Raw genomic sequence first — 72,089 nt, forward strand, 5'->3', positions numbered from 1 at the left:
CGGGTCGCCCCGCCAGGGCCCCCCCCCCCGACAGCGGCGGGCACGAGACGCAGGCAGATCGGCCCAGCACCCCTAGAGAATCCGGCGGGGGACACGGGCAGTGTGGGACTTCAAAACCGAAACCACCACGGTGAAGCCACTATTAGACAGGCAGACTAGCTGCTAGGCCACGGTCCGATCCATCCAGAGAATGGAGGAATTGACAGAAACATGTAAAAACCCGTCGAAATCGGTGGCTGGGGAATTTGATCTGCTGGTCTTTGGGCTCGGTGTTTCCGCCTGTCTCTGTACCAAAAAAAAAAAAAATAAAAAAATGGGAAGATGAACAGCCTCTGAGAAGGTGAACAGACACTTCTCAGAACTGGACATACAATCTACCTACAAAATAGAAAAAAGAAAAAAAAAGAAAGAATTTGGTTTTCCTGTTTCGTAGCAGTTAATAAGGCTAAACATAATAAAGTCAGTCAATGAGGATAATGGACCCAATTAACATTTCTCTAATAAATGCAAAGGCATCTCCAGGAGGTTAGCTTGTACAATCTTTCCAAACAAGTTTCTTTCAGGTAATGGTGGATAATTGGAAGAGTGACTTGACTCATTGGATTATACAGTAAGATTCAAACTCAATTGTTTAAATGTGAAATCGAATTAAAAGGTCATGGGCCAAGCTTATAGCCTTTGTACATTTCCAAAATTTATTGACCACAAATTTTAACCAACAGCCTCAATACTAGCCTTGTGTATCTACCTGTAAACTGGTTATCAGGTTCCCTTTATTTAGCATTCTAAGTGTTCTGTCATTTTTACTTATTTACATGAATCTTACTGCTTTCACTCTTGCCTTCCTCTGTTGTCTGTGTGTTCTATTCAAATTTATGAGACAAAAATTAAGAAACATATCAGCAGTAGGCTGCTAGTGTCATCCAATAAGAGCTTAAAAGTCACTCAACTTAAAGATATCTCTGTCTCCATCAAAATCCAGTCTTTAAAATGGTCTTTAAAAAACACTTCAGGCAAATGAGCCTATCACTTAGCCTCTCAGAACAAAGATGCCTCCTTCACAGTTATCAACTGTCCTGCCATAGCGACTTTCACAGTCTGATGGAAGTTTATAACCAGATTTCTGAAGATCCCCAGAGGTAAAGTGGGTGCTCCTGGGGACAAAGGAATCTGGCCTGGGGGGAGTTTCAGAGCAGAAGCACAGAAGGACCTTGGCCAAATTCAAGACGACTTAGTAATCAACACCCCTAAGTTTCCAAAATTCACCTTGTAAGAATATTACTGTTAAGCAATGTTTGAATACTTGTTTAAACGTTTAAACAACGTTTTCCAGCGGACCTGTCTCTCAGAAGGTGTAGCTCTCGCTCCTCAGCCTCAATGGGAATCGTGGAACATAGAGCGTTAGCATGCTTTTACCCACAGTGTGCTTCTCCAGAAGGTATGGGCACAGTGACAAAGCTCAACCCCAGTATGGAATAATGAATGGCAAAATGTCACAGAGAACAAAGTTGGCTTGAATTTTACCTTACCTTCTCGATCTTGTCCAGAAAGAGCTCTTGGGCACAAGTTCAGCTGCTCTTCAGAGGACTCTCACCTTGGAGCGCAACACAAATGCTGTGTCCATGGTGAACGCCAAATGCTTGCAGCTGCTCAGAAGGCCCCATCACTACCCTCCAGACGCCATGCTGATCAGCACTGTCACTGAACTGTGCTGCTGCCCCAGGGCATGCGTGTGCACACCCATCAGGCCTGCTGGGAGGTGGGTGGGGGTAATCCTGGGACCTCCGGGGCAGGGCGTGGTGTGGTGGCATCTGTTTGGCCGAGGGCAATTGAGGCAGGGAGAAAGCTTTTGTGAAACACCTGCACAGTCCGGATAAAACCTAATTGATCTCAAGGTGCTTAAAAGTTGGAGGGTGGCCCAGAAGCCTCCACTATCCTTTTTCCTGTTTCTTTTGATCCCAAGATCTTGGTAAAATAGAGGAAACCCGAAGGAGTGTACCAGATTCGCTTCCCAGGCTTTTTGGCAGGAGCTCACGGTATGAGGAATATTTCATTTTTAAATGGATACTATAATAATGGGAATCGCTTTGTTTCGCTTCCCACCCTGCAGATGTTAGAGTTCAAGTACTCCAATATGGCGGAGGCAGGTTACCAATACATTGATACAGGATGACAAGACAAGGAGATTAATCATCACGTCCCTATTTACCATGACAACTCCCGCCAAAGGACTTATCGCCATGGCAACTCCCGCCTCAGTTTTGTCATTCTAATATAACCAATGAGGATAAAGCAGGCAGAATTCAATTTTGGCTTTCTAAAGTAACCAATGAGGGAATAGTGGATGCTCTTCATAACCAATGGGAGCAAATGGGGTAAGTTCTTCAATCAGGTCTGTGTAGGGGAGTGATTTCTTCATGCTCAGCATGTAAGACTAATTTTACAGAAATGTGAGCCTTGAGCTTCTCTCTTGCTTGGCCCACTCCACTTTACACTCATAGAGTGCTACTTTCACTGTCACCTTCAATAACCAAGGACCTGAACCCCAACTTCACAACCCATTTAGCACATGTACTTGACATCTTTTGTCAGAAAACACCAAAATTTAAAAAGGGGACTGGGAAGAAGCCATGCACAGAACTGAGAAGGGATAATACTAGATGGAACACAACATAGAAAATGTTAGTGTAAAAAAAAAAGAAAGAAAAAAAAATTACCAAAGATTAATTGTTATTCTTGGGGAATGATATTCTTTTCCAATGATGGTACTTTGATGTAGAATTTCAGGTACTAGAAGATGCCAGAGGCAGGTAAGAAAAAAATGCCACTTGTGAACTAGAGGGAGATGGGTCATCACATTCCTATGTCTCATTGCCATGACAACTCCCACCACTAAAGACTTATCACCATGGCAACTCCTGCCTCAGGTTTGGCATTCTAAAACAACCAAGGGGTTTGAACTGGAGAGTATTCTAATTAAGTTTTCTGAAGTAACCAATGGGGAAAAATTCAGATGCTATTTTAATCAAGATAACCAATAGGAGCAAATGGATTAAGGTTTTAAATGAGGTCTGTTTAGGGAAGTGAATGGTTTACAGCTAAGTATATAAGAAGTTGCTTTTTAGACCTTCTAGATTTGTGGACTTTGAGAATCTCTCTCAACCTATTCCACTCCACCTCCTTCACCTTCACCTTCAATAATTCTGTCCTTTGCATGTTACTTCTGTGTGTCTTGCTCAGGACTAGAACCCCAACAGGTACCCCAACAGAAACCCCAACAATAACAGCACCTGACCACTGCAGTGGTAAAATGCCTTGGGTTGTAACTGTAGGCAATGATGTTAAGGCATGAACAGAAATTTAAAGGCAAAACACATGAGAATTACAAGAGCTAACTAAAGGCTGAACCTTGACCACCATGGCTAAAAACATGAGTGGAATTCCTCTGAGGCTGCCCAAATGATTGTTGGGCAGATCCTTGTAGAAACACTTTCTGTTTAAATCTATGGTGATCTCTGTGAAAATTTTGATTATGGTGCCATATTTTGCAATACACTAACAAATAACTATTGCTCCCTCTCTGTTTAAATTCAGTTATAGCCAGTCTGAAGTACAAATCAGGGGTGAGGGTGCATGAGTTTGGGACATGAGGACCACCTGTGCTCATTTCTCAGATACATGGCTAACGTCACAGACTGCAGGTGTACGGAAAAAAAAGGCATGTAGTTGAGGCATTTGAAAATACCTTTATTTTTGCTTCATTAAAATTTCCAGTAACAGGCAAATGCACTGTTGCCAGCTCTTGTACTGAGCCTTGCTTTCTTTCCCTCACACCTGCTGCTTTCCACCCCTCACACCATACAGGGGCAATTGGGCTTCACACTGGCACCTGCTTTTCAGAGTGGCAGCTGCAGCAGCAACAGATAGGTTGATAGCATGCAGGCCTGGTGTCTCTTTTTAACCTCTGGTGTTACTGAGCAAAAATCAGTAGAAAGCCAAAGGAAGCTAAGTAGAAAGTAGTAATGACCAGCTGGGTGTCCTATGTCATCTCCTCAAATCCCTGGCATTTATCTGCTTTCATCTCATTTTTCCTTTTCCTTGTTTACCTTCATAGAAACAAGTAAAGTCCTCCCCAGCCCTGCTGGTGTCAACCCATGGGTGCACCAGCTTCTCTGTGCTTGATATACTTCTGGCTTTCACTGTCGCTTTTTTTCCACCAGAGGGCAGTGGTTCTACACTTTTCAGTTTTCTTTCCAAAGTGGTTCTACATTTTCTAGTTTTATTTCCAATGGTTCTACATTTTCTAGTTTTCTGTCCCCTGTAGTTACTAAAACGGTTTTTTTAAATGTATTGTGTGTGTGTGTGTGTGTGTGTGTGTGTGCGCGCGCGCGCGCGCAAGCTGTGGCTGTCAGTGCTGTTTTGTGGGAAGGTGCTGGAATGCATACTCAAGCTATGCTCTCTCTGTTGGATATTTTGCTCAAATTTTGTATTCTAGGTTCTGCCATCCTAATTAGTGTTCTGAGAAATTGGATAGCTAAGTCTGCAGGCAGCATGGCATGAAACTGCTTAGCTTGTAAGAGGAGGAGCACCAGGAAAGACATAAAGAGTCAGTGGATTTGTAGAGATGTCATATGTCCACCAGCCTCCTCTTCAGTACTATCTACATCTTAACTTCAGGTGTTTCTCTGGGTGCTTCCCCCGCCCCCCCGCCTTAGCTTAGTGGAGAGATCCCAAAAAGCTTTTTCATCAAGATTTAAGCAGCAGGAATTTACAGGTACATTCCTCCTAATTTATTCCTCTCTATACACAGTTCAAAGGGACTTCCACCCAGTCACTTTGACCTCAGACAGACCTTAGGGAGGCAGCAGGGAATACATGCTCATTTGGATTACAGTAGAAATTTTACTTGCGCTGAAGCTGCTGCACAGAAATGAAAGCAAAATTCTTCCTGCTCCCAACCCCACTTTTGTCAGTGTCAAATTCCCCAGCTGCCTTGCATGGTAGCATGACAAAAGGTGAGAGCCTGAATCCAGACTACTCTGTCCCACCTCTTCTACTAGTGAACTGAGATAAAGATTTGGTGAAATTTTGCATAAAAATACTTCTGATGTATATGTTTTCATATCTTTCTTAGTATTTATTTTTCACTTGTGGGGATTAAACACAGAGGCACATAGCCACTAAGATATACCCCCCCAACCCCTACCCCAGCTTTTGAGACTGTTCAACCAAGTTGTCTCAAACTTGAGATCCTCAGCTTTCAATTCACTGGTATAGCTATTCATCACCATACCTGGCTAGTTTTAAAATCTTTATTTTTGATTTTTATGAATTTTCTTTGGAGGAACCCATAATTACCACTTTTCGCATGTGATATAGAACTACATCACCAGAGGAGTATCCATGTCACTCACTCTAATCCATGACTAATTCATGCTTCCTCCTAGATTCCTAGTTTGAAGAAAGATATTAAAGTTCACTGAATAGGTCTACCACCTTTGGCCTCTGTTACATCTACTGATATTCACCACTTCTCTACCATTTATAACATGGTTGCTGGTCATTATCTGGGGTCTACAAAGAACCTAATGCAAGTCAACGTGCATGGGCACCATGTCAAGTACAGCCACATGTGCCAGGACCTCCTTTCCTCACCAGGACAGCATGGCCACTCTGCCCACCAGGACCACTGTGATCTCCACTGGAGGGCACTCAGCCGGTAAGGTATATATGGATGGCAAGAAACTATTGCCTTCTGACACCACCTGCCACAAAATCCATGTGGGATTAGAGTCCACCGTCACTGTAACCCATGACAGCAATTAAAAAAAAAAAAATAGGAATAAAATAAATAGAGACTTTTTAGGCCACAAGTGCTATGCAAGTCACAGGACACAGAGACCAAACAAGCCATAAAGGATATTCAGGACAAAAATAAATCTGCTTAGTCAATACAGGCTATGTAGTCTGTAGAAAATACTAATGACATATTGTCTTAGCAAGTCAGGGACACTATGTAGTTATAGGGGCTATTATGATCACTTAGGCTACTCAGGTCATAGAGTACATGTAGGTCATAGAGGTGATGTAGTCTTAGAGGCTACTGGTGCCATGATGAGAAGAAAGTTCTGAAAGGCTACAGAGGTATTTTAGAACAGTCATGTATTAAAGAATCTTTTCGCAACATAGTCATTGTGGCCACAGAAGCTATTCAGATAGTAGAGACTCCAAAGATCATAGAGAAATGCAGGTCATGAAGTTTACTCAGGTTTGGGGGTTGATCACGACACAGAAACTGCTGAGGACCCAGAAACTACAGAGAGCATAGAGGCTTCTCAGGTGATAGGAGCTACCAAGGTGATCTAGAATCATAAGCACAAGGAGATCAGGCAGGTAATGTCGGATACTCCAATTGTAAACTCTATGCAGTTTAAAAGGCTGCACAGCTTTTAGAGAATATACAGATTATATAAATTACACAGCTGATAGAGGCTATGGATGTAATACTGCCTAAAAGAGGTTATAAAGGCTGCTAGGTAATTTAGGCTACTCCAGCCACAAAGGCTATGCAGGTCATAGAGCTTATGTTGGGAGCAGTATCAAACCACAAGATAAAAGAATTTTTTTTTCCTGTGCTTACAACACTGCAGGGCTATCTGAGGTGATTAATTGCATTTTCCTGAAGATCTCAAGGAAAATGGTTGATGGATACAGAGATTAGCTTCTGAGAAACTCTTATACCCTCCTGTGGCTAACCTCTCTAATTCGCCTGGGCAAGCTTAAAGTGGATGGTCCCAAATATAATGGATTCTTTTGGCTGCCTTAGCAATAGCTCATTTCAATTTTTCTCAACTGGGAAAAGCAATTTTGAAATGTTTGGCCAAAACAAAAGTGGTTTAAAAGACATTGGGAAAGTATTTAATATGTTTTTGAAAGAAAATCTAACCCTATTAAGGTTTGCTAAATTATGATCCAATATAGACATTATTTTCTCCCTTCATCTCTCTCTCCTTCCTCACTTACTTTTAGGGCGGGCAAATGCTTTCTCTAAGTAAATTTCTGTAAATTAAGAAAGAGTGGCCTGGGGATGTGGCTCAAGCGGTAGTGCGCTTGCCTGGCATGCTTGCGGCCCGGGTTCGATCCTCAGCACCACATACAAACAAAGATGTTGTGTCTGCCAAAAACTTTAAAAAAATATATTAAAATTCTCTCTCTCTCTCTCTCTTAAAAAAAAAAAAAGAAAGAAAGTGGAGGTCCTATGAAGCTGATCTTTTGCAAATTTCACAAAACATCTATAGCAGAAAAGATTTTGACATTCACAGATTGAATGCTCTCCATTTTGATTACTCATTAAGACCCTGACAGGGACCCATAGGCAAATGTCCTGCAAATGAATGTGAATCATGAATTTGCAGCTCGCTGAAGATCTGAAGAATTTCATCATGATTACAAAAGTATCAGTGTACATTCAAATGACATTTGAGAAAAACCAACTTCCTAAAATAAAACTATTTACTACTGCTAAGGTTGGAAATAAAACTGAAGAATAAGAACATTATAATTGATAGGTATAAAATGAATTTTGAGTGAAGTCAATCATAGTTTAGATCTATAACATGAAACACCACAACAGAAAACCTACTTTTTTCCAACTTCTAGTTAGTTGTGGTCCCTTATTAACTAACTTACGAATTCAGAAATGGAATTTTAAAACAGGCTTTCATGAAAGTTTAGAAAAATGAATCTTTATTTTTTTCGAATTATTTATACATGACAGTAGAAAGCATTTTGGCACATCACACATAAATGGAATATAATTTCTCATTCTTCAGGCTGCACATGATTTAAAATTACACAGGTTGTGTAATAATATATGACATAGGCCAATAATGTCTTAATCATTTGACTATGCTTAATGTTTTAATCATTTGACTATGCTTCCTATCCTCATACCTCATATCAGAAAGTAATAATGAAGAAAATAATGTAATAATACCTTCAAAAAGCCATGGGATGTAACTGTCAGGATAGAATTTTGTCCTGCTAAACCAGCATTCAAAAGTAGAGAGAAGGTGAAAGTATTTTCATATAAGACTGAAAACTTATATTTTTAAGCAGGTTACTGAAAAATTTATGTTGATAAATTGATAAAATATACTGAAATTAGAAGATAATCGGGTGTTAGAAATGTTGGTCTTCATTTAATTTCTGTAGTTAGGAAAGGCTTACTAAGTTAAGTGTATGTATATTAAAGGAAAAGATAGTAAATTAAGGTAACTGTTTGGTGTTCTTGTGAATGGCTGCAGAGTATGGTGTAGAGTCCATAGTGGGTACAGGAAAGTAAGGGTAGTGATTTTACCTTAAGGTGAGAAGTATCAGATAATTTTTGTATGCCAATTGAAATTATCTGATGGAGAGTGAGGTTGGGAAGATGCTCAAGAGAGTGTGAATACATGAGAGGAGCAAACCCCTATTGAAGGGGATGTGGGTGAGGTACTAGGCCATTCCCAGATGAGGACCAGGGCCTGACGGCTATGAAGGGTAGAACCTCATAAATGTATGTGGTTATGCTTTGAGGCACTTAATAAACTCAGGGACAACATTCACTCTAACAGGTCAGAAACCAAAAAAACAGTTATAGATGAATATTTTTTGATAGATTACTTATGAGAAATCAATGTCTTTTTTGTGGACTTGAACTATCTCTGAATACTGCAAAGAGCTTTTGAGTTCCAGGTGAAATGGACCACTAGAAGAGAGGTGAAAGTGTTAATAATCATCCTGAGTCCGTGGCAAACCAGGGAACTCACTGTTTGTGGGAAACGGTGAGTGCAGGTGCAGAGTTACAGTGTGTGGAGATGGATTTTTCCAGTAAAGTTGAGAGTTTCTGATGCAGTTGTGCAGAAGTCAGCTAAAGAAGTTCAGAAACAAGAATGTTAAAGGTGTTTGCAAGGGGGTTATAGGTGTCCATGTTTTCTGAGTTTTATAAGGGATGGAATAACAAGTAGACAAATATCATACAGTTAGCGAGCACCTGTGAATCGGATGAATTGTTAGAGTGAACAAAAAACAGGAAGTAAGTGGGTGTAGGCCTAGTCTTCTTGTTCTCACTTAGACCACTCAGCCAATCCCAGACATTGGGCCTCTCCTCCCATTCAAAGAGCTCAGGTGATAGAATCCAGGAACATGGTAGAGTTGAATGTTTTTATGACGTAAATTTTTACCCTTAAAGAACCAGAAGAGTTGAATAAATGTGTATCAGCAAATAAAGTCAAGCTCCATGCCTCTTCCTGAGGTTTTCCTTTGGGTTGTGCCCTCCTTGCTCCTGCTGTTCTTTGATCTCTGCTGTCATCTCTTGCTGTGCAGGCTGTTGCCAAGGCTGTGCTTCCCAGGTAAACTGGACTAACTTGTAGGGTATTGGAAGTCTAGACTTAAGAATGGAACCTGAGGGCTGGGAATGTGGCTCAAGTGGTAGCGCGCTCGCCTGGCATGCGTGCGGCCCGGGTTCGATTCTCAGCACCACGTACAAACAAAGATGTTGTGTCCACCGATAACTAAAAAATAAATATTAAAAAAAAAAAGAATGGAACCTGAGATGGATTGACACATTTTAGTGAGTGACCATGAGAATAAGGGGCTGAGATAAGTATGGAGGAAAAGGTCAGTGTCAGTGGGAAGATTAAGGTACTGGGCAAGTGTTAGAGTGAGGTTGGTAACCAGTGCCAAGTGGAGATCAGGGGCTATAGGCAATGGGGTGGGGGGGAGCAGCTGGAGTCTTGGAAGGAACAGCACTGAGTAGAAACACAAGAACGGTCTGATCTCCTGGGATTGAGGCAGCTGGGACTAGGGCAGAGACAGGGCAGATTGGTTGGCTCAGGCCCGCTCCTGGCTTTGGTGAGAGCTTTATCTGGGTAGACTACCTGCTCTGAATGCCTCCTGGAACTGCCTCTGGGAGCATGTGATTCTATCCTCTGGCAGCTTGGAATGTCACCAAAAAGGATTTGTCCAGGGGCACCCCAGGTTCATTTATGGAGCTGGGAGATTGATTTATGGAGCTAGAGTAGTGAGATTCAGCACTAGATGCCAAGCAAGTAAGTAATTCGCCCACATGTGTTCAAATTAGTGAAGACTGTGCTGTATGCTCCCCTCCAGACAAACAAAAAACGGTCAAGCACAACTAATGTCTGGGCAGGTAGCCTTGAGCCGTTGCAGGTGGATTTCTCTGCAGGGCTGTGCAGATGAGCTCTGGGACTCCCAGCAGACTGGGTGGGTAAAGGATCTGCTTCAGCCAAGGCACAGCCCCTCTGCCCCAGTGGCCTCAGCTCCTGTAAAATGCCGCTGGTGCTTTTCCAAGTGCTGGTTTCCAAAGCCCAGAAAGTCCTTTTGGTTGCTTCTCTTCTGACCATATTCAGGAGGATAAGTCATAGAATTCTTTTTTTCTAAGCTAATGTTATTCTGATGCAAAACAGTGTTCCTGAGAGTGGGTAAGTGAAAGATGGAAAGTGTTATGTTGGTTCAACTGATAGAATCCAGCCTGTTAACTCCATTGCCTGACTGTGACTTACCCAGAACCCCACTGTGCATAATGAAAGCCTCAGCAACCAAGATTATGATGAGAACTTCATCTTTTCTTTCACATTGTCAGGAGGCATGAGAAGGGCTTCCTCACAGACAGTGTTGGACCACGTCATGGGCACAGCTGGCAGTAGGTGGATGGTCATGTGTGAGGTCTGCCTCACTGCTGAATGCAGCTGGAGTGATGGAGGTCTCTAGTATTGTCTCAGAGACTGCAAGTAGCTGAAGCCATGATGCTACTGGTGGTGTGTGGCAGGCCAGGAACTCTTTCTGTGCAAACTGAATAGCCCTAGAAGGGTGGAACCTTAGAAAGACTTGGTTCCATTTGAGTTGGCCATGTAACTTTTAATGACAAGAGTTTAATATTCTGGAAGCTGGGGTAGGAGACATGCATCCCATGTAAATGATGTGGAGGCAAATGCTTTACATACCTGCCTGCAGGACTTCTCAGTCTTCAATGCATACTTTGAATAAAAACAGCAGAAGTCTTATCACTCAGATTCTGTGGATAACTAGATGGGAAAAGAAAGTAACTAGGTTATTTAAGGCCAAAGAATATGTGAGAGGTGGAGCTCAGGATGAACCTCAGTGTTCAAATGGTACCTTTCTGATCATTTTTATGTATTCCTGGGATGGAGTCCATCTCCACTTGCCCATGAGGGTGAACATATGGAAGAAGACACTTTACCCAGCCTCTGAAATTGTGGTGCCATGTTCAGTCAGGTGTCAGGGGAGACTGCTCGATTCTGGGAAGTTTCTTTTGTACCTCTGTGAAGTTCAGTGATTGTGAGCTGGACTTCCCACGTTATAGGTCTTTTATGTGTGTGCATAATTATCAAATACTGGCATAGATGTGGGAGTCTTTTTGGACTACTAAGTTTCATATCTGGTTAATGTGAAATTATATCTCATGAGGGCTCACTCTTTACTGAAATCAGAGCTGAACAAAGCTTAGCTAGATCTAGTGGTTAGAGTATTCATTTCCAAATGACAGTCTCTAGTATCCAGTCATCATTCATGCAGTAAGTCCCAGCTGTGTGCTAGGCTCTGCAGATAAAATGATCAATAATATGGCCTGACTCTTGAGGGCTTGCGATTTTGTTAGTGTGATATAGCAGCTTCACAGCAGTTCATCTCATGTACCCCTATTTTTAAAAAATAATATCTTTATTGAGATGTACTCTACCCACAATGAAATTGATTTGTGAAGTACCCAGTTCTGATTCTAGGCATTAGCACAACCACTCTGTTGTGCACCTATCACCACAGTCTATCAGAAACTTTTTTCTACGCCAAAAGACAATCTTTTACTCAATTGTAGCCATTTCATTCTTACTTCTTTTGTAGTTCCAGGAACCATGAATCTTTCTGTGTCATTATTTTTTTTTCACTCTAAACATTTAATACAGAAGAGTATACACTGCATGGCATTTTAACACCATTTGTGGCCTTAACTCAGCTCTTTTTCTTTCCTCTTATCTTTTGCTGACCATCATCATAGACTTTACTGAGTCATTTTATTTGTACTTTTATGGCCTGTGTTCTGTGGAATACAGAAAAGGCACACCTTCCTTCAACAAGTACTTATTAGAAGCCTCATTTGTGTCACATTCCAGTGGTCCCTGTTACTAAATTTATAGTCTGATAAAGGTAAAATGACAAAAATGAGCAAAGCATAAACACATAAACATAATCAAATGATCAGAAAAAAACTTGTCCAAAGATAAAACATTTAAACCAAGATTTGAAGACAGATCCAGTCACTCACACTCACACACACACACACACACACACACACACACACACACAAATGGGGCTAGACACTGGACACAGCATTTGCAGAGGAGCTAAGGTGGGTTAGGAGTCTGATGAGTTCCAAGGCCTGAAAGAAAGCCACAGTGGCTCAGTGCTGTGAGGAGGGTGACTGTAGTTGAGAGAAGCAGGCCCAGGTCACCTGGGGCTTTGTCTTTAGACACAGGTTTGGATTTTTCCAGATGCAGTAGAAGGTTTTAAACCAGGAGAGTGTCATGATCTGATTTTGTTTATGGAAAACTGGCTTCTCTGTGGATAATGGATAAAGGGCTCTGGCAGCCTTGATTAAGACAGGGCAGAAGAAATGAGGCAAAACGGTCACATGGAAAAGCTGTCAAGGCCCATTTACCTGCCTATTGCCTGCTTGCAGACTGCAGGTGGATCATGGATCACTGTCCTCTGATGTCTGCAAGTCCATTGTCACAGTACTCACAGATCTGTTTACACATGACCACAGCAATTTTGGGATACCCACTGGAGACTGCAGGTTTGCTGCCAACACTGCCACCATCTTGAGGCATGGCCACTCAGTCTGGAGACACTGGCCAGGGCCTGGAGATAGATTGGCAGGGTACTTGTGGCTCTGATTGCACCTGTGGTCTTTGTGCTGGGTGTGCTAGCGGCCACCATCTGGATACCTCTTTGCAGGGTCACTCCTTAGTGTAAGTGCATGTCTTGTGGTCTTTATGCAAAATGAAATGGCATTGAAATTTTGGTGCTACCTGTGAGATAAAGGCCTCCTTAAGAAGCCCTCCCTTTCTTGCTTCTCCACTTGCAATCTCCCCACCCCTTATTGAGATTTCAAGAATTCTTGTCTCATCCCTACTTGTACTTTTGGGTACTTTCCATTGTTAGACATGCTAACTCCTAATTAGACACCAGATGGCGCCAGAACCAAACTTTTGACTTTGTCTAGCGTCCAACAGAGTATCTGCCTTCTTATTGACTGACTTGTTTACTAAAAATTTTAGAAAGCCCTTCAGTAATTGTTTTACAAGCAGCTTTTAAATTTTTTTTATACAACTCTTCATTAATTGTATTATGAAATTAATCATCCAGCAGTGAAAGGAAGTTACACTCACTATCCAGTGTGTGTGTGTGTGTGTGTGTGTGTGTGTGAACATACATATTTATTTACATATATGTATATTTATTTTTCAAAATTTCATTCAGAAGTGGGGTAAGGGTTTCAATTCAGTTATGGCTTCTTCCTACTCATGTTGTGCCTGGGATGTTTCAGGAGTCCTTACTAATATTGCAGGCATTTCTTTCTCTTTTCTATGCTGTGATTATTACAAGCCAATAAATAGAATAAATATATCTCAGAGATGTCAAGTGTTATCTCACTTGTGGTTGTCCATCAGTCCTTTTTGGCAAAAGCAGCTTTTAAGTCTCTTGGTATGACGAGGATTTGTGGCCATTTAGCAGAACTGTCCCCATGGATGTGATTATCAATAGAATATGTATTGTATAACATGATGGCATGACTTGGTAACAGGAATAAAGTGGTTTAACCTGATTTATGTATTTAAATTTATATATTTTATAGATATTTAATATACATATAATTGTATACTTATATATTTTGAATATATGTATCTCTCTGTCTCTCTCTCTCACACACATATGTTTATAATATTGTCTTTAGGATAAGCTGGTTTTGGGGATGGGTTGAGGTGAGTGTAATGGTGAAAAGACCAAGGACAATTGCTGAACTTTTGACGTGAGCACTCTAAGGTACTTGCTGATACCCAATCCTGTATGGGGCAAAAGACCACATGAGACAGGGAAAAGAGTGCTATCTTGAGGAAGGCTTTTGCGTTGATGTTTGTGATTTCTCTTAGATATCCACATGAACATGTCTGAAGGTGAGAAGAGAGGACTGGGAAGAAAATGGATATTTGGGAGGCAGGGGAATGTGGAAAATATTGCCATGAGACTTAGCATAATCCTGGGTGTGGGTGAAGATACAGAAGTACAGGGAGCATTTCTCTGAGTTGGGGACACACCTATAGTTAGCAATGAAGAAGAGAGGTCCATGAAGGAGATGGACAGTGAGGGCATCCAGTTAAGGAGATAGAAAACCAGGGAAATGGGCTGGGGATGTGGCTCAAGAGGTAGCCCCCTCGCCTGGCATGCATGCGGCCCAGGTTCAATCCTCAGCACCACATACAAACAAAGACGTTGTGTCCGCTGAAAACTAAAAAATAAGTATTAAAAAATTAACTCTCTCTCTCACTCTTTCTTTAAAAAGAAAAGAAAACCAGGAAAATATAATGACATGGATTTCTGGAAGAGATGATTTTAAAAAGAAAGTTAGAACTTCTTGTTCTGAAAACCACTAAAATGTGAACTATAGGGTGACAAAGGAGGGACCTTGAGATTTGGTGCCCCTAGTGGTCTCTGATGATCTCAGTGGAACCCCTGTTCTCATGTGGTGAGAATTGAAGCCAATTGGATGATTTATGGAAAAATTAAGGTCAGCATAGTAAAAGCAGTAGCTGGAGATTGTTTTTCTGATTGTGTACAATGAGATAAAGGGGACTCAGCCAGGTGTTAACATTTATGGTCTCTGAGGTGTGGGGAGAGTTCATTCCAGCAAGGGCTTGTTTGTGGCTGCAGAAATCTTTTTTTCTATTACTGTGTTTGCCACCTACACCCTGGAATTTATTTTTTAAAAGTAATATGGAAGCCCAATAGTAATTTCTTGAGAGTAGGAAGGGTGCTGGGGCAGGACAAGGGATGAAAGTAGAAGATAGATAATTAGATATGATCACTGTGTACCATGCATTTGGAAATATTATGCTCGATTTCATTACCATGTGCAATAAATATTTGCTAATTAAAAACAAATTAAAAGTAATTATTCTATTTGATTACTAAAAGGTAGGCACTAAACACCGAGGGAGAGAATATCCTATAGTTTGTTTCCTGCTTGTGAAAATGTTCATTGTCAGTTACCTGTAAAAATAATTGATTAAATAATTTTGGAAGGAATAGTATGGATTTGAAATGCCTGTTGCCACAGCATGATGAGGTTACCTGATGGTCACTGAAATATTTGAAGTGCTACAGTCCATCCATTGTCAAAGTAGTAGTTTGTGCCAGGTTCATCCTTTGGGAATGCAATACTTTCCCCTTATTCCTTCACTATTTATTGCATTTAAGTCACTGCGTCTGCCCACTCCTAAAAAGACAAGAATACTAAGCTCCACATGAAGGAGGGGATGCTATTCTCCTGTATTGTTTTGAACTCTTCTATATGAAAGATTTGTCTGTTCTCATCACTTTTTATCAATGAAGTCAATTATTTTTATCACTAAATACATATGAGTTTGTTGCTTTCACTTATATTTTACTGTTAAAGGTTTTTATTTTATTGCTCATATTTTTTTCAGCTTTCACTCTTTCAGCATCTTTTACTTTAGTTCTTATGTCATTTGTCAGGCATCCACATGTGGGACACCTTGGGAGACTCTCCTCTTACTCTTTCTTCTCTTCCTCCTTCTATGTTCAGGCTCATTTTTTAGTTTATCTTACCAGATCACAGAATCAGCACCTTCTCCAGTGAAATATGCTCCTTTTTACTGATATTTTTAGGGCAACTTGTGTAATTTGTTGGGCCCAATGCAAAATGAAAACTTAGAGTCCCTGTCTAAAAGCAGGTGACCTGTGCCATTGACAGCATGCCACAGAAACCTATTTCTTTCTTCTGTGATCTCTTCACATGTCATAGTACACTTTGTCTGTCTTTTAATTGCCCTTCTTATTACAACATTTTAAATTATTAGCAAGACTTCTAACATTTATCGTTAAGTATGCCATATCAATTCTAAATGCAAACTTACAAGCAAGTCATATTGTAGCGCTTGAACATCCATGTTGTGTTCATTAATGCCAAAGCAGTGAATATGTTACACAGAACCAGTGCAATAGTTTTTACTACACTTTGATAACTGTGGACAGTTTCTCCAACTGATTTGTAAATGAGATTGAAAGAACTGGAAGAAAAGTGACTGTGGATCACCCTGCTTTCCCTTTCCCTTCACATCCTCAGCTGGAGAGGTGGGCCAACACAGAGAAGTACCTTGAGTGACAAGGCAGTCTTCTTTCTGTATTTATCTAATTCTGGTGGACATTACTGTGTGGCCTCCCTGGGTTTCATCACCCTCCTTTTTTTACTGACTTGTGGATAGGACACGGTCACATTGTACCCAGCTTTCTCTTAGCTCCCATATTTCCTTGGCCCACTGGACTTCTGTGATTAGGGAAATGAAAACTCAATGTGCATGAGGTGGCCAAAGCAGTATACCTGCAGGTTACATTCATGTGCTGTGTTCATACCTGTGGTCCATTGCCTTCTTGGAATTTACTTATGAAAAATAAGTAGTAAGATAAAATCAATAAAAATTATGATAGCAACAGCAGAATATTCTATCAAGGACAGGTCCACTTTGAGCAGAAATCCTGACTGTGTAGGAAGAGCATCATGGGGCCAGTCCCCTTTCCCTGCCTTCTGCCTCCTCCTCTCTCTCCATCATCCTTCTCTCCCTTCATCCCTTCCTTCCTTCCTCCCTTGCACAATAGTAAGAATACTAAGTAGGATATATGTACTCTGAAAACAGAAGTGAACATTATAGTATTGTAAAGTTCAACTACAGAATTATTCTGCAAATATCTAGAAGTTATCTTATACAATTGAAAATTTATATCCATTGAAGATTCAGCACCCCATTTTACCCTAGCCACATTTCTTTGCAAACAACATTATACTCTCTGTTTACATTTTTTTTTGACACTAGAATTGAACCCACAGCATTTAATCGCTGAGCCACATCCCCAGATTATTATTTTTTTTTTTAATTTAGAGACAGGGTCTCACTCAGTTGCTTAGGGCCTGGCTAATTTGATGAGGCTGGTTTTTAACTTCTGATCCTCCCACTTGAGCTTCTCAAACCACTGGTATTCAAGATATGTCCCACTGTGCCCAGCGTGTTCACTGTTTTTTCCTCAAGTTTTTTATTGTAATAGAGACATAAGGAGTTTTTGTGTATATTTTACACTTTATAGTATTCTCAGGTGATGTGTAAGTAATTTATCTCATTCCAACAGTTGAATAATTTCCCTGTTCATGCTTTGCTGTGCTGTGCAGAAGCTTTTGGTTTAATGAAATTGTACCTATCTGTTTATGGATCTGTCCCATGTTCTTTTACTGTCATAGCCAAAGGACCATTTCCTAAAGCAATGTTATAAAGTGTTTCTTCTGTGTTTTCTTTTTATATTTTGATCACAAACTTATGCTCTTCTTTCTTTTTTTTCTATTTTACATTGAAAAATAGCAACTTCAACTGCTTGTGTGGTATAGCATGATACTTTAATACATGTAATACTGTGTAGTGATCAACTCAGAGTAAAAATCATATTTGTCACCTTAGTAGGATTGGAAGAGATTGGTAAATGGGATCCCAGTATTTTATTCCAAGAATTTTACAGATTCATATCTCACTGTTACATTTTTTCCTCTTTGAGTTGATGTTTTGATATGGTGTAAGATAGGTTTTGGTTTTCTTTCTTCCACATGTTGATAGTGAGTGTCCTCAGCACCATCTGTTAAAGAGACTATCCTTTATCCATTCTGTATTATTGGCCCTCTTCTCAAAGATGAGTGTGAAGTGAGTGTCTGGGCTTATCCTCCTTCTCTTTTCTGTGCATTGGTTTGTATGTTGCCTTCTATTTCAGTAAAACGGTGTTTTAATTCTTAATAGTTTGTAATTTGTTTGATTCTATCTTTTTTGCATTTGTTACAATTAGCTATACATAACAGTATAATTGACACAGCATATATAAATGAAGTATAACTTCACATTTTTTCTTGTTGTACATGATGTAGAATTGCACCAGTCATGTAATTGTATAAGCATGCAGGGTAATAATATCTGATCCATTTCATTATCCTTCAAAACCTCATACCTCTTTCCCTCCCTTCACTTCCCTCTCTCTAATCCAAAGTGCATTTTTTCTTTCCTAGTGCCTTTCATTGTGAATTAGCATCTGCAAATGAGATAAAATATTCAGCCTTTGGAAGTTTGCTATTGGTTTATGTAGCTTAGCATGGTATTCTCAAGTTCCATCCATTTGCCGGCAAGTGGCATAATTTTATTCTTTTTAGGGTTGAATAATATTACACACACACACACACACACACACACACACACACACACACACATATATTTTATTTATCCATTCATCTGTTGAAGGATACCTAGGTTGTTTCCATACTTTAGCTATTGTGAATTGACCTACTCTACATTGATGTGGCCGCCAGAAATGCATGAGTGTACCTTTTCTCCCACATCCTCATGAACACTATTATTGCTTGTATTCTTGATAATTGCAACTATGGCTGTAGTGAAATTAAATATAAAAATAGCTTTGATTTGCATTTCTCTAATTACTAAAGATGATGGTCTTTTTTAATATATATATATATGTTTATTGATCAATTGTATTTCTTCTTCTGTGAAGTGTCTGTTCAGTTCCTTAGTCCATTTATTGATGGGTTATGTCTCTCTCTCTCTCTCTCTCTCTTTTTTTTTGGCATTAAATTTGTTGAGTTCTTTACATATCTTGGAGATTACTGCTCTATTTGATGTGTGTGTTGTAAAGATTTATTTTCCCATTCTGTAGTCTCTTTTTTCATGTTATAGATTGTTTCCTTTGTGGAGAATAAGCTTCTTAGTTTGAATCCATCCCATTAATTGATTCCTAATTTTGCTGTTTGTGTTTAGGAGTCTTGTTCAAGAAGTCAAGTCCTAATGATGAGGATGTGAACCTTCTCTTTTTTTCTGTTAGGCACAGGGTCTCCATTCTCATGTCTAGGTCTTTGATATTCTTTGAATTGATTTTTGTGTATAGTGAGAGATAGAGGTTTAATTTTATCTTTCTACACATGGATTTCCAGTTTTCCCAGCACTGATTATTGAAGAGGCTATCTTTTCTTCAATTTATGTTTTGGGCACCTTTTTCTAGTAGGAGATTGGTCTACACGTCTTTTGGTACCTTTTTTTTTTTTGTACTATTTCTCTGTAGTATAGTTTAAGGTCCAGTATTGTGATGCCTACTGATTCACTCATTTCAAAAGAAAAATAGATACAACTTTTTTTTTGTTTTAACATATCTCTCTACTTTTTTTTTGTACATTTCTATGGTATGTTAATTACTATAACTTTAGCATAAATTTAATATTCTCCTTGTTTCTCATAGAAAATGAAAATAGATCAATGTGAAATACTTTTGAGTATGAATAATTTTGTCATTTTTATATGTCCAAATCTGAGAAACCAGAGAAATGACCAGTTATTACAGTATGGGATACCTGTGGGCTCTGGAAGTAGGGAGCTTGGACTTTTTCTTCACCGTTGACCACGATATTTTTTCATCATGACCATGTAATGTGTACTACCTATTTTCACATTTTTTTCTATGATGTAAAATTTAAACATATATTGTTGATCCTTGATTTTCTAGGTTCAACTCCAAGCCCTTGTAAGTGATGTTCTTCTCTGTACGTGCCTTCATGTCCCCTATACTCAAATTCTCCAGCCTGTGAGGTGGGTTTCTCTCAGCTACCCATTCAATGGGACATCTAATACCAAAGAAATGAAATTCATCTTTCTTAATGTGGCCAGATACCAAATATCAGTTTTTGTTTACAGGAAGGCAATAAAAATGAGGACTCTCAAACCCTGAGGTACTGGCAAAACGTATCATCCTAAGACTGGAGCAGCCAATTCTAAAACTAGTTTGTGCCAGTGTTTGTAACAAAGAAGAAAGTGAAAATGTAAAAGACCTTCACTGTTGCAGCCTCTCTGGATGTCCCTGAAGTCCCATAAGGCCTGTCACCAATGACACCACATCTCATGACCCTAGTAAAGGCCATGGCTGCTAAGTTAAAAACTATGTCTCTTGTCTCATTCCAAAGTAAATTAGTCAATTAAAGTTTAACTAAAGCTAATTTCAAAATACAAATATCATATTTTTATTTTTAATATTTATATTAGAGTAAAAAATTAAATCATACTTTATTAAAAATTAAATTTCTATTCACTATAATACCTCTCCAACTTATTAATGTTAGACTTAACATAGCCAATAGACAACTTTTGTCAAAACTCAGGAACAAATAAAGATGTTGAATTATTATTATTATTATTATTATTATTTAAATTCTTGTACTATTGTCTATAAATTAAGCTAAATACTATTGCTCTTTTCAATTTATTAAATAAAAGAAGGGGGAAAACAAGACCCCATAGGCACACATTAGATATTAGAAATTTTTTTCTTAATTGTGATACTTGAGAGTCTTACTGCTTCTAAACATGATTCAGTAAATTAAATCAGATTTCAAAGGAGACCTTAAACTTGTTGTCATAATAATTACTGAAAAACCTGTCACAGGAAGGTAAATTTCCAGCTGCAAAATTTACAGCATTGCAGCTTCATGAGTTTGCAAGGTAAGTAAAAATTATGGGGGGAAAAACTTCTCTGAAACACTTTCTCAGGACCATTTTTAATGTACAGTGCAGTGTGTACTGGAAAGTCCACCCATAAATAATTTGACTTAAACTATACTTCCAAGATCCTTCATAGTAAGATAAATGCTGATGGAAGGATTGAAACTAAGTTAAATCCTAGATTAATTGTACTGACTATAATGGTCAATTTCACCTATGTTTATCATATGGTAAAATGGTTGTCTGGAAGTACCTTTTGAGGAAAAGAAAGCATCAAAGAAACCTAAACCAGCCAATCATGCTAGTTTTTAAAGATTAATACTATATTTGCTTATTTGCACAATAGTCAGAAAGATTATTAAAGTAAATTTTGTTCCTATACAGGCCAGTTATTTACATAAAATATCCACCAATGTAATATTGCTCAAAACATTCTACAATAAAAATTGACACCTTTCATAAATGGATGGATTGTGAAAATGCCTTGCCAGTATAACAAGAGCTGCCTAGAAATAGTGTGTATGTTTTAGACTGGTCTCCCAGAATAGATAAAGGTAATTATTTAAAGATGCCATTACACTTAGAGGTTTATTGGTATCACCCTAACTTTCAATGAGATGGCACTCAGAAGGATGTTTAGGTTCTTGACTTCTGCCTTCAGATCTTTACATTTACTAAAAAACCTAAGAGATCCCTTAAACATGAGAAATAAAACTTTTCTCATTTCATTAATAGTTATTGCCAGCTAACATTTCAGAGCTTTAATGTGCTGAAGTTACTGTTCAGGCTTCAAAACAGGCGCGTGCCAATTAACCAGACCTAAACAAGGTCTTGAGCTCACGATCCCGGAAGTTACTACATTAAATATTACTCTTTGCTTCTACAATCACAGCCTTTGTGGCTGCGTGTCAAACTTACAACATATGAATCCTCTTCATAATTTGACTTAAACTGTGCTTCCAAGCTCCTTCATAGTAAGATAAGTGCCCGGCTCTGGTGCTGGGCGTGGGCTTCGCTTTGGGGTCGCAAGGCCTCATCTCTCCGCTGAGGCCCTGGCCAAGGAGGCAGTGCCCCAGCGGGTACCCCGACCGGCCCCCCCGAGCCACTCGCCCCGCCCTCGCCCCGCCCTCGCCCCGCCCTCGCCCCGCCCTCGCCCCGCCCTCGCCCCGCCCGGCCGGGCAGGGGAAGGAAGACGCCAGGGGGAGGGGAAAGGGAAAGGGGGTGGGGGAGGGGATGTGGAGCCCGCGGGGCCCAGTGCCCGGCCTCCGCACTTCTCCAGGGCTGCTGTCCGCGCGGCGCCTCGGAAGACACAGCCCTGTGCCTCGCGGCGTGGAGCCCGCACGGGAGTGAGCCTGGGGCGGCAAAGCCTTGGCTGAGGGAGGCCGACCGAGCTGCTGCCTCCCTTGGGTTTCCTGCTCAGCTTGGTCCGTGGTGGTGTGGGTTTGGGGTGCGGCCGAGCGGCGGGTTCACCTGCGGCCGCGCCTGCTCGAGGCCTCCGAAGACCCCAGCCCCAACCGCCTAGTGAGCCCTGCGTCAGGAGAGGCCGGCTGAGGGCAGGTGCCCAGGGGACGGGGAGCCCTGGCTGTGACCAAAGGCGGAGGCCGGGACTGACGCGGGCCGAGCCGGCGGCCCGGGCTGTTGGACGGGCCTTGGGCGGTGGGCGGGCGGAGGAGGGAGGAGAGGACCGGGCGGGGAAGGGGGTGGTGGCCGTGAGGTGAGGGGCTCTGGGGAGGGCCGGTGGCCGCGCGGGGTTGGTGGCCAACGGCCCTGCAGCTGCGGGCCCCCTCCCCGCCCCCATCACTAGCTGCGGGGCTCAGGCCTGGCCGGTCCGGCCGCCGCGCACTTCCGCCCCGCGGCCCCAGTCCTGCCGGCCGCCCGCCCGCCGTGCGCACCTCGGCCTACCCTCCCACGGGGAGCCGCCGAGGGGTGGGCTGCTGCGGCCAGCAGCGAACTTTGCTGCTGAATGTCGAGGAGTGCGATCGGCGCCTCTGGGAGGTGCTGCCGCAGCTGCGGGAAGGGGCGCCCCCGGCAGGCGGTGTCGGCAACAGCCAGTTTGTCAAGCCGTAGCGGCTGCGGCTACCCAGACTGGGCTTCACCTGCCGCCGCGTCCTGGCCTATGGGCCCTGCAGCTGTGGACCGGGCAGGCCTGCAGTCGGGAAGGCGAACTCGGGGTGCATCCGCCTCGGCCGACTTGCCCGCGGCCTGGGCACTGCCGCTGCCAAGGCTTAGGCGCAGGGTGCAGCGCTATTGTGACCGCTGCGCCCCCGGGAGCCAGGAAGGAGGAGGGGTACCTTTAGGGTAGTGTCCAGAATCTCCTCTGGAATCCCGCAGCCCCCTCCCTTCAAGAGATCTGGCCGCTGGACCCCGGGCGGGAGAGGACGAGGACAATTCCTGTTTTGAGATTTTTAGGAATTTTGATAGCCAAAGGGATTTTAATTTTAGTTTAACCCAAGTGTCCATCAGTCTGCAGTGCAGGAAAAAGGGACAGGCTGTTTCTATGTGGCAGGATTTGCCAGCTTCTAAAAGATGGAGTTTGCTGAGGTTCCCTGAAGCCATTTTTCCACCTTCAGCCAGGAGAACTTTTTACACCCTTGGAAGTACAGCAGAAAAGCATAGAGGCCACTAGGCCCTGAGAAATGACTGCCATTTTGAAGAGAAGATGCAGATGGCCTTATTAACTCAGAATTTTTTTTTTTTTTTTTTTTGATTCCAGGTTGATGGTGGCCCAGGATGGATCAGAACTGTGAACTATCTAGAAGAAATTGTCTGCTGCCCTTTTCCAATCTAGTGAATTTAGATGCCCCTGCAGACAAGGACAGCCCTTTCGGTAATGGTCAATCCAATTTTTCTGAGCCACTTAATGGGTGTACTGTGCAGTTGTGCGCTGCCAGTGGAACATCCCAAAATGCTTATGGACAAGATTCTCCATCTTGTTACATTCCACTGGGGAGACTACAGGATTTGGCCTCCATGATCTATGTAGAATATTTAAATGAGTCTGCTGATGGATCACAATCCTTTCAAGACCCTGAGAAAAGTGACTCAAGAGTTCAGTCGCCAATTGTTTGCACTTCCTTGAGTCCTGGTGGTCCAACAGCACTTGTTAAGAAACAGGAACCCTCTTGTAATAACTCTCTTGAACTCCAGTTAAAACTAACAAAGATGATCAAGAATGGCTTTTCTGCACTTTGAGAATTTTACTTGTGTGGAGACCATGTAGATTCTGAAATGGACCCAGAATAGCCAGTCACAGAGGATGAGAGTATAGAAGAGATCTTTGAGGAAACTCAGACAAATGCCACCTGCAATTATGAGCCTAAATCAGAGAATGGTGTAGAAATGGCCATGGGAAGTGAACAAGACAGCATGACAGAGAGTAGACCCAGTGTAGTCAAATCGCCATTCTTGCCATTAGCTCCTCAAACTGAAACAGAAAAATAAGCAAAGAAGTGAAGTGGAGGGCAGCAATGAAAAGAACAGCCCTTCTCCCAGCCCCCTTTTCACTAGGAGATACAAAAGTTACCAAAGAGCTGTTAAACTCAATAAATGTATCTTTTCAGGATGATCCAGACTCCAATACCAGTACATTAGGAAACATGCTAGAATTACCTGCAACGTCATCATCATCTACTTCACGGGAATTGCCATTTATAAGCAGTTTTTGGTACAAATTAAATATATACATGAATGTATATACACAGGCCACTTAAAGAGAAGCTTAAAACTAATTTGTATTTGGTTATCAGTTCACAGTTGAAAACTTGAAGTTTTTCTCTTCTGTGTTGATACAGGACTCAAACAAAGACCATAGACAAGCCCCTCTCATAGGAAAGATGGTGGTAAATAAGCAAGGAAGAATCCTCAAACCTCACAAAGTCTAGGAGCCATATTATTGGATATGGAAGACCCCCCCTTCCCCACCAATAGGCTTGTTATTCCAAACATTGTTTGTAAGGATGGAAAAAAAATCAGTTCATTGCACAGAATGAATGAAGTGGGCATCTGCCTTTGCAGATAAGAATAAGTGGTAAAAGAGACACAAACTTGAGTTTTGGACAGAGTATGGCAACATAGCTTATTGAATCCTGAAAACAAAAACAACAATAACAACAAAAATTCAGAGAGTGATGGCGGGGAAGGGGAGGTGCTGGGGTTGTAGCTCGGTGGTAAAGCACCTGCCTTGCATGTGTGAGGCACTGGGTTCAATCCTCAGCACCACATAAATAAATAAGTAAATAAATAAGTAAAATAAAGTATTATGTACAACTAAAAAAATTTTTTAAAAATTCATATCCACAAAAGCTCATTTGAGAAAATCAAATTCGGATGAAGAGCTGAAAACCGAAGCTTATACATATGGAATTAATATATTTTCTTTTTACTAAATTGCTATTAATGTTTTCTACAATTATAGAGTCTTATATCACTTCACTTCCTAATATCTTTATCTTTTAAATTTTATAATTACCTTCCATGTACAATGCATGTGGCACAATAAATTCATCTTCATGTTATCTTTTTCTCTATATAACTGTATATGTATGTGCATGTATTTTTCCCACATTTCCAAAATTGTGCCCTGAAAATTTCTGTAATATCACCTCCCTGAAATGCATTTTTGTCATTTCAAATCAGTACATCTACTTGTTTCTTTCAGAATAGTTGGGAAAGATAGAAAAATTGCTAGCTCCCCACACCATGTGACTAAATCAACCAGAATTAAAAACATCAGTGCCTCCAGAGGACTTAATTCTCATTCACCTTTCTCATACATAGTGCTTTAATTTTTAAGCAAGCAGCAGGAATTTTATTTAAAAAGAGAGTAAAAGATTCAGAGATGTATGTGGTGCTTTTCTGACACCACCTTACCACTGAGGTATCTGGATTTTATTGCAGTTTGGACACTGGTACAAATATTTTCCTTTACTTGCCTCCATAAAAATAGACTTATAGTGAAAATATCAAAGTACATAACTCTAATGCTATCTATTTGGGAGACTAAGGTAAGTGTGGATCACTTACTGACAATGTGTCTATATTAAGGTTTTAGAAATGGCTGGGGATATAGATCAGTGAAATGGCATTGTTTGCTTAAATCTCAAAAACCACTAAACAAGGCAATTATGTATTTTCAAAAAGATACACAAAACATTAAAAATTTATAAACTATTAACAAACATAAGTCATAGAGTGGGAGAACTAATGACATCACATATAGCTAAGCACTTTTAATAAAAAAGGAAATGATAGAGTCACCAAATGAAAATGAGGCAAGAGACTTGAATAACCACTTTATGTAGGAGAAATATTCAAATTCTAAACCTCTCAAAATTGTAACAAGTTAGAGAAATAGAAAAAAAATCAGAAAAAAATTATACTATATTGATGAGAACATTAAACAAATGCTCATGAATTAAAGAGGGATTGTAAATTGCTGTTATTTATTAATAAAATATATACATATATATATATATATATATATATATGTAATACTCCTCAACAAGTAGCATAGACCTATAGAAACTACTGTAATAGTGAACCATGATAGCAATATAGTTATATGGTAGCATAAGGCTAGAGCTATGTTGATTTATATGGTTGAAATCTGGGTGATAAAAGGAAAGAGGAGGTAATTTCAAAATGAAATAAACACTAGAATTTGGGAAAAATCAGTTTCTAGGGACAAGGCACAATTTGATTTTTCGTACTTTCAGTTTAACAGAACAATATCACATAAGTATTATATAGAAGTAATATCTGTGTAGTATATCACATATATAGATGTTTTCAAGGGAAATATGTAGAACTTACCACAAAGTAAAAAACTATGAAGGACATAAAGAACTACATTATACAAACCATGTGGATAAATAAAACTCATCATTGCAAAGATAACCATTTTATCTCATTTGATGTATAGTATACTGTTCCCCATCAAAATTTTATCATGTTTTTCTTTCAATAAATGAAACCAAAACTTTAAAAAAAAAATTTATCTGAAGAGTAAAATATGTAAAATACCCCAATCTAAATACTCTAATTTAGAGTACCAAATAAAGTATTTATTGTTATGTGGCATTAATGTATATTATGAAACTATATTGTGATAATACAAACCAATAAATCATAACATGAACCAATCTGAATCTATATATGTCAATTTTTTGGTATTCTTGAAAGCAATAAAGAGGCCTATCTAATCCAACCATATAAATAGTAACATTCAATTTGAATAGTGAAATCCGAATCTGAAGTTGGAATTTGGAACAGTTGACACAGTTTACTGGTAGAGTGTGTGTGCAGAATGTACAAAGTACTGGGTTCCAACCTTAGCAACACAATAAAATGCAGATGTTAAGTGGAGTGATGCTTAAAATAAAGAAGAATATTAAAATTCTGGACTCTCCTTCCATCTATGAATATATGTGATAATATGCTACTCATAGTATGAGCGTCTATTTGATAAAGCCATAAATAAATAAAGAGACTTAGATACATGAGAAAATTTAGAAAATATGTTTTTCCATTTAGCAAGAAAATCTGAGGAACACTTGGCATTAGTCCTGCTTGAATAAAGTACAATATTTGGGACCAAATCCTCAACAGCCAGCATCACCCTCAGTAAACAAAATGTGGGATGTTACACAACTATCCAAGCCACAGAAAATGTGGTGATTTTCTATGGCCATAAAAGTCTTTGAAAGTATTCTATCGGCTGGGATCAAGGCATAAAAATAGATAAATATCAGAGGTGTCACTTTATCTCAAGAAGACATTTGTTGGTATATTTTTCCAACTATTGTTGCTGCCAGATGAGCTTCTCTTGTGGGTGTAATAGTTAAAAAAAACCAGTAAACCAGTAGTATCTTTTTTTTTTTTTTTTTTTTAGAATTTTAATATTTATTTTTTTGCAGACACAACATCTTTGTTTGTATGTGGTGCTGAGGATGGAACCCGGGCCGCACGCATGCCAGGCAAGCACGCTACCGCTTGAGCCACATCCTCAGCCCCACCAGTAGTATCTTAAGTGAGACATTAGAACTTCCTGAGCCTTGCCCAAACCTGCTTTCTACAGTGATAACTTCAGGACTACCAATTGTTTCTAGAATAAGTTTATTAGTGTACTGAGTGTCTCCATTTAACATATTCTCTTCAAGGTACTTTTTCCTGAAGTCCCAAGCTCTGGAAGCAAAGGTGACAGCATGTGAAAAATTCCATAGAATGCAAACAAATTAATTTACATGATTTTTCTAACCCATTCATGGACTATGATACCCAATTCTTGTTCAGAAAAAAAAAAAAGATTAGAAATCACAGGTTATTGTTTATTCCCAAGAAATATCTACAGAACTGTCCAACACTGGCTACTTTATAAAAACTTGCCTCAGAGATTTAATGGATCAGTAAAATATATTTCTTGCAGTTTGCACAGTGCTGTTAGAAAGGCTATAAGCAAAATCTGAGAGCCAGTGTGTGATGGGACATACCTGTAATGCCAGAGGCTCAAGAGAATTACGCAGGAAAAATTTGAGTTCAGAGACAGCCTCAGCAAATTAGCAAAGCTCTAAGCCTCTTAGGGAGATCCTGTCTGAAAATAAAACATACAAATGATTGTGGGTATGGCTCAGTGGTGAGCATTCCTAGGTTGAATTAAAAATACCAAACTAAACCAAACCAAACACATATGTGAAAGATAATAAGGACTCCAGAGTACATAAATATGTAAAAATATTGGTGACAATATAAACTTAATAAATATGTTTTTTTTTAAAAAAGTGTTAAGGTTCTTCAAAAACTAAAAGTAAAAATGCCACATAATCCACTATTCCGGTAGCAGGGCAAGGTTGTACCTGCCTGTGCTCCCAGTGGCTTAGGGAGAATGAGACAAGAGGACCTCAAGCGAAGACTAGCCTCAGCATCTTGGCAATATTCTAAAAAACTCAGTGAGACCCTGTCTCAAATAATAAAAAAAAAACCCAAATAATTAAATAAAACAGAAAATGGCCGGGGATGTAGCAGAGTGCTAAAGTGCCCATAGATTAAACTCCAGTAGCCCTCAAAATAAAAATAAATAATAATTCTAGGTAAAAAGTAATGTCATATAATCCAGTAATAACCACCCTGGGTATATATTTAATAGAATTGTAATTGTTTTATCAAAGACATTACTGCACTTCCACTTTCATTGTAGCTTTATTCACAGTATCTAATGAAAGAAAACAAATGCCTTTTAGATGAAAGTTATACCAGAAGACTGCTTCCAGCTGCAGAGCACCAAACTACTCCCCTTAGAGACTACACACTTACAGTTAAAACTCTTTCTTAGAAGGCAAGGATCAGATACTGGTATTTCCTAAATACTCCAAAAGACCGCACTATCTGTGGGCACATTGGGTCAGACTGTTCTAAAATTCAGAACCAGGTAAATATGGGAGGTTGGAATGAGAACACAACACAGAAATTCTTCAAAGGAAGGTCACAACTCAAAAATTGTGATAACTGAAAACAGAGTTGGATATGAAACCTGACTCTCTGCTTTTCTGATTTTGGGGTTATTGATTGAATTCAAAACAATATTGAAAAGTTTAAAATTTACATAAAAAAGGTATTTTAAAAGTACCAGGTTATTGGCTGAGGATATAACTCAGTTGGTAGACTGTTTGCCTTGCATGCACAAGGCCCTGAGTTCAATACCCAGCACACATACTATAAAGAATCAGATGTGACTGCGTTACTATTACTGTCCTTGATGGAGTCTGCCTGCAAACGGGATATTCTGTCAAGGTATAGATAGGTAACAGCGGATGTGCTTGAAAGCGAGGTGTCTGCTGTCCTTGGGAGGACTTGCCTGCAAACGGGACGTTCTGCCAAGTGGGCTAGGAGGGCGCTGAGAAAAATTTTATTATCTGTTCTTAACAAGAGCAGAGTCAGCATGCTCTAGGCCGAGAGTAGATTAGCCTTGAGAAGCGGGTCACTTCTGATTAGAAAGTAAAATTTCTGTATGCTATGTTTAATTAGCTGAAAGACCTGATTTATTTCTGTTGGGAGGCTGCCTTCTTTGTTCACGATACTATAAAAAGATTGCTTGTACACAATAAAGGACTTTTTTTTCTGCTGCTGCTTTGCTTGCTCTGCTTCTTCTTTCTTTTCTCATGCTGACCTGCAAGTGAATTACTGCAACACATACACATGCAAAAAGTATCCGATTATTGACATGGACTTTGACCTTCAGATTTATTGTGTACTTTAGCTCTTGAAATTAAACTTGCTTGGTTTTTAAGTTCAAGTCCAGTTCCACTTTTATTTTTCTGCCATACTGGAAAGTTAGTAATGTTTCTACAAGTCATTTTAATAAAGTGGTGTTTCATATATTAAAAATAAATGAATGAATAAATAAATAAAATAAAACCACTTATTTAAGAATCGATTACATTTGTGTATGTGTGTGTGTGTGTGGGGGGGTTATACTGGGGATTGAACCCCAGGGCCTTGTGCCTTCAAGGCAACCATTCTACCAACTGAGATATCTCTCCACCACTACCAATTACATTTTTTAAAAAAATCTTTGATTTAGACACACTAACCCTACTATCTTATGTAGAAGGGAATCCTACTCTTTAGGGTCACTTAATTTTTCCCTGCTTTCTTCTCATGTGAAAGCCTCAAAAGGATAAAGCAGAACCTTACACATCTGCACTCCAGTTCTAGGAGAAGATAATCACCAATAATATATCCATCTGAACTGAAACACGGAAAAATAAATAATTGATAATGTTGAAACTGGGCTTTTGAGCTGTAACTATAATCCCCAATTTGCCAATTTCTTCTGGTTCTTGTCAAACGATTTTTGAATAATAAAATTTATGGACCCTCAGGAAAAGTAAGAGTAAACAGAGTAGAATTTATTTAAGCAAGAAGAGATTCCCAGATGCAGTGGCACATGCCTGTAATCTGACTGGCTCAGGATGCTGAGAAAGGAGGATCATGCGTACAAAGCAGTCTCAGCAAAAGTGAGGTGCTAAACAGCTCAGTGAGACCCTCTTTCTAAATAAAATACAAAACTAGGCTGGGGTTGGAGCTCATTGGTTAAGTGCCCCTGAGTTAAATCTCTAGTACAAAAAAAAAAAAAAAATAGAACTACCAACATACATGAGAGAAGATGATAGGGAAAAAAAACCATTATAGTGTATCAACTTATGAATTTATATATAGTTTTGTTCAGAGCATGGAGCAAATTTACAAAATATTTAGTGAAAAAGGCATCCTGACTACCACTTGAGTTCACTTCCATCCTTTCTTTCACTAATCCTCTTTTTTATAACATTCATCTGGGTTTACCCTTGAGAAAAAGAACTTTGTTGAAGGTGTTTTCACAAGTGAACCTCAAGGTTTATTTAAATTTGAAATATGCCTTAATGATGCTCATTAATATATCTATAGGTTAGTCCCCAGGTGTGGTTGACTGATGCCAATTATCTTGGCTACCCTGTAATTTTTCCCTCTATTCTGTTTTATCCTCATTCGCTGGGAACAGGGAACCCTGACATTGGAAATGTAAATAAACAGGTGGAAAACTAGGAGTTTTTATCCAGACCTATGAAAAGCTAAGCTGAAGTTCTGGGTTTCTGATTGTTGCTCTGGATTGGAGATACTGCTTCCCTAACATTTAAAAAGCTCAGGAAGCATGAAGCTTGTTGGTTTAAAGCCAGTCTGAGCAATTTAGTGAGGCCCTAAGAAACTCAGTGAGAACCTGTCTCTAAATAAAAATATAAAAATGGGCTGTGCTGTGGATCAGTGGATAAACACCCCTGTGTTTAATTCCCTGTACAGAAAAACAAAAAGCAAACAAACAACATTACAACAACAACAACAAAAACCTCAAGAGGAATAAGCCCTAAAAACCACAGCTTCCCTCATGCATAAACACAACAAATGGAGTTGATGTTCTCTCCTTAGGATTGTCCCAGTCTTCATGACACATCTGGGGACATGGGCCAGTGGCACATGGATTCCAACACAGTGCTTCAGGAAGGAGCTAAGGAACAGAAGGTCCAGTGTCTTAATTGCTGATCTAAGCTCCACTAGAGTATCAGAGGGGTCTGAAATCCGAGCTACCACACAGAGGTTGTCTGGCTCCCAGGCTCTGGAGAGGACCGCGAGAAGTCCAAAGTCACCATTTTCAGATCCCACCGATGTCACTTCCACCAGCTAAAAACAGTCTCCTTTCAAGATGACAAGGTACACTTAAAATTTCCTTGCTTAGAGGGTTCTGAGTGTTGTCCCTAGGATTTTTTTCAGCACCTGTGTAGCACAGAAACCAGGGCTCCTGATCTAAAAAAGGAAGCCAAGAAAAGGATTCGAAGAATAAGGGTCTCCAGACACAAAGGGAACCGGAGATTGTGGAAGCCCACCCTCTCAACACTGGCTGTGGGTGGATTGGACGGTTCTCACCTAAAAGACTCATTGGATAAGGCTTCAGGCACCACCTCTAAACTGAGCATAGTGGGCCTGAAGTTTGAGTGACAGTAAACTGCATCCATCCAGAACCTAATATGTCAGAATGCTAGTTCTTGGCCACTCCATTTCATTGTTAGAAGACTAGGGCTCAGGGCTGGGAATATAGCTCACTCATTAGGCTCCTCACTTCACATGCATAGGGCCTGGGGTTCAATCCCTGGCACCACATTTTAAAAAAAATTAAAAAAGTGATTAAGAGAATGACTGTATATCAGACTAAGGCAGCCTCACTGCCGAGACCTGTAACCACTTCAGTGATCTTCTGCAACTGGCTTTTCTTTCTTTCTTTTTTCATTTCTCTCTCTCTCTCTCTTTTTTTTTTTGTTTGTTTGCAACTGACTTTTCAAGTAACTTGTATGAAGAGCATGTTCCACAATTTTATTTCTGTTTTTGTTTTGTTTTCTGACTTTCTGTGAATTGCATTAAGTGCCTTATTTTTAGGCAGAGTTTTTTGCAAAAAGTTGGATCTACCCGGGAGAGAAGTTCATTTCCATTTATCACTGTATATAAGGAAAATCAATTTGTGAATATATATGTATGTTTGTGTGTGTGTGTGTGTGTGTGTGTGTGTATTAAATTTTATTTAACTTTTCTGTTCTCTGGTCTTATGAAAAAAACAGCATGAGCTTTAAACTCATAAACATTTCTCTGAGGCAGCAATGTCCTCATAACACTCAACCAAGCAGTTGCTCAAAAGTATAATTTTAAAGTTTCTAGTATTCAATTAAAAATAAAAAAAAGATATGCATGGTGGTGCACACTTGAAATCCCAGCAGCTCTTAAGGCTGAGGCAGGAGAATCACGAGTTGAAATCCAGCCTCAGAAAAAGCAAGGCACTAAACAACTCATTGAGACCCAATCTCTGAATTTAGGGGAAAAAAGAACAGCTTAAATAAATTATAATAAAGCACTGTATCCAGAGTATCATCATGGCTTGACAATCTGAATTTACTAATGAATATAAGTATTTTTGGAAATTCGTTCTACATTCAGCTCTCAGTGGCCGCAGTTAAACTCCAGGAAGAGGATTCAGCTGTGCTTTCTCATGCCAATTGGAAAATAGAAAACCATGCATTACAGTTTACACAAATGGAGATCCAGTGGTGGTCTTACTCAAATGGGAGCCAACCCTCCTGGCAGCAACATAAATTATAAGTACCAAAAAACAGGCAGGTTGTCAAGAAACTATAGGCCAGAACACCTCCATCTATGTGGAATGTTTACTTTCTCTCCTACTTTTATACTCTTCTTTGCCACCTCCAATATTGTGAGTCCCTGAGAATTTCCTATTCCAGATATGCCATAGCACATATTTTATTCTTTCCTAAATGTGTTTCATTTGGGACAATGATAAATTTATCTCATTGCTTAGGATGGAACATGGAAATATATTTGTGTAACACATGCTCACAGGTGCATTCTGTGCTTTTTTAATATTTTGTCATTGATATTCAATCCTTAACCCTAACCCTAACCCTACAAAATATTATCTATATTTCCTAATATTATTGGCTTAACTAATTCTAATGTAAAAGAAATACAGTTAGACAATATGTGGCTTTATGCATTTTGACTTACCTTTTTCACTTTGATTGTTATGTCTTACCAAAATACTTACATATTCATTATTATACTAATTCATTAATCTCCATATTGAGAAAATTCATAATATCCTGACTGTCTTCACAATATACCCTGGGTCAAAAAATGTATTTCTCTCTCTATATATATTTTTTCATACAGTGCTTCACATGTACATTCCAATGACTATTCTAATGTTGGAAGGTACCAATTCCCTAACTACAACACTAAGAATAAATTTGGAATGAAATAAAAGTGCAACCTAACCAGACCATCATCAATAAACCAGCATATATATGAAAGCATGGGTCATAAAAAGAATAGTTATGTATAGTTTGAATGTTATATATTTAATTATCAATGGCATATAGTGGTATGTATTAGTACAGACTCAGGAACAAAATGTACGTGGAGTTCACAAATTATGAGATATTGAATATATAAGTAACAGTGAACTCTAACCTGAGTTTAAAATGTGCATAAGGTTACACATTTTAACCTTATGCATATGTTCACAAGTTCAATAACAGGAATATTCACATTTCTTGGTATACATTTTAAATTACTCACACTAACCCCATTCAATAAAGAATAGTAACACTAATATTATCACTGTCAGTATACATAATTTATCATTAACTTATGTATATTCATATTAGATGGTATGGGCATTTTGTCTTATACTTTCCTTATCACTGATACATTAGCCTTTAAATTAGTTTATATTCAATATGAGATATATAAATTCAACCCCATGTTCAAAAATCAGTATATGTATGATTATCTTTAAATCAGTTTCTATTTCAGAACACATGCATTTATACTTGTTTTCCTACTCATTTTGAAATTAATATTTTTTAATTATGCTTAATTTTTGAAACATATTCGATCTATTAGCAAAACCCAAACAAACTCATTATGAAATACTAGACCTCATATTACCACAGAAATTAGAGCAATTTTGAATTCATGCCTGAACATGAATATCATATTCCATGTATATGTAAAACATAATTTAAAATTTCCTTTTTAAATTTGCATAAAATCTATTATTTATTTGTCCTGGGATATATTCATGTATCATCTAAGAAAAAATTGGTATATATGGAACACACCATTTATATTTCTCTATAAAAACACTATAGTTTTCAAACATTTTCAGAGGTAGGTGGAAAAAATACACGTTATCTGATATTCATTTTATAAAAGTAAAGTTATAAACAGAAAATTCAATACAAATTCTGAACTTATGTTTATACCAAAATTGAATTTGAAGTAAAATCCAGTACTCCTATGGACACAGACATGTCTCTTGATAAATACATTGAATATTCACCATTATTGATGCCTGAATATTTTGTATCTTCTTCATATTCTGTATTCTGCCATTCCCCTTTAAAGAATACTAATAATCATATAGCTCATAGATACATTTCTATATCTCAGAACTAGTATATTTTTATTGGATTTTATATATATTTTCCAATGTACCTTCTTAGGAATCCTTATGTGGGCTGACATTCACATTCATTATCTAACACAAAACCTATTGCAAAAGAAAATTCAATACTAAACCTTAACTCATTCTTCTCCCAGAATCTACATAGAAAACCTACATATTGTGCAAATTTCAGTGGATGTTGACTTACACATTCAATTATGAATTGTACACTTTCTGTGTCATCATTTATTCACTTACTGGTACATCAGTGAGTCCAAGAATTCAAAAATATGTATCCACATTGCCCACCAAATCCCTTCTATGATTCAGATCATACATGGTTTTATTTTTTAGTTCCAGATTTTCACTGATATATTCTTATGAATATTCATGTTTCCAAATACCAATATTCTTCCTCTGGAATAACTTCTCACCCTAATCAGAATGTCATGTTAACCCTAAGCTAACTATATTAACTCAATCAAATTTCACAGAAGAGCATATATAGAGTTGGTGTTGCAGTAGAGGTATATAGGGGATTGTAGACCTACCGAGAACCTCAAAGGTAGATGCCAGAATGATCCCTGGGGAACACGAAGGCAACTATGTAGGCCCTGAGAGGACATCTTCCAGAACAAAAAACATGGTCAGAATGAGATGAGTCTGAGTTAAGCTCTATCTTCTAAATCCAGGGTAGCTGGACAGAACCAGGCCTGTCAGGATACCTGATCCTGGGTGTGTTGGTTCAACTCTGTCAACTTTTGAAAAAGTCAAAGGAAGATGGGTGCAGCCTCCTACTCATGGGACTTTGGGAACACCTGGTAGGAGAAAGTGGTTGCCAAGGAAGTGACCTCATCTCACTTCTTTTAGTTGAGTGACTTCAGCTATCTTCCTTGGTGATAGAACTCTCTGAACTAAGAATACAGGTAGCTAGGCACCATGAGGCAGAAACTGTCCCAGTCTGATCACTTGTTTGGCGTCACTAAGCACAGAGTTGTACTTTCTTGTTATCTACTGATCCGTGGAAATCCAAATGTCACAAAAGCGCCGAGGAGAAAACTTTCCTGACAGTGATGGTACAAGATCAGGACCGGGTCTTGAGAACTCCAGTGAGTTTGCCCAAGGACACTAGAGCTGAGAATGCAGAGGCTAAGACAGGTGAACATAGTTTAACCCACCAGTCAGATGACACTGGGGATGGGCACAGGCCCTTTTCAGGTGTGTGTGTGTGTGTGTGTGTGTGTGTGTGTGTGTGTTTGTGTTTTTGGACATGTGTTTCGATTTCTGGTTTTGTCTCTCATTGCCTGAGAATATGGAAGGAAAAGCATTTGTTCCATTGTTATTTGTCTGTATTGTAATGAGTCCTTTTGCTGAAGGCTACTCTTCCTGTGTTGATATATTCCTTTTCATGTGTCATCCTAGATAGAAAAGAATACAACAGTGGAGGTGCCCTGTCTAAGAAAAACATTTCCAGCAATCATACTGTAAAATTAATGAATGGACCGCTGCTTGTCTTGTGGACGGGGAAGACCTATTACGTTTATTTGTTCATGTATTCCTCCTGAAATTTGACCACTACAGTGAAGGTACTGGTGGATTCCTATAAAAGCTGTTCACTGGCTTCAGTACTTCTGAAATGGCCATCTATGATCTTCAGGAAGAGACTCATGAGCATCACTGTGAAACTCAGAAATCACTGTGGAAGTTGAGGTTTTCAGAGGAGACCCTGCCTGGATACATAGATATACAAGCAGCATGAGCAATGCAAGAAATTCATTGCCCTAGCTTTGGACCTACAAAAAAACAACAACAACAAAAACAAAACAAACAAACAAACAACAACAGAAAAAAAAAACAACAAAAAAACCTCTTTCAGAGCTTTTGTTATTTCCTACTGTTCTGCTCTATCAGGTGAAGAATTTCTTTGCCTCAGTGCTCTCTTTTGTGAAGCCTCAGAAGAATCACTTTAGGAGTTTGCTTCAATGAGCCATTAAACATCTTTCATATGAATCCACCAGCACCTTCTCGGTACTGGCCAAATTTCAGGAAGAATTCTTGAACAAATAAACACAGTAGGTATTGATAAGGAAAGTGTACATCAAAAAGCCCATCCCAGCTCATATGACTTCAGATTCATTGATAAACTAGGTATAGTGAGAGCAGTAATATTAGGATTACTATTCAACACTGAATGGGTTTAGTGTGAGTAGGAGAAAAGATTGTTTGTTTCAGGAAATGAGACTATTCCTGGTATTGAACTTTTGAACATATGCCTAAGAGTCCACCTACATGAACCTTTTGAACATACTTCTGAGAACACTGTAACTCATATATTCAATATCTCATAGTTTGTGGACTGTACATACATTAAACACATGATTCTATACTAACACATATCAGTACATGCCATGGATAATTTAATTGATAGCATTCAAACCACACATAACTATTCATTTTAGGGACCATGCTTTTATGTATACACACATTTAGTGATGGAGGTCTGGTTAGGTTGCATTTTCATTTCAGTCGAAATTTAGTATGAATGTTGAGATTAGGGAATTGGTGCAAAGCAAGATGAAAATATATGTGTATATGGTAATACGTGTTCGAACAAAGGGTTCATTGTGAAGAGAGGCAGAATATTATGCATTTTTTTTTTTTTACCACTGTGGACAACTGGATTAGAGTTATAATGAATACGTAACTAGTTTGGAAAGAGTTACAAATCCGTATGGAAAAGGAAAATCAAAATTCACAAAGTCTAATATGATCTGACTATATTTCTTGTAAATGGTTCAATTGTAGCAATAATATCTGAAAATGTTGAAAATAGTAGGATTAGAGCTAGGGTTAATTGAATGTCAATGATAAAATATGAAAATGCAGGGAATGGCCCTGCGAACAAATACACTACAAAATGCCCTTTTAAGCAATCACATGCAATGACTAAGGCCAAAATCAAACACAATTAGAGAGGGAAGAAGAAGGATATCTGCAAATGGGTATCTGGAATGGGATATGCTCAAGAGGCCCCAAAGATGAAGGTGGCAGAGAAGTGTGTATAAATAGGGTAGAGGGTAAATCTTCCACCAACATGGAGCTGAGCTGAACTAACTCTTCATTGACAGCCTGCCTGTAAGCTTTTGGTACTTGAAATTCAGGTTGCTGTCAGGAGCATTGGTTTTCTTGGCAGACACCATCACAGCTGTATCTCTTTTAATGCGATCTAGAAGACATGGTTTTCTCTTTACAATGTGCCTGACAGCACAGCTGAATCCTCTTTCTAGAGGTGAACTGTGGGAGCTTAAAGTCTCTGTGTGTGCACTGTGTAGCCATTGAGATAGCCTTGAGTTTTTGCTGTGGTGCCAACTCTTCCACAGGGAATTTGGTATTTGCTTTAAGAAGAATATGAGGGTCAACTGAAACATGGTGCTGGTGCATGTGACATCACAGTTGGTTAATCAAGCTCTGCAGGGGAAAAAAACTAACCTTACTGCTGTCACATGTATCTTTCTTATTTTACACTAGAAACCTGATTCTCAGCATATCTCTGACCAATACCCATAATAAGATTCCTTCACATATAATAGTCTACTGGCTGCATAATGTCAGAATCATGCTGTTTGGAAGGCAATGCCAGATAAATATGTGGCCTTGTCACATATTTCATGGCCAACACCTACTCTCTTCTGCCCAGATCCTTCATCAGGAAGCTCAACTTACTGGATCTGTTATCTTTAGCATTTTCATGAGTTTGGGTCAATGATGTACCACTCTGCTCTGTCATAATGGGCACTGGGAGTTCCTAAGTTGCCCCAGAGTTTCCAGGTCATAGGAATTTGATAATTTTGAGGCTGTAAGCATAGGAATATTTCAACAACTAAGTAGCTGGCTAGGTAGGGTTTGGATAGAGAAAGAGCCCAAGAAGTGGTGAGAAGTCTCCTTCAGCTGTAACATCCACAGAACTCATGCAGGGAGGAGTTTCCACGTCATATGCACGAGGTCACATGCAGCTGGTCCAATCAGTCAAACTTGGAAGGAAAGTGTATGCTTCAGGTTTGTTCTTTGGCTCACAAGGCTCCATAGAGAATAATGTGGGAAATCATCACTGAGATTTCTAATGTGATGAAGAATTCCACACTGGGTCTTACTCTCATTTCCCAAGGATATTCCTGAAGAAAGCGTGGCTAAAAAGCCAACCCAACTCACTGGAAATCTTCTTGGGTAAGCTGCAGAACACAGGTATTTTCAGATTCACACCAGTGTTGCATATGAGGTTGACCCAGCTATTGCTTACAATCACCACACAAATCACCACAGTTCATACAGGAACACTTTCTTGAAGCCCAAGTCCTCTCATCTTCTTTCTTGTCAGCAAGCATAATAAAACCTGGCTGGAGTTTTCAACACTTACACAAACCCAGGATTGTTTCAAATGGAAGTTCCAGTGCCCCTCATGGAGGGATAGATAACTTTCCTAAGAATTCGGGAAGTTGAAATGAGCCCAGAGTTAATACTGCCCTTCAAACCAAATTAGATGACTAGTGTCTGCCAATAGTAGGTTTTTGTTTTTCTGTTTTTTGTTTTGTTTTTTTTTGTTATGTGATTCTGAGCTAGAAAAAACTAAAAAACCTAAGTTCTAGATATTTAAAAGCAAAGACAAACACATTGGATCTAAAGGTTCATTGTCCTAATTTCATGAATGTCTGAAATCTTACATGATGCAATGGAGAGTCTCCACCCTATTCTTTTTTTATATAATATGACTTTGGGATGGATAAAATATATTTATTTGATTTAAGTGGTATTGAGTATCTTAATGAGTTCCTCACACAGGTCACCCAAGTTCTTTTGCACTGAGTAACAGATGTAGCCCATTGAAGCAAATTTCTAAAGTGATTCTTCTGAGGCTTCACAAAAGAGAGCACTGAGGCAAAGAAATTCTCACCTGATAGAGCAGAACAGTAGCAAATAACAAAAGCTCTGGACCATTTTTTTACAGGACCAAAGCTGGAGCAATGAATTTCTTCTTTTGCTCATTCTGCTTGGATATCTATGTATCCAGATAGGGTTACCTCTGAAAATCTTACCTTTCACAGTGATTTCTGAGTTTCACAGTGATGCTCATGAGTCTCTTCCTGAAGCCCATAGATGGCCTTTTAAGAAAGTTTGGGGGCCCTAAACATCTTTTATATGAATCCACCAGCACCTTTTCTGTAGTTGCCAAATTGCAGGAGGAATACTTGAACAAATAAACATAGTATGTCTTGATAAGTAAAATATACATCAAAAAACCAATCTCATCTCATATGACTATAGATTCATTGATAAACTAGGTATAGTGAGAGCAATGATATTAGGATTACTATTCAACATTGAATGGGTTTAGTGTGAATAGGAGAAAATGATTGTTTGTTTCAGGAAATGTGACTATTCCTGGTATTGAACTTGTGAACATATGCCTAAGAGTCCAAATACATGCACATGTTAAATGCACTTCTGAGTTCCATGTTACTCATATATTCAACATCTCATAGTTTGTGGACTGTACATACATTAAACATGAGAGTCTATAAGAATACATATCAGTACATGCCATGGATAATTTATTTGTTAGCATTCAAACTACAATTTTAGGAAACAAGCTTTCATGTATATACTCATTTAGTGATGGGGGTCTGGTTAGGTTTCATTTTTATTTCAGTCCAAATTTATGCTTAGTGTTCTGGTTAGAAAATTGTTACCAACCAACATGAAAATATATATGTATATGGTAATTTGTGTTCTGAGCAGGATATTTTGAAGAGATGGAGGATATTATGCATTTTATTTTTACCATTGAGGACACATGGATAAGCAGTACAATGAATATGTATCTAATTTGGAAAGGCTTACCAATCCAAATGGAAAAGAAAAAACTCCTAATGTCTAATATGATCTAAATGTATTTTCTGTACAGAAGGTTCAGATGTATCAAAAATATCAGGAAATGTGGCGACAGTTAGTAGGGTTATGGTAGGGTTCACGATTGAATATGTCAATGATAAAGTATGAAAACGCAGAGACGGGCCCTATGAGCATGTGTTGCACCAATATACTACCAAATGCCTTCCTCAGCATTTCTTTCTAATTATGTAGAAAGAATCCTCTTTCTACACGTGAACTGTGGCCACTGGGAGCTTAAAGTCTCCATGTGTGTAGTGTGTAGTCATTGAGCTATTTTTGAGTTTTCGCTGTGGTGCAAACTCCACCACAGAGAATTTGATATTTGCTTTAAGAAGAAGAATATGAAGGTCACCTGAAACATGGTGCTGTGCACGTGACATCAGAGTTGGTTAATCAAGCTCCACAGGAGAAAATACTAACCTGATCACTATCACATGCATTTTTTCTCATTTCAGACTAGAAACTTGATTCTTAGCATACCTCTCACCAACACCCTGATAAGATTCCTTCACATACAGGAGTCTACTGGCTGCATGATGTCAGAATCATGCTGATTGGAAGGCAATGCCAAAGAAATATGTGGCCTTGTCAAGTATTTCTTGGACAACACCCACTCTCTTCTGCCCCAGGTCCTTCATCAGTAGGCTCAACTTGCTGGATCTGTTATCTCCATCATTTTCATGAGTTGTGGTCAATGAAGTCTCACTCTGCTTCTGTCATGATGGGCACTGGGAGCTCCTAAGTTGCTCCAGAGGTTCCATAGGCATATTTCAACAATGAAGTAGGTGGCTAGGTAGGGTTTGGATTAAGACAGGGGCCAAGAAGTGGTGAGCAATCTCCTTTAACTGTACCATCAAGAGAACTCGTGCTGTGTGTGCATGTGGGAGGTTTCCACATCATATCCATGAGACCACATGAAGCTGGTCCAACGTGGGAGGAACATGTATGCTTTAGGCTCTCACTTTGGCTCACAAGGCTCAATGGAGAATAATGGGTGAAATCATCACTGAGATTCCTAATGTGGCAAAGAATTTCACACTGGGTCTTGCTCTCATTTCCCAAGGACAAACCCTGAAGATAGGTGCCTAAAATACCAACACAATTCATTGCAAAAACCTCATGGGTAACACAGGTCTCTGCTTAGATTCACACCACTGCTACATCTGAGGTTGACCCAGCTATCGCTTACAACCACCACACAAATCACCACAGTTCATACAGGAACCCTCCCTCATGCCCCAAGTCCCCTCATCTTCTTTCTTGTCAGCAAGCATCCTAAAACCTGGCTGGAGGATTCCACACTTACACAAGTCCAGGATCATTTCAAATGGAAGTACCCATGCCCCTCATTTGCCTAAAATCATGGTGGGAGAGATACACTTCCTAAGAAGGTATGCAGTTGAAATGGGCTCAGAGTCAGTACTGCCCTTTAAAACAGATTAGATGACAGGGGTCTGCCAATGGGTGGTCTTTGTTTTTTTTTTTGTTGTTGTTTGTTTGTTTTTTAATGTGATATTAAGCCAGAAAAAATTCAAACACGTAAGTCCTAGTACTTAAGGGCAAGCACAAACACATTGGACCTACAGGATCATTGTTCTAATTTCATGAATGTCTGAAATCTTACATGATGCGATGGAGAGTCTTCACACAATTCTTCCTTACATGACATGACTTTGGGATGAGTAACCAATATATTTAATTGTTTTAAGTGGTGTTGAGTATCTCAACGAGTGCCTCACACAGGTGAGGCAAGTGCTTTAGCCCTGAGTAATAGGTGCAGACCATACAAGCGAACTTCTAAAGTGATTCCTCTGAGACTTCACAGAAGAGAGCCCGAGGCAGAGAACTCCTCACCTGAGGAGAGCTGGACAGTAGGGCACAACAAGATCTCTGCACAGAGGTTTCACAGGACCAAAGCTGGGGCAATGAGTTTCTTCTATCACTCATTCTGCTTGGATATCTATGTATCCAGACAGGGTTTTCCTCTGAAAATCTTACCTCTCACAGTGTTTCACAGTGATGCTCATGAGTCTCTTCCTGAAGCCCTTATGTGGCCATTTCAGAAGGCTTGGGGCCTTAAACATCTTTCATAGGAATCCACTAGCACCTTCTCTGTAGTGGCCAAATTTCAGGAGGAATACTTAAACAAATGAACATAGTGTGTCTTGATAAGGAAAGTGTACATCAAAAAGCCCATCCCATCTCATATGACTATAGATTTGATGATAAACTAGGTATAGTGAGATTAGGATTACTATTCAACATTGAATGGGTTCAGTGTGAGTAGGAGAAAATGATTGTTTATACCAGAAAATTAGACTATTACTGTTTTTGAACTTGTGAACATTTGCCTAAGAGTCCACATACATGCACCTTTTGAACGCACTTCTGAGTTCACTGTTGCTCATATATCATTTAAATTATCCACAGCACTAAGCCCAAAATATGCCTCTGAAGTTTCCCCACATCCACCTGTCAAGCAGGAGTGTTCCCCATGACCTAAGGTAAAACTTGCCTTATAAGGGGTCCTGTAGTGCAACTGGAGAACAACACAAAGATCTTTTATGAGGGAAAGAACCTTCACATTAAGCCTCAAAGAATTTCTGCAGAAAAAGTCTAAGAAACATGAGCTCAGTATTTGCAATAAATAAAAATCCAGCAGGAAGAGGAGCAGCAAAAATCATAGAATCAGACTACTCACTCTGCAGATTTGAGAATACTTGCATATAGTATTTTAAAATACACATCTAATTCCTACGTTTTGCAATTTACTAGACCAAGAACAAAGTTGGAGGACTGACACCTCCTGACCCTGACAATTATTGTGATCTTAATAGCATTGCACTTGACAGAGCAGATTACCCAGGTAACAAAAGAGGCCCGCACAGGTATGGTCACATGGTGCAGAGGCAACACACTGGAGCATATATGCTCTTCAAAACATGGGGCTGTATTAACTGAGCATCCTCTTGAAAATACCTTCATAACAGAAATTAAACTCATCACAAAACTTAACTCAGCAAGGAGTCATAAATACTTAGGGTCATAGGCCTAAATGTAAAAATGCAAAACTATAAGATTAGAAGATAACATAAGTTTTTTTTTTCTCATAAAAGATCCTTGCTTGGTTCTCCAGTTGCACTACAGGATCCCCTATAAGGCAAGTTTCAGCTTGGGTCATTGCAAACACTTCTGCTTGACAGGTAGATAGGGGAAATTTCAGAGATATATTTTGGTTCTTTTCACATAAATGAGATAATATAACTAGCTTGCTTTGGGTTCATTGATAACCAAAACCATGGTTCAAAATCAAGTCCATGAAATATAAGATGCATAGGTTAACTTTATTACAATTAAAACTTAAGGGCTGGGGATGTGGCTCAAGTGGTAACATACTCGCCTGGCATGCGTGGGGCACTGGGTTCGATCCTCAGCACCCCATAAAAATAAAATAAAGATGTTGTGTCCACCAAAAACTGAAAAATAAATATTAAAAAACTCTCTCTCTCTCCTCTTTCTATCTTTAAAAAAATTAAAAAAAAAAACTTAAACTGTGAAAAACACTATGAAGAGAATGAAAATATAAGCCACAGCCTGGAAGAAAATTTTTGCAAAACTCATATGATAAAAGCATGGAATTCAAAATATACAAAAAATACTTCAAACTTCTCCACAAGAAAACAAACAACCCAGTTACAAGTTGGGCAAAAGACCTGGACAGATTCCTCAACAAAAAGATATACAGACAGCAAATAAGCCACAGAAAAACTGTTCCACATCCCATATCATCAGGGAAATTTAAGTTGAAACAATAAATACCACTACACGTCTGCAGAGTGGCCAAAATCCAGAATACTAGTAAGAGCAAGTGTCAGGAGGACTCGCTTGCTCTTGCTGAAAGCGGGCAGCTGCTGGAAAGAGTTAGACTGGGTTTCACGAAGCAAAGGTTCACTTGCCACACGATCCAGTAACCATTGGTTATTTTTCTAAAATGTTGGTAAGTCATATGCACACAAAGTTCTGCCCATGAATGTTATAGCAGCCTTATTCACAATGGTCAAAGCTCAGAAGCAAGCCGGACGTCTTTCTGTAAGTGATTAGAAAAACATTCTGGGTCACCTGAATGTGGACATAGGTCAGTGAGCCATAAGTTATAAAAATACATGGAGGAAACTCAAGGGCAGATACTCAGTGATGGAAAGGAATCCAAGAAGCCTGCATGCTTCATGGTTCTAACCACATGACACTCTGTAAAAGACCACCCTGCGGACAGTGAAAGACCTGTGTTTGTTAGGGTGAAGGAGCCTGGGAGGAATGGACAGCAGGCAGAGAGGAATTTTAGAGAATTAATTATGTATGATGCTATGGTGATGATACTTGCCATTATCTTTGCTAAAACCCACAGACTGTACACCATGAAGACTGAACCCTGTGAAAACCATGGGCAGTAGTTAAAAGTAGTGTGTCAGTGTTGTTCATAAGTTGGGCCAATGTACTGCCCTGCCATGAGGGACATTTACAGAGGATGAGGTGTAGGGGAAATGGGTCCAGGAGAACTCGGGCTTTCTTTCTATATTTCAGTAAATCTAAAACTGCTCTACAAAATAGAGCTAATTGACTTGAACATACCAAATGTATTGCAGTTCACTAATGCTTAAGAAGTTGACATTTTTAGCAACAATTTGATTAAATGTCTCATTAAATATATCTAAATAACTGTGTAAAATACTACACAAATTTAGGGGAATTGATATTTCATAATAATTATATTATAGGATGCTTTGGCTGATACACAAGGGAGCCCTTTATGACCATTGATTTTTGAAACAAGGTGAAGCCAGGCAGAGGTCACCACTAAGCTGAGGAAGTTCCCCAGCCAATACCCACTTCTTCACGGGAAGCATGGTTCAGTTACTCTGGGCAACAGAGCAGTTTTCAACCTCTACTTCCCATGGTGAAATTTCACACCTTGTCCACACAGCCATGGATTCTGCAGGCAGAGAAGCCCATCTCAGATTCATTAATGCTGCAGAAACTCCACAATTTAGCATGTGCACTGTTTGTATCATAAGGCTGTTTAATCAAAATTTGCCTTTGTAATCACCATCACCAAGCAAATTGCAATTAATGTTAAAATTTTGCTAAACACATAGAATTCATAATAACCTTACTAATTTAATTTTTTGTTAGATTTAAGAAAGTTTTGAGCTGAGTGTGGTGGCACATGCCTGTAATCTCAGTGACTCGGGAAACTAAGACAAGAGGATTGCAAGTTCAAAGCCAGCCTCAACAACTCTGAGGCTCTAAGCAACTCAGTGAGACCCTGTCTCTAAATAAAATACAAAATGGGGCTGGGGATGTGGCTCAGTGGTTGAGTTCCCACTGATTTCAACCTTTGGTACCCACCCCCCCAAATTAAGTTTTGAATAAAGTAGCAGATAAACTATTGAGCCATTATTAAAAATAGCTGCTGCTTTTCTAGTTAACCACTATAAAATGGTACTGATATAAAATGGAATATATGATTTAATTAATTATTATTATTATTTTTTTGCTGCAAAGCCAACAACTTTTGCTTTACTTTCACATACACACACAGGCACCCACAGGAAGTAAAAATGCTAGATGTCAATTTAGAAGAATGTTTATGTGACATACATGGAAGGTTACACTTGGTGGCACCCATCTGTAATCCTGGCCCCTCAGGAGCTGAGGCAGGATTACAGGTTTGAAGCCAGCCTGAGTAACTTAGTGAGACCCTGCCTTGAAAGCAGAATGAAACAAGGTTTAAAATCTAAAATCTATGTTAAAGCTGCAGTCCTCAGAATGACACATAAAGATCTTCTGACGCACGGCAGATGATGGGCGCTGTGCATGGCAGTCTTCCCAGCATGTGTGGATTTCAGAAAGTCTGTAAGAATTTTCTATGTGGATTTGTCTTCAGGTTGTGTGACATTAACAGCACCACTGTGGTTTCCAAGGAGATGGTAAGTCATGATAAAAAATTAATGCAAATTGAAATTAAAATTGAAGTTTTTTGAACAATGGAAACTTTGTACTTAGTTTTAAAATTAAATTTCTGTTTCAACGATGTTTGCTTATTGAGATCTTATTACCAACAGCACAGCTTTTGTAACTAAGTACAAAAACTGCCAGGACCTGCAGGGTCTTGGCAGACCTCCAGGACCAAGCCACTGGCTGCTGGGCTTGTTCTGCATGCAGACCCCCTCAAGACAGGCCCTCATGGTTTCCACTGCCCCTGGCTCAGAGCACCTTAACAGCATTTGCATCTGGAAGGCCAAGCCATGCCTGGAAGAAAAATCAAGCCAGGAGAGACAGACATGTCCCCAGCACCATGAAAAATGAGAAAGTCATGGCCCCTGACCATTTATAATGAATCACCCCAATGTTGGTTTTGAAGGGACCTAGTAATGTGGAGTCTGGAAAGGTTTTTGAGGAAAATGGTAAGATTCATTTTTATAATGGTGTTTCCTTTTGTCCTAACCACTTATTAAAGTGGGAGTTCTTCTGATTTTTAAGTCTCTGGTACACCAGGAAGGCCTTGGCAGAGTCTGGCAGAACCCAGTGGGTACAGGCCAAACCCACACCAGGTTCACAGCTTTCCTACATCTTGCCTTATTAATGCCATCATTAATGATATACTTTTAAGAAATTCTCAGACAGAATCTCAGGGTTAAGCAAGAGTTTGTATCTAGCCAGCTGGATGTAAAGATGGAAAGAGGTGGGTCTGTAGCCAAGCAGATGGTCATAGCAAATTCCCTTCTAATTGACAAGATTTGGAAAGCCTGGTGGTCATGGCAACACCTTGAAGCACACACTGTCACCAAATAAGGGACTCTTCTGTGTTAATTGTATTCAGGATCCAAATGTTGTTCAGAGTTTAACAAAAGGGATATTGGGACCAGACGAACCCATAGCTTCTTTCAGAGTCTCCACCACAGGGTCTCGTGGAGAGGAGCCTCTGTGTGTGATCGTTTTTGTGGGGTCAGGAGGCGAGGCAGGAGGTGAGGACATGCTGCTGTTTCTGAAGGCAGCAGTGGTTATTGGATCAATAGCACCTGGGGCACTGCTGGGCACTGAGAGGAGCCTGAGGTCTCTCATGCCCAATGGTTTCCAGAAAACTCTACTCTTAGGAGGGCATCACCATTCCCTCTTCACCCATAGTAGTGACCCTGGGCTACCAGAGAAGCACAGGAGCACCAGAGTGTGGTGGACTGCGGTCCTGGTGCTGGCGTCCTCAGGTTTCCTCCTGTCCCTCCTCAGTGGGTCACGGTATGGCTGCCATGACCCAGAATGGATTCTTACCTTCTCTACTTGACATCTTCACTTGGGGAAAACGAGGAGCAACATTTAGCTCTTGAGCAGGTTCAATCAGCTGTGTGTGTAGAAGTGGTGGGTCCTCTTCTCTGGAGTCCACCGTAAGGTATGCTTGTCAAGGGAAACGGAACACATAAAGGTCAGAGGAACGAGGGGGAAGGAAAGGGCCAGTCCAGGCCTGGGAGTGGGGACTACATGGGCCTTAGGACGGTTCCAAGGGTGCCTCCCCATGCGCCTTCCCACACCAACACCTACCTCTTCAGGCCTTGGGCTCTTATTGCCACCAGTATAGCACTGAAGGGAAAGTCTGGTGTATTTTCTCTAATAATCATGAGTAAAGTATTATTTAGCAATTCACACAACAGTGGATCTCACATGATCTCTACTGATACAAACACTCCACAAGGGTACATGTCCTAGGGCAAACTTGGCACTCACAGCCAGGATCTAAATCCTGCTCTGTCATACCTTAGGAGGCTGTGCACACTGTGGGGACAATATCAAGCTCCTGGGAGGAAGTGAAATAAAGCCGTGCAGTAGAACAGTGATTAGTGTAGGGTCAATGCTCCACGTTGCTAAGTCATTATTCTCTAATTTATACATGGGATATTGAGACAGAAAAATGCAAAACAAAGAACAGGTTAGCACCTTGACACTAAAAGGAGCATCAAACACTGCCAATTCCTGTCATTTCTCACAAACAAGGAAGCCCAGGGCTGGGATCAAGAGCTTTTCAGCTGCTGACGGTCAAAGGTGTTAACTGGTGAGGGAGAAGAGCAGGAGTGATGGTGCAAAGGAGGGCAAGAGCAGACCCAGAGTGGCTGAACAGGCAGTGCCCGTGGTGTGGCAGTGGGAAGGGCTGAGACGCATTTCAGAGACCCTGGGCCTTCTCCCCAGTGCCCTGGGCTTCAGAGTGCGTCTGGCTGCTTCCAAGGTCTGCAAGCACAAAGCTCTTGTTTTCCCATTTTCCATCTGACTTTGACAGTAGCCTTGCAACTGGCAGCCTGTGCTACACACTGTAAGCAACAGCTCCACAGGAGTCCTGCCAGCGGCTACCTGGGATTCCCAGCCTGGCTTGCTCATGTTGTCAATTTCCAACTGCACACTGTGCCCAAAATCTGAGGGTACAGTGTGGGACTGCCTTACTTCTGAGGCACTGTCAGCTGCTCCCTTCAGAAACTCCTGGTCTCAGCCAAGTTGCTGCAGTCCTGAGCGACTCGCAGGATTTAACCGAGAACAAAAATATTTGTTCACACTTGAAGCAGATGTGGATAAGTCAGTTTTGGGGAAGTCAAAATTAATCCACTTTACTAGGTGAATTGATTTAGAAAAAAATAGAATTTTTAACCTGAAAAACCAAACTGCTTATTATCTTATTGCTATAGATCATTGAATTAAAGTTTATTTTAATTAAATTTTATCACATTTTATTTGCATTTTTGTTTCACTTATTTGAAGTTTTATGATGGGATTAATAAAATGATTTTTTTAGTGTTCTCTTTTATATCCAGAATCAGCCATTCACTCATTAAAATGATGAATGCTTGTGGACTGTTGTGTGCCTTCCCACCCCTCCCATGAACGTCTCTCGCTCATGCTCTTTCACATGGATGGACTCTGACTGCATGGAAGGACATCTGCAGTCTCAGACAGCAGGAGAACTCCTCCAGGATCCCTTGTCTCTAATGACATGCTAGGCACTGACGTCCAACGTGTCATACCAACATCTCCGAGGGACACAGGATTTGGCTGAACACACCATCTGGTATTCACAAATGTCTCTCAGACCCATCATGTTGCCCAGTATCCTGCACCGACAGAGCTTTGCTTTTACCTGTGCTCTGAGTTATCACTGGGCTGCGTCAACTCTTAGTAACAAATCAGATCACACCTCCACATGACAGCCATCCAGAGCTGATGCCCTCATTGTTGTTTACTGGCACAGCTTAAATCAGTTCTCTATTCAGTTCTTAGCTTCGAAGTAAAATGCAGTGTCAGTGTCTGTGTTTCGAGTCTGGCTTGCACTTGGTGTGAGTGTTCCTCTGAACTTCTCTAAGGGCACACAATCCTTGCAGGAAAGATGAGAAAGCCCATCTAGTAAAAGCCTGAGGAAGGTCTCGCTCACAGACTGCTAGGTGGCAGCTCACTCCTTAACTGCTTCTTAACTTCTGTTTTTACTCCTCTCACATGTGTAAGGCCAGTGCTCCTGCATCAGCACCCTGAAGGAGCAAAGACTGAGGAGGATTTATGACTGGAGGAGCCTTTAGGTGAAGATCTCCTTTGCTTCTGAACTTATTTTATGGTTTAAGGTGTGATTGACCTCTGAGCTCTGGCTTCAGGAACCCACCTATGACCTGCACTGTGTACCCACCACAGCCTGAGAGGGGATTTCCATGCATAGATCCTATGTGTGCTCACAAGCCAAGTCAGGTGGGAATGCTTTACTGGGTCTAGGAATGATTCCTTGGCCCAATGAAGGTGTTGCCCTAAACGTGTTTCCCCATCTTTGACTTATTCCACAGTGATCATTATCCTCCAGTGCTGAGAGCAGTACGTATGCGAGCCCTTGGGCAGGTGCAATCAATGCAGGTGTGATCATTCCTCAGATTTCAGCCCTGTGGTCTCCTGAGTGCAGAGGTTTTATTTTATTTTATTTTTTTTTCATTTTATAACAGCTTTATTGAAATGTAATTCATATACTATATAATCCCTCTTTACAAGTATATAATTCTAGAGAGATTATAGTTAACAATAATGTATTGTTTCAACATAGCTAGAAGAGACAATTTTGAATGTTATAACCACAAAGAAATGATCAATGTTTGAAGTGACAGATAAAGTAACTGTCCTGATTTCATCATTATATAATATATACATTGTATAATGTATGTATTATACATTAAAAGGTACCACATAAAAATAAACAAAATACAGAGGTTTTAGTACAAACACCTCCCCAGCCCTGTCTCCACATCTTCAAAACAAATCACATTCCTGACTACCAGGGGTTAGCTTTGTGGGCACCTGTTTCCACAGACATTTTGGACACAATGCAGAGTCCAGCAGAGACATGACAACATTAAACCCATTGTGACATTCTAAATCTCAATTCATCTGTTTCTAATGGCATTTCAACAGTATCCTAGTAACCTCTTCAGTGAAGCTTCATCTGGTCTCTATTTACATTTTAAAGGCTTTGCATTCAAGGGAGAATGCTGCAAGAAATCTCTCCTCTGAGCTGTGAGGAGAGGTGCAGGCACCACTGTGGGCTTTTGCCAATGAGTCATAGTTGGAACTTTTTTCCCTAGAATAATTAAATGTTGATGGCAGAGTTCAAATGAATCGTTAAAATTCAAAAGTGTAAGAAACAGATTTTTTTGTATGTTGCTGAATGCTCCAGAGAGCTGAGCAGTAGCAGAAGTGAAGGCAGGCTGCTGCATTGGCATGGTGCTAGTTTGATCATAATACAGTCATCTCTGAGATTACGGCTATTCAAAAATTAAATATTCTAACTAACCCGAAGTGTTAGGCAAATGATACTAGTTACAAATAGTCTCCTGAGATTCACAACAATGGAAAACCACTTGCAACTGATACTTCTAGCCAATGCTTCATAACAAAATGTCCTATATCATAGGCCTTCAGAATATTAAAATGCAGTTAATTTGCCTAAACCTCATTGGTTTAATGTCACTGGTGTTTTGTTTGAAATTGTATTAAATTTACATCCCACTTTGAAGTAAAATTTAAAGTGAGTGGTAACTTTTGGGGTAACTTAAGAATCTTGTTTAAAGACCTGGCAGTTTATTCAGCAAGCAGAATAGTTTGGGCTTAATTTTCAGCCATTAAACATATTGAAATTGTTTAAAAATGCTAATAATTTGTCTTTTGAATTAACAAAAAACAGGATATTTTGGAGTAAAATTTCATGATGCCGCCCATGTGACAGGTCTCCCGCTGTGCAGCCCTGGAACTTGAACTTGCCTTCCCATTCCTGGGAGAGCAGCTGCATTCTGGGAGGTGGATGGTGGCTTTGAAGAACCGTTCTACATGGAAAAGCTGCCACACCCTCCCCTGCATGGCACCAATGCTATTCCCTGTACATCACTTTTACTCCCTAGAGGTAGATGGATTTCAGCTTAGCCAATCTCCTATGGTGAGGAGCCTCACCCTGGTCAGCAGCCCCTCCCTGCAGCACTCTAAGCCTAGCTAGCAGGCTCATGCTTGATGGACTGGGGAAGGTGCCACTCTGCATCAGGTCCTGTCTCCAAGTGTGGAGCCTCCACAGACAGTCCTGCAAGCCAGGCACTGAGTCCTGGTGGGCTCAAGCCTGCTCTGTGCAGCTGGCTCCTGAAGCTATGTTTCTGGGGACAGGCAGGGCAAGGCAGGACTGGCATTGAGGTCTTTGTCATCCTGTTGTGCAGGTCAGAGGCACAGAGGGGATGGTCTTATCCCACAGACTGTGACCCAGGCTCAGGGAAACAGGAGGCAGGGGCACCCAGGAAGGCTGTGGGTCACAGCTGGACAGTGGGAACACTGGGCATTTGTTGATGTGACCATAGGATGAGGAGTTCCCAGAAACTGGAGATTGGGGATGGGAGAGATACATTGTGCACTAGCCTGTTTACAACATCGCACCAGACTCTGGGACTAAAGTCATCAGGAAAAGCAGAGGAGACGAGGAGGGCACTGCACGGTGTGCCCAGCAGGTCACCAGGCTCTGGGCCTCGGATGGGGCTCCCCCTGGAACAGGGCTCCTGCCTGTTTACACTGAAAATGGACACTTCTGACACCCACCGGAGCAGGAAGTGACAACAGGATGCCATCTCTGTGCAGCCAAGTGCTACCATGTGAGGTGTGCAGCGTATCCTGGGGGGGAACATGCTGGGTGATTTACCTATCTAAACACTGTGATAAAGCCACCAGCAGCACATTCCTCCCTCAGAAGCAGAGCAAGTAAGGGAGAGGACTTTCATTTCTATGAAGTACATAGGGTGGAAAAATAAAAGGAGGTGCAGATGATGGCTCACAATGTGGACATTTACATTAGAGCAAACACTAGGAAGGAGACAGCCTTTACAAGGAGGGATTTCCACATTTTGGAAATGTGGACCCTGGTGCAGTAAATAAGCTGGGCAACTGGGCTCAGCCTCTTCCCCTAGGATTTCATCCAGGATGTATAAAATCCAGTGCTGATAAAGGGGATGTTTCTAGAACAGTGTATGTGGAGAACTGAGCTTCCTGCAGGTCAGGACTCTCCAGGTCCAGTAGCCCTGGGTTCATAGCCTCCATGAGCTGCCAGTGAGGAATGCACTCTGGCACCCTGCTGGAGCTCTGGAGAACGTCCACGGCATGTGCCAACCTGCAGAGTGCAAGCCACCAAGCATGTGCAGAGGCACCAAGAGTTGCTGTCTAGCAGAGTCCTGAGGAGCAGGTAGCTGCTCAGCAGGGACCTGAGACTTCCGGAGCCCTCTGTGTTCTGGGGAGCTTTCCTGAACAGCCAGGTAGCACGATGGATGAGACAAAAAAGGGCAAAGGCATCATAGAACAATAAGCGTAAAACTCGTATTCTGGTGATTTTCCTCAGTTGTCACCGACACACCCAGTGTGGACTTGCATCCAAGCAGTTCAGGTCTGGTTTTGGAAGATCTCTTTCCTGGTGCAAGGGCCCAGCCTCCTGGTCCCTGTGGAGATGGCAGTAGGAGTGCAGAGAGCTCACATATGGTGACTAAAAAATAATCATGGAAAAGGAAAGAAATGAGGAAGAAATCAGTGAAGGAAAAAGAGACACAATAGAGAAACAGAAAGTGAAAACCTCCTTCAGAAATAGGCCGAATCTGAAAGCTTCTGCTTAAAGTTTCAATGGCCCCTTTAAAGTGACAGATCCAGTTCTGGAAGGTTCTCTGGATGTTCTGGATTTTTGCACATTTTTGCAATGGTGTCAGGCCTCCAAGTGAGCACAGCCTTCTGGAGACTATGAAGCAGGGCACAAATAGGGCCCTCACATTCCAAATGCTTTCATTTTTCCTCTAAATAATCAGCCTGATGGGTGTTATTTAATGAGCCAAGAAACCTTTGTCCAGTAGCTGGTGTTTGTGTCCTTTTAAAAGAATGTAACTGTATCTTGGGGTTAGGATGTCACTCCCCAGACCCTCTAAGAAGAGCAGAAGCATTTACCCAGAAGCCAGATTCCTAAACTGAGGAGGTGTGTGTCCACACAGAGGTGATCTGCAGCACTGTGTCACCTTGGGAAGACATGCTCCTTTTAAAACATGCTCCCTGGGGGAGCATCTTCAGCCAGAGTCCACAAGGCTGACCTGTGTGCATTGTACCACTCCTCTCCTTTGTGGTGTTCACGAGTACCCCATCTCAGAAGTCACACTTCACACTGGGCCCTGGGGCGGTGCAGGGGCTTCTTGACTGGTCCTGCCATGAGGGTTTCCACCAGCACATGCTATTGGGAGACACAAGAGGTTTTAGCACCTTTCTTAGCAATGCCAGCCCCTTGCTCACAGTCCTGTAGACCTCATGATCCCTCCCACTGCCATTAGTCATGCTTCCGCACATTCCTTTTCTGTGCCTGAGTGGTACCCCAGCTGAGCACTGTATGTAGGATTTAGAACTCTCTGATCCCCACGAGGCCTTGAGTCTGCACCCTTGGCCAGACTGCACCTGAAATCCAGACTTCCCCTGCAAGCATGGGAATGAAGAAACACAAAAGCAGGCCATGAGGACACCTGCAGAGGCAACTCCACATGGAATACAGAGTGGGGCAAAGGCAGGCAAGGCATGCAGGATGTGACGTCGACTATTCTGTGACATGTTTTTATGACATAACTATATTGATCTGAAAGACACTCATCTGGAACCACAACCTTTCTTACCCCAAGAAAAAGGCCTGAGCCTGTGTAATCTTTTCAATACCTTGATATTTATAGTCTTACTCAAACGTTTCTGAATATGTCATGTGTCTAATAGTGATGCAAAATTTGACACTGTAGTCACCACTAGCAATATGCAATAAGGTAATTTTCTTGCTGCCTAGGAACATCAGCAGGGAGCAATCAGGAACAAAAACAGAGTATGACATGTATTCAAGCATACATATGGAGGACAAAAATATACTTTATTAGAGGAAAATGGGATTTCAGAATTGTTTTGACAAGTGGTGCAAATGCACACCCAGCTCACATAAGGTGCAACAAGGGAAATAGTACTTCTCAGCCCTGGCAGCACAACCTGGCAGGCTGACAGGCATGGTAGGGCACCAGACCCTGGGAAAGACCCAGAGGAAAAAAGGGGGACACTAGGAAGGCATCTGCTTGCCTTTCTCATTTTTTCTTCTTAGTGTTCAGAGTCATGGCACCAAGAGTTCCTTCAGGGAGCACGCATATAACTTTCCTGCCCTCTTAAAAGTCAACTGACAATTCTGCCCTCCTTTATTTTTTAGGGTCAGTCTAATTCTGTGTGTGTGAAGGGAAAAAGAGCACATTATTTGACCTTTTAAGTGAATTTAAGCATTGATATTTAAAATAAATACTGAAAAATAATGTCAGATTTTAAAATACCAGCTGTGCTCAAACTCATGGAAAATCAAAAAATTGTGCTCTATATGTGTAATAAGAATTCTAATGCATTCCACTCTTGTTGTGTATTTAAAAAATAATATCAATAAAAGATCACATATATATATATATATATATTTATATAATATATATTTATATTTCTGAGAGTTTTAAAAAAAAAGAAGTGCCTTATTTAGCTCTCAAACATTTTGGCATTTTTTAACCTGGTAATTGAATTACATTGTAGTCAAAGAACATACTACATATGCTTTAAACCCTTTTAGATTCATTCAGACTTGTGTTATGGAGCAGAGCAGGTCCTCCTGGTGGATGTCTGCGTGACTGTGAGGAGGGCGTGTGTTCTGCGGTTTGAATGGGCTTTTCTAAACATTGTTAATTCCTGTTGGCATCATTTTCTCTAGTGCTTACTGTATACATCTCTGACTGATGAAGTGCACTTTCCAACAGCACAGCTCTGCCTGCCAGTGGTGCAGACCTCACCACATGGCTCCCCTCAGCTTCAGTGCCGCTGTCTCATGTCTCACTCCTGTGTCTGCTACCTGCTAGAGTATGCACTCCATTGCTGCTGGTTGGTCTGGAAAGGGGTAGGTCTTTCTGGGTCTCCCACACCCACTTGCAGTAGGTTCTTGTTGGTTCCCAAAGTCATGGTGGTAGCTTTGCTACTGTGTATGGAGTCTTGTTTTTTAGCAGGGATTGGTGTTCCCCATGTTGATTCTTGTCTGCACACCACTCAGGAGCATGCTGGCCCAGTCTGCTTTCTGAGCACTCAGTGAAGTGACAGGGGTGGGGGTAGAGCCCAAGGCAGATGATGATCCCCACATGCCAGAGCGTGCAGTCTCCTTTGTTCTCACAGCCAGACTTGAGCCTGCAGCTACCCAGTAGACAATGTAGCTAATTCCTTTGGCTGGTGTATGGTGCCATCTGCTCAGCCAGCAAGATAGTGTCTGTATCTCCTTAAAGATGCCTGCCATTTTTTGTATTTTGAGTTGATTGATAGCCTTATGCAAAACTTGAATTTGCATGTTTCTCACCTTTATTGGTGGTGTTGGGAAGGTAAGAATAATTCTCTTTCTAGTTTTCTACATTTCAAATGAAAACAAGGAGTGGTAAATAAGTTTTTTGTTTCTTGTATTTTCTCTAGATCAACATCTCTATTTCTTTTCAAGACAATTTCAGATGCAAGAGAAAACTTCTGCCACTACTTGTAAGAACCCATCTTCCACATTAAATAGGCCCCATTCCCTGCAGCAAAGAACATCATGTTCTAGCTTCTCTGTGTCATCCTGGAAACACGACTTGATTGAGCACCTGGAGGAGATGATGCAGGAGGCCTTTGGCTGTCTGAGCAGTGATCTGTCCTCTGCCACTGAAGGCTGTACAAGGAGACAGCATCAGATGCCAGAGAGCATGTGTGAGCAGGGGCCATGTGTGTCTGTGCACCCACCTGTCTACTCACATGTGAAAAAGCACAGATGTGGAATTTCCTAGAAAGTGACTTATCAGAGATTTTGTCTATTTCTATCCATGCCAGGCAGAGGACACTGAAGACCTTGAAAGAGTATCTTTCTTGCCTGTTGACATTTCCTGGGGAATTCTCAAAAAAATCTTCAAAGAAATGCGCTTATTTTCCTTTATCCACACTATGCAGGGAGAGCGCTGAGTCGGAGGGGCTGGGAGCACAGAGGGATTTAGAAGCAGCCTGGGATGAAGTGCTACTTTTGTGGGCCCAGAAGTTCCCCCCCAAACCCCGGGCTCTGTGAGTGCTGTATATAGACCTGAGGAGTTTGGAGTCCGTTAGACAGAAAGCCAGAACCAGCCATTGAGAACAGAGCTCTCTGGTGCTTTAGTCCACACTTGATATTAAAAATGAGAGGCATCCATGGGATTAAGTAAAATATCATTTACTCAGATGAACAAACAAGGAGAAAAATTTTTACTTTGTTCTTATTCTCTGCTGGAGGGTTTTTCTCCATGCGTGTGTGTTTTATTGGCAGTTTGTTAGACCCAGCAGAAGACACTGAAGCCCAGCACAGGATCTTCTGATGTACAAACACACACACTTAATTTGACTCGGTGTATTACAAGCATCACAATCCTCTGACTCAGCGTGATCAGCTAACCTCCTCTGGCAGAGGGTCAACCTGTCTCAGCCCTGATGGGGACAAATCAGGGCATTCTTGGAGATCACAACAGGGGAGGGCACGGGGCAGGGTGTCCACAGGTGGCTCTGCTCAGTCTGAGGCAGGTGTGGACCCTGAGTGAGGCAATAGGGGCCTTGAGGTAATAGAGGAGGAGAGGCTGTCTCCAGGCCCGAGCAGCCTGGCAGAGTGAGGTTGGGTGGTGCCCAGTGTCATGAGGAGGGAGTGAACGACGCCAGACAGGCACCAGTCCCAGAGTGGCCGCAACCTGTGCAGGGAATAGTTTTCAAGACCCGTCCAAGGCAGCTGGGCTTCTGTAGGCCTCATCTCACTGAAGGGAACTGAGGCAGGGCATGGGGCCTAGGTGAGCGGCCGAGGCACCCCGTTGCAGAGCCACTGGTAGACACACCTCACACACCCCAGAGGCCAGGGCAGCCTGGCTTTTTTAGAAACAACCCCTGGAGGCCACTTCCCTTTGGGTCTGGGAGAACCTTACATCACATGGAGGTGTAGCCTTCAGGAGGCTGCAGGACCACCATCCCATGGTCATTTACACGGTCTGTAGCCCCTGGCCCCTGTGGCTACAGCCCCTGGGGCTGTCCATATTTGGCCGCTGGGAGCATGGGACACAGAGAATGCCGTTGGAAGTAGCACTCTCTGCCTGGCTCTGGTGGCCCTCTTTCTCTAGGACACCTGCCCTGGGAGAGTCCTGTTAACCCCACACTTGGCCCTTTCTTACAGGAATATATTTGAGGTTAGATCCAGTGGTCTGATCCCCACTTCTCACCACCCTATTAAACTGTAGAGTCAGCCTCTCTCTGCCCTGAAGTCTGCTGCCCTCACTTGGTGGAGGAATAAGTTGTGACAGAGACGCGGGAAATGCGGACCAGGTAAGGCAGGGCTGGACTGTCCAGCCCCAGAGGACCAGCTGGGGACAACCAGCTGCAGGGTGAGGGCTCCCCAACCCACCCCTGACCAACATCCCTGTGCTCCAGGCAGTTCCCTGTGACTGATAGCATGGGGAGCTATGCTCTCACCCCAGATCTCTTGGCATCCATACCCCTCTTGTAGGGCCACTCCACATAGACACTCTAGTGCCCCCCCTTCTGGGTGGTATCTTCTCACTTTATGACTAGGCTCTGGCCCTGGCCAAGGCCAGCTCCCGTTCCTTCCTTCCCACCAGCATGAATGGGGACCCCACATGGAGCCAGCTTTCTCCTACTTCTTCGTCTCCCTACTTCAGTACAGCCTGGGCTCCCTCACCTCTACGTCCTCCATCATGACTCTTTTCACCCTCTCCTCTCTCCTCCAGTCAGTCAGTAGCTTTCTAAAAATAAACCATCCTAAGAATGCTTTTACATTCACAGCAAAATTGAGAGAATGGAACAGCTTCCCCACATGTCCCTGCCCCCGATACACACAGAGCCCCACCATGGACATGTGCCGCAGGGGGTGCTGGCTCCAGTGATGAGCCCCAGTGGACAAGTTGTCACCACGCAGGCCTGGGCTTACACCTGGCACTGTGCACACCTGTGTGTTCTGATGAGTGAACATAGACGTGTCCATCCTACTGGTTTCTCACTGAGTTTTAGGAAACTCTTTATTTACTCATAAAACAGACTTGACATGGATTTAAGGAAGACTTTTGTTTAAAAGTGTTCTTGTGGAAAATAATGTGTGTGTGTGTGTGTGTGTGTGTGTACGTGCACCCACTGTTCAAGCAGAATCATTAATCCATAAGTGTATTACAACCTGATTTTAAAATATTGAAAATATTGGAAAGGTTTTGGAGGCAGGGAGGCTTATATCCAAGTTGAAAATTAACCTGGGTGGGCAGCAGAACAAGGAGCAAGAAGCACCCTAACGCACACTCAGCTCCAGACCCCACTCAAGCTGCCTGGGCCCGGCGAAGCTCTGCATTAAAGCCCAACAGAGGGGTGTGTGGGGGGGAGCTGTCTGGAGACCCCTTTGCCAGGTGTGAGAAAGGTCTTTTCTGCTGATCTTTACCCCACTCCAGTATCAGGAAGTAAGCTAACTTGAGAAACGAGAGTGAAGTTCAACCTGAAATCTTCCTTAAAATCACCCAAAGCCAGTTGATCCGATCCCAGATGCCGGCCCTGTTCACCTTCTAAATTCTCTTGTTTGTTTGTTTGTTTTCTACAGTGGATTCTAACAAGGGGGTTTTCAAGACCTTTTCCAAAGTGAACGTAAGTATTATCCTTTAGGTGAGATGGGGAATTTTCACATGGGTTTCAACAACCTCAAATCCCCACCAGATTACACAGTCTGGACAATTATAAAAAATGAAAGTTTAAGCAACACTTTTAGGTAATCTCTAGATAACTTTTCAGGATTTCAAAAAACAGCTTAAAAATAAAGAGGTTGCTCGGCCCATTAGGGGAGACATTTGCAGATACAGTGGTGAATTCTAGACATGCAAACTCCCGCCTTGTTCATGAATGAGGGATTCTTCATGGAACTTTCCTGACAAGCTGCAGCAAGCCTTGGATGGGACAGAGTAGAGTCTGTCTTATATCTGGAAATTTTTATTGTACCTCTTGAAGACTTTTGTGGAGGATATAAAACACTGAGGATGTCAATGGGGAACCATCACCTCTTCTTGGCAGGCAAGAAATTCCAAAAATGTTTGGTCTGTTTTGCTCCTTCTCCTAAAGAAAAGATTATATTTCATTTCTCAGTGCCTATATTTTTTTTAGAATATTCCCTCTATGGAGCCCATAAACATCACAGTGCAGGAGCAAATCATCACAGTGTGGAGAAAAGCCATTAGAACTATCCATCAAGGAAGATGGCCGCGAAGGGAGTGCAGTAACTCCGTGTACTGCGTCACTGTGAGGGAAAATGACGAGTTAGAACGGCTAAAAGCTATCTTGTTAGGAATTTCCAGCAAAATTGGGGTGCTCCAAAACCTAGTGGAAGGATTTTCATTGCACGAGGATCAGCTTCAGGGGCTCAAACGCGAGCGATCTGTCCGTACAGAGCGCTGCTTGTTCGGCAGATCGCCCTGCGGCTGGAGTCTGCGGCGCGCACTGGGAAACGACGGGCTGGTGGCGCAGAGATACGCGATGCTGATTCTGCGGGCTCCTGCCAGCTAGGCATTTGCTGAGCTCGGAGCTGAATTCTGGGTTGGAGACGGGGGAAGGAAACGGTCCAGTTCGGTTCTCCACACCGGTCAGACCACGGAGGAAGCCAGCGGCCACCATCTTGGACAGCTGACGTCATCATCCTTGTTTTCGACTGATTGCAGCTCTTTCAGCTATAGAACAGGTAATTTCAGGCTGACAATTGTCTGCATCTCACAGACAAATTGCTCAGACTTAGTGCTAAATAACACGCGGAAACTGCTTCTTGGAGCCTGCTCCTGTCGGAGCATGCACCAAGTCCGGAGAGGCCGAATTCTGGCTCCCGGAACTGCTCTGGCCCAGGGATAAAGAACCCGCGGAAACTGTTTCTCGGTCCGGGTCCTGCTGAATACTGTGGAGGCCAGAGGGGCGGAGCAGAGCCGCCGCCGGAGCCCGGAACAGGCCCAGCAACCTGCCGGTGTGGTGTCGCGTCGCCCCGGCTAGAGCAGGGGCCGAACAGAGCCGCCGCCCGCGCCCGGAACAGGTCCAGCGACCTGCCGGCGTGGTTGTCAAGAAACCCCAATTGGAGTAGGGGGAAAGCAGATCCTCCACCCGCATCTGCAAGGTAGGCAGGCCTGTGACAGACTGGCAGAACAGCCCCAGCGGCCTGCCGGGGTGGTAGACACGTCACACCACTTGGGGGAGGGGCAGAGCAGAGCCGCTCCCCGAGCCCGGATCAGGCCCAGCGGCCTGCCAGCGTGGCAGTCACATCACCCCATTTGGAGTAGGGGCAGAGCAGAGTCGCCACCCGAGCCTGCAAGGTAGACAGACTTGCGACCGACCGGCGGAACAGGCCCAGCGGTCTACTGGTGTGGTAGACACGTCACATAAATTGGAGGAGGGGCAGAGCAGAGCTGCCTCCCGAGTCCGCAAGGTAGGCAGACCCGCGTCCGACTGGCGGATCAGGCCCAGCGGCCTGCTGGTGTGGTAGACACGTCACCCGTCATCCCAATTGGAGTAGGGGCAGAGCAGAGCCTTCGCCTGCGGTCGGAGCAGGCCCAGCGGCCCGACAGCGTCGTAGTCACGTCAACCCAATTGGAGCAGGGACAGAGCAGAGCCGCCACCCGCGCCCAGAACAGGTCCAGCGACCTGCCGGCGTAGTAGTCAAGACACCCCAATTGGAGTAGGGGCAAAGCAGATCCTCCACCCGCGCCCGCAAGGTAGGCAGGCCTGTGACAGACTAGCGGAACAGGCCCAGCGGCCTGCCGGCGTGGTAGACACGTCACACCACTTGGCGGAGGGGCAGAGCAGAGCAGAGCCGCTCCCCGAGCCCGCATCAGGCCCAGCGGCCCGCCGGTGTGGCAGCCACATCACCCCATTTGGAGTAGGGGCAGAGCAGAGCCGCCGCCCGAGCCTGCAAGGTAGACAGACTTGCGACCGACCGGCGGAACAGGCCCAGCGGTCTACTGGTGTGGTAGACACGTCACACAAATTGGAGGAGGGGCAGAGCAGAGCTGCCTCCTGAGCCCGCATGGTAGGCAGACCTGCGACCTACCGGCGGATCAGGCCCAGCGGCCTGCTGGTGTGGTAGACACACCACCCGTCACCCCAATTGGAGTAGGGGCAGAGCAGAGCCTTCGCCTGCAGTCAGAGCAGGCCCAGCGGCCCGACAGCGTCGTAGTCACGTCAACCCAATTGGAGCAGGGACAGAGCAGAGCCGCCACCCGCGCCCAGAACAGGTCCAGCGACCTGCCGGCGTAGTAGTCACGACACCTCAATTGGAGTAGGGGCAGAGCAGATCCTCCACCCGAGCCCGCATGATAGGCAGGCCTGTGACAGACTGGCGGAACAGGCCCAGCGGCCTACCGGCGTGGTAGACACGTCACACCACTTGGGGGAGGGGCAGAGCAGAGCCGCCACCCGCGCCCAGAACAGGTCCAGCGACCTGCCGGCGTAATAGTCACGACAACCCAATTGGAGTAGGGGCAGAGCAGATCCTCCACCCGAGCCCGCATGATAGGCAGGCCTGTGACAGACTGGCGGAACAGGCCCAGCGGCCTGCCGGCGTGGTAGACACGTCACACCACTTGGGGGAGGGGCAGAGCAGAGCCGCAGCCCGTGCCCAGAACAGGCCCAGCGACCTGCCGGCGTGGTAGTCACGACAACCCAATTGGAGAAGGGGCAGAGCAGAGCCGCCGCCCGCGCCTGCAAGGTAGTCAGATCCGCGACTAACTGGCAGAACAGGCCCAGGGGTTCACGGACGTGGTAGACACGTCACACCAATTGGAGGAAGGGCAGAGCAGAGCCGCTGCCTGTGCCTCCAAGGTAGGCAGACCTGCGACCGACCGGCAGAACAGTCCCAGCGGCCCGCCAGCGTGGTAGACAGATCACCCCAATTGGAGGAGGAGCAGAGCTGCCGCCCGCCCCTGCAAGGGAGACTTTTCAACTATACAAGAGCAATATAAATATATAGGGGGAACATTTCAAAAACACAACAGTTTTACTAAGCAGAAAGAAACACGAGCAATATGAAAAGACAGGGAAAGAAAGGACCAGAAGCAATGCAGGTCAACTCAACTTTAGAAGAGGTAATAGCTGCAGCAGATGGAATGTCAGATAAAGAATTCAGGATATACATGCTGCAGATGATCTGGAGTCTCAAGGAAGACATTAGACAGCAAAATCAGACAATGAAAGATCACTTCGACCACTTCGACAATGTATTACATAAACAAATCCAAGAAGCAAAAAATCAACTATACAGGGAGATAGAGGTAATAAAAAACAAACAAACAGAAATCCTAGAAATGCAGGAAGCAATAAACCAACTTAAAAACTCAATTGAGAATACTACCAGCAGAGTAGAACACTTAGACGATAGAACATCAGACAATGAAGACAAAGTATTTCAACTTGAAAAGAACATAGACAGCTCAGCAAAACTGTTAAGAAACCATGAGCAGAACATCCAAGAAATATGGGATGATATAAAGAGACCAAACTTAAGAGTCATTGGGATACAGGAAGGTATAGAGGTCCAAACCAAAGGAATGAGCCACCTATTCAATGAAATAATACGAGAAAACTTCCCAGACTTGAAGAATGAGACAGAATCCCAAATCCTAGAAGCATACAGGACGCCGAATGTGCAAAATCATAAGAGATCCACACCTAGACACATTATAATGAAGATGCCCAACATACAGAATAAGGAGAGAATTTTAAAAGCTACAAGAGAAAGGAAGCAGATTACATTTAGGGGTAAACCAATCAGGATAACAGCTGATCTTTCAACACAGACTCTGAAAGCTAGAAGATCCTGGAATAACATATTTCAAAAACTGAAAGAAAATGGGTTCCAACCAAGAATCATGTATCCAGCGAAATTAAGCTTCAGGATGGAAGATGAAATTAAAACATTCCACGATAAACAAAAGTTAAAAGAATTTGCAGCTAGAAAACCATGTCTTCAAAACATCCTCGGCAAAACATTACAGGAAGAGGAAATGGAAAATAACAATGAAAACCAACAGTGGGAGGTAGGACAGTAAAGGGGGGGAAAAATAATCAAAAAGGAAAACAAACCATGTTTAGTAACATAAATAAACAAATATGGCTGGAAGAACAACCCATATCTCAATAATAACCCTAAATGTTAATGGCTTAAACTCACCAATCAAGAGACACAGGCTAGTAGAATGGATCACAAAACAAGACCCAACAATATGCTGCCTACAGGAGACGCATTTGATAGGAAAAGACATACATGGACTGAAGGTGAAAGGTTGGGAAAAATCTTATCACTCATATGGACCTCGGAAACAAGCAGGAGTGTCCATACTCATATCAAATAAAATAGATTTCAAGCCAAAGTTAATCAAAAGGGATAAAGAGGGACACTACATACTGCTCAAGGGAACCATACACCAACAAGACATAACTATCATAAATATATATGCCCCAAACAATGGTGCAGCTATGTTCATCAAACAAACTCTTCTCAAGTTTAAGAGTCTAATAGACCAACATACAATAATCATGGGAGACTTCAACACACCTCTCTCACCACTAGACAGATCTTCCAAACAAAAGTTGAATAAGGAAACTATAGAACTCAATAACAATTAATAACCTAGACTTAATTGATATATATAGAATATACCACCCAACATCAAGCAGTTACACTTTTTTCTCAGCAGCACATGGATCCTTCTCAAAAATAGATCATATATTATGTCACAGGGCAACTCTTAGACAATATAAAGGAGTGGAGATAATACCATGCATCTTATCTGATCATAATGGAATGAAACTGAAAATCAACGATAAAAGAAGGAAGGAAAAAACATGCATCACTTGGAGAATGAACAATTGGTTACTAAATGATCAATGGGTTATAGAAGACATCAAGGAGGAAATTAAAAAATTCTTAGAGATAAATGAAAGCACAGACACAACATATCGGAATCTATGGGACACATTAAAAGCAGTGCTAAGAGGAAAATTCATTGCTTGGAGTTCATTCCTTAAAAAAGGAAAAAAACAACAAATAAATGATCTCATACTCCATCTCATAATCCTAGAAAAAGAAGAGCAAAACAACAGCAAAAGAAGTAGAAGGCAAGAAATTATTAAAATCAGAGCTGAAATTAATGAAATCGAAACAAAAGAAACAATTGAAAAGATTGACAAAACTAAAAGTTGGTTCTTTGAAAAAATAAATAAAATCGACAGACCCTTAGCCATGCTAATGAAGAGAAGAAGAGAGAGAAATCAAATTACTAGCATACGGGATGAAAAAGGCAATATCACAACAGACACTTCAGAAATACAGAAGATAATCAGAAACTATTTTGAATCCTTATACTCCAATAAAATAGAAGATAGTGAAGGCATCGATAAATTTCTTAAGTCATATGACCTGCCCAGATTAAGGCAGGAGGATATAGACAACATAAACAGACCAATATCAATTGAGGAAATAGAAGAAACCATCAAAAGACTACCAACTAAGAAAAGCCCAGGACCGGATGGGTATACAGCAGAGTTTTACAAAACCTTTAAAGAGGAACTAATACCAATACTTTTCAAGCTATTTCAGGAAATAGAAAAAGAGGGAGAACTTCCAAATTCATTCTACGAGGCCAACATCACCCTGATTCCTAAACCAGACAAAGACACTTCAAAGAAAGAAAACTACAGACCAATATCTCTAATGAACCTAGATGCAAAAATCCTCAATAAAATTCTGGCAAATCGGATTCAAAAACATATCAAAAAAATTGTGCACCATGATCAAGTAGGATTCATCCCTGGGATGCAAGGTTGGTTCAATATACGGAAATCAATTAATGTTATTCACCACATCAATAGACTTAAAAATAAGAACCATATGATCATCTCGATAGATGCAGAAAAAGCATTCGACAAAGTACAGCATCCCTTTATGTTCAAAACGCTAGAAAAACTAGGGATAACAGGAACTTACCTCAACATTGTAAAAGCAATCTATGCTAAGCCTCAGGCTAGCATCATTCTGAATGGAGAAAAATTGAAGGCATTCCCTCTAAAAGGATAGGCAGAACTAACATCATCAAAATGACGATATTACCAAAAGTTCTCTATAGGTTTAATGCAATGCCAATGAAAATCCCAATGGCATTTCTTATAGAAATAGAGAAAGCAATCATGAAATTCATATGGAAAAATAAAAGACCCAGAATAGCAAAAACAATGCTAAGCAGGAAGGGTGAATCAGGCGGTATAGCGATACCAGACTTCAAACTATACTACAGAGCAATAGTAACAAAAACAGCATGGTACTGATACCAAAACAGGCGGGTGGACCAATGGTACAGAATAGAGGACACAGAAACCAATCCACAAAGCTACAACTATCTTATATTTGATAAAGGGGCTAAAAGCATGCAATGGAGGAAGGATAGCATCTTCAACAAATGGTGCTGGGAAAACTGAAAATCCATATGCAACAAAATGAAACTGAATCCCTTTCTCTCGCCATGCACAAAAGTTAACTCAAAATGGATCAAGGAGCTTGATATCAAATCAGAGACACGGCGCCTGATAGAAGAAAAAGTCGGCTACGATCTACATACTGTGGGGTCGGGCTCCAAATTCCTCAATAGGACACCCATAGCACAACAGTTAATAACTAGAATCAACAAATGGGACTTACTCAAACTAAAAAGTTTTTTCTCAGCAAAAGAAACAACAAGAGAGGTAAATAGGGAGCCTGCGTCCTGGGAACAAATCTTTACTCCTCACACTTCAGATAGAGCCCTAATATCCAGAGTATACAAAGAACTCAAAAAATTAGACAACAAGATAACAAATAACCCAATCAACAAATGGGCCAAAGACATGAACAGACACTTCTCAGAGGAGGACATACAATCAATCAACAAGTACATGAAAAAATGCTCACCATCCCTAGCAGTCAGAGAAATGCAAATCAAAACCACCCTAAGATACCATCTCACTCCAGTAAGATTGGCAGCCATTATGAAGTCAAACAACAACAAGTGCTGGCGAGGATGTGGGGAAAAGGGTACACTTGTTCATTGTTGGTGGGACTGCAAATTGGTGCAGCCAATCTGGAAAGCAGTATGGAGATTTCTTGGAAAGCTGGGAATGGAACCACCATTTGACCCAGCTATTCCCCTTCTCGGTCTATTCCCTAAAGACCTAAATAGAGCATGCTACAGGGACACTGCTACATCGATGTTCATAGCAGCACAATTCACAATAGCAAGACTGTGGAACCAACCTAGATGCCCTTCAATAGACGAATGGATAAAAAAAATGTGGCATTTATACACAATGGAGTATTACTCTGCATTAAGAAATGACAAAATCATAGAATTTGGAGGGAAATGGATGGCATTAGAGCAGATTATGCTAAGTGAAGCCAGCCAATCCCTAAAAAACAAATGCCAAATGTCTTCTTTGATATAAGGAGAGTAACTAAGAACAGAGTAGGGACGAAGAGCATGAGAAGAAGATTAACATTAAACAGGGACGAGAGGTGGGAGGGAAAGGGAGGGAGAAGGGAAATTGCATGGTATTGGAAGGAGACCCTCAGGGTTATACAAAATTACATAGAAGAGGTAGCGAGGGGAAAGGGAAAAATAATACAAGGGGGAGATATGAACTGCAGTAGAGTGGGTAGAGAGAGAAGAGGGGAGGGGAGGGGAGGGGAGGGGAGGGGGATAGTAAAGGATAGGAAAGGCACCAGAATACAACAGACCCTAGTATGGCAATATATAAATCAATGGAAGTGTAACTGATGTGATTCTGCAATTTGTATACGGGGTAAAAATGGGAGTTCATAACCCACTTGAATCAAAGTGTGAAATATGATATATCAAGAACTATGTAATGTTTTGAACAACCAACAATAAAAAAAAAAAAAAAAAGAACTATCCATCAAATGACACCAAAAGGTGGGTGCCCAGGACACCTGAATTGACTAATTTTATGACAGTATTTGTAGCACCTGATGTATCTGGACCAATTGTTGCCCAACAAACCATGTGATGGATAAAGTCAGGGTGCCCTTGAGGAAGACTCTAAAACATGTTGCACATTTTTCACTTTGTCACATCTTGCTCCAAGTGTAGAACTCTGATTTTTCTAAAAAGCCCCACTGCTTTCTTTCTGCACTGTGATGTGGTTTCAGGAGCTGGTAAGAGTGGGCACCAAGTGAAAGTCAGACTGCTTGAGGTTTATCTGCCCTGGCCAGGGGATAGTTTCTCCTTCCATGTGTCTGCTTCTTGGGTGTGGAAGGCTATTGCTGCAGCCTTCACTTCCATGCATTCTCTAGAGCCAGGTAAAGCACAGCTTAATGCATAGTGTCCCCAGGTCAGCTTCCCACAGCCTGAGCATGATGCCCGATTCTTACCAGTGGCCAACAGGGAATCTGGGAAACTGGAAATTGAGCCCTGGTTCATTCAGGAAAAAAGGTAAATTTTGAAGTCAATAGTGGAGAGTAGTGGGCCAATCTAAGGCCACAACTCACCTTAAAGCTGGCTTCTAGTCTAGGTCAGCTCTAGCTGTCAAAACACACTTATTGTAATCAAGGTAAATTGTAAAAGGCATTGTTAAATCATTATTAAATACATATTTTTCAGTCACTGGGGACCATGGGCAAATGATTTTTTCCCTTTAAAATATTAACCATTCATCATTTTCAAATGAAAGCATCATGTCTGTTAATCGGGTTTATCCTGTTCTGCATGAATCTAATTATTTTATGAGGTTCACACCACTAGTGACACATCTGTGTGTCAAGATCCTATTTCTGGAGGTCAAGAGGAAATGTCCTGTGGGCAGGGGCGTGAGGGTTCACATGTGGATATCTGAGTGGCACCTCTTGAGTGGACACCCAGGAAGGTTTCCAGCCTTTCAGGGTGTGTTTTTTTGTTGAGATAGGTTTCTCCTCCTGAGTTTCATTTCTCTCTCCAGCTGACACCTTTTACATTGTGTTAACTGGTGAAACACACAGCTGTACAAACAGGACTCTGTGACTCACCTCAGATGAGCCAACCACGACAGACAAAGTACAACCAAGGAATAAATTAGCAAGAGTGTTCTCATGCAGGTGTGACTTTGGAAACTGTCAGACCCTCTGAGGCCATATGAGGTGCCCACAGTCCTCCTGCAGATGAGAGGTCAAGGCATGATTAGAACCACGTTTGAGTTCAACAACCCTAGCAAGGAGCCAGTCCCTGCCAGTACCCCCAGATCTACATCAGTTAAAAGCTAAGGAAAGAATCATGCCACAGGGCTGGGGATGTGGCTCAAGTGGTAATGTGCTTGCCTGGCATGCGCGGGGCGCTGGGTTCGATCCTTAGCACCACATAAAAAAAAAATAAAATAAGATGTTGTGTCCACCAAAAACTAAAAAATAAATATTAAAAAATTCTCTCTCTCTCTCTCTCTTTAAAAAAAAAGAGTCATGCCACAAAGTCCCTGCCATACAGAATCATGGCAGAACACGTGCAGAGATACTTTTGTTTCTGAATTCTTACAATATCACTTCTCTCTTTCTCTCTCTCTCTCTCTCCTCTCTCTTTCTCACAAAAAAGTAGAGATTTCCTTTGACACCAAGCCACATTTGGAGGAATTCATTGCAAAGCTGAAAATCAGCATATTGCTCCCTGTGGGACAATGCAGGAGCCCGTTGGAGGTTTGGGGAATATTAGCAGCTTGTTTGCCGAAAGGTAAGCGCGGGAGCTGCATCAGACACTGTGCAGTCCCAGTACACATCTAGTGGTGCTGCACGTGCATCTATCAGAGTCATTAATGGCTTCTGAGTCCTGGAGGCCTCTCTTTTACACTTCCTTTTAACAGTGTAAAGGCAGAGGATGCTCCTGCTTTGACTGAAGAGCTGTGTGCAGTTTATGGGCAGCAAGGGCAGGAGCTGCCCCAAGGGAAGGACCTTGGCCCTGGTCCTCACAGACCCTCACTGACTGTGATACTTGGGGCCAGTGTCAGATTTCTATGGAATGAGAGATCGGGAGTGAGGCCACAGATTATTTAAGAGCTCTGAAGCTTTATGGTTCCCTGAACTATAGAATGTTTCCTGGGCCACAAATGTAACTAGAGAGAAAGAATGGAGCCTTAGGCCTTGAAATGATGTGTTGGCATGCAAGTTTGAGGAATATGAAGAGAGCTCTTGGGACAGACAGGGCCCAAGGTCCTGAGCTCTGGAGCATTTTCAGAGCTTCTGAAGGGGAACTCAGAAGGCAAAAGCAATTTTTGGTGGTATCTGCCGTCCATGGAGAACTTCTCTGCCTCTGCAGGTGTAGCTACACTGGAAAGAGGCCCCACTTGCCTCTTGATGCCAAGTACTTCCCTCTAGACAAGCCAATCTATGTTGCACTCCTTTTGAGGTCTGAATTCCTGGAAAGGCTTTGTTAATGATATAAGCCATAATGGAGCCCTCTTGTGTGGCATTAGAGAGATCTAGGCCTGTGTGTGTCCTCAGGGGGTCAGTGCAAACTCACAGGAGGAAGCCTGGGGCCTCCCCACGCCTCCCGCCACCTCTCCAGGGAAGAGAACCTCTTGCCATTCCCACCGCCAAGCACTGAGTGGGTGGGTATTGCCTGCATGAACACAGCACTGCCTCACTGGGGTCTGCTAAGCCAGAGGAACCCCACCTTTACCAGGTCATTTGTAGCCCTCAACAAACACAGGAGCCCAAATTTTACAATATCTCCTATTTCCTGAAAGAGTTTTTAAGCTTGTGGTTGATTTAACAGACACAAAGTTAATTTCATCAAAAATAGTAAATTAATACATTCTCTTTTTTAAATATTTATTTTTTTAGTTTTAGATGGACACAATAACTTTATTTTATTTTTATGTGGTGCTGAGAGTCGAACCTAGTACCTCACGCATGCTAGGCGAGTGCGCTACCACTTGAGCCACATCCCCAGCCCCTTAATAAATTCTTAATCATTGGAAAACTGAATGTAATACAAGTGACTTTTAAATAATTAGTTTAGAAAAGTGAAAATAAGTTGTATTTCTTG

The 72,089-nt window shown here is 41.6% G+C and overlaps 2 long non-coding RNA genes across 2 annotated transcripts; one reads left to right on the forward strand and one right to left on the reverse strand.

The window, feature by feature from the left end:
• Positions 1-7,718: 7,718 nt before the first annotated feature.
• On the reverse strand, positions 7,719-21,993 carry LOC143390608 (uncharacterized). Its single transcript, XR_013155302.1, has 3 exons — positions 21,822-21,993; positions 11,007-11,087; positions 7,719-9,554 (listed from the first exon to the last, which is right to left on the reverse strand). It is a non-coding gene; the product is annotated as an uncharacterized LOC143390608 (long non-coding RNA).
• Positions 21,994-22,132: 139 nt separating this feature from the next.
• LOC143392164 (uncharacterized) lies at positions 22,133-27,043 on the forward strand. The gene is made up of 3 exons (XR_013090313.2): positions 22,133-22,460; positions 23,617-23,730; positions 24,464-27,043. It is a non-coding gene; the product is annotated as an uncharacterized LOC143392164 (long non-coding RNA).
• The last annotated feature ends 45,046 nt before the right edge of the window (positions 27,044-72,089 follow it).

Source organism: Callospermophilus lateralis, chromosome 2, assembly GCF_048772815.1.
Source record: "Callospermophilus lateralis isolate mCalLat2 chromosome 2, mCalLat2.hap1, whole genome shotgun sequence".
Taxonomy (NCBI): Eukaryota; Metazoa; Chordata; class Mammalia; order Rodentia; family Sciuridae; genus Callospermophilus; species Callospermophilus lateralis.